The 72,089-nt window shown below is 40.0% G+C and overlaps 1 protein-coding gene across 5 annotated transcripts; it reads right to left on the minus strand.

Moving 5' to 3' along the window:
* Positions 1-16,746: 16,746 nt before the first annotated feature.
* On the minus strand, positions 16,747-43,859 carry LOC121981486. Of its 5 annotated transcripts, none has more exons than XM_042534027.1 (7): positions 43,368-43,859; positions 30,182-30,280; positions 29,931-30,089; positions 29,779-29,839; positions 28,260-28,384; positions 20,022-20,115; positions 16,747-16,994 (listed from the first exon to the last, which is right to left on the minus strand). In XM_042534027.1, exons 1-6 carry the CDS (start codon positions 43,707-43,709, stop codon positions 20,047-20,049), a joined length of 855 nt encoding a protein of 284 aa, XP_042389961.1. In that variant the 5' UTR covers positions 43,710-43,859; the 3' UTR covers positions 16,747-16,994; positions 20,022-20,046. The 5 variants fall into 5 exon arrangements, 4 of the variants coding, with proteins under 4 accessions (XP_042389961.1, XP_042389962.1, XP_042389960.1 ...); XR_006111823.1 differs by lacking the exon at positions 16,747-16,994 and adding an exon at positions 19,837-19,879 and having other exon boundaries at positions 19,979-20,115; XM_042534028.1 differs by lacking the exon at positions 16,747-16,994 and adding an exon at positions 19,837-19,879.
* Between the last annotated feature and the right edge of the window lie 28,230 nt (positions 43,860-72,089).

Consider the following 72,089-nt stretch of genomic DNA (forward strand, 5'->3'; position numbering starts at 1 on the left):
ACCGATGGGTTGTCTTGAGTGACCCATTTGAAGCTCCTACGGACAAGAAGAGTAAATGCCTCCGACCTCGACATTGGACCGAAGAGCAACGGGAGCAATCGGAGGCGGACAAGGAGGTAACAAGAATTTTACATAGCTTACTACTTTCTAATATTTTGTTGAGTGTAGGTGAAATCACAAATGCAAGTGATCTTTGGAAAAAGATCATTGCCTATCATGAAGACCCTACAAAAATCCAAGGAGTAGAAGAGCCCAAGGAGAAGGGTTCATTGGTCCAAGAAGAGAAGGACCAATCGAATGTTGACACGAGCTCAACATCCGAGGAGGAGAAGGAAGATGAGGAGGTATCATCCACATCATCAAGGAAGGAAGAAGTGGAACCATCCACATCTTCAAGTGAAGAGGAAGAAGAGCAATCCAAGGAAGAGGAGATCTTGGAAGCTCAACCCTCCACCTCAACTACCAAGAAGAGCACAAAGGACCATATCAAATGCTTTGAGTGTGGTAAGATGGGGCACTACAAGAGTAGGTGTCCTTCGCTCAAGAAGGTAAAGGAGGTAAACCCTAAACTCACTAAGGTTAATTTAGAAACTAATGTGAGTTGTAGGAAGAAGAAGAAGGAGAAGAAGCACATTAGGTGCTTTACATGTGGTGAATGGGGTCACTACCACACAAAGTGCCCAAGGAGAGGAGAGCTCAAGAAATTGGTACACTTGAAGAAATGGAAGAAAGAGAAGAAAAAGAAGAAGAGCTCAAGTCAAGGGGGAGCTTCAAGGGTAAGGGAGGTATACCCTAATTTAAAATGCAATTCAAATTTTCATTCCTCCTTCCATGCTAGGAAAAATAGTGTTAATCATTATATGCCCATGTAAAATTTTGCATTTAAATATCATAGGAATAAAGTAAATATCGACCATAACCCTAGGAGACCTATGCATGATAGACCTAGGAAAGTTAAATTCTCATTACCTAAGGAGAAGAAGGTAATAGAGAACCAAGGCATTAATCCCAAGAAGGGGAGACATATGCCTAGGAAGGGTAGGTCTAGGAATGTCCAAGGTAGACAAATTAACTCTAGGGTTAGGAACCTAGAGAAGGAGAATCAAGCTTTAAGGGGAAAGCTTGATAAGTTAGAATAATTCCTTAAGAGATTCAATGTTGGATCTAAGGAATTAAGTATGGTGTTGGGTAGTCAAAGACCCAACAATGATAGATCGGGTTTGGGATACCGATCTAGTCCCTCCAAGGCCAAAAGGAGACCATGTGCTAGGGTGGCACATGATAAGGGCAAGGGAGAGTCATCTAAAGCTAATGAGAAGAAATATGCTAGGGTTGCATATAATTATGGCAAGGATGATATGTCCAAGGTGCACCACTGTGGTTTAGCCATAATGGAGAAAGCATCTAGGGAGGTGGTTAAGGCTAAGGGCTCTAGGGGGAGCTCAAAGAGTCAAATCAGGACACATGGCCAATGGATCTCAGGTGGGTACTACTTGGGAGTCTAGAGGAGTCATGGAGTGTGCCAAATGGTTTGGAGACGGACTTGACTCTTAAACCTAAGGATTTGGTACACATGGTTTGTGTTTCATGCAAGAAATATGATATTTTGGGGTCATATAACATGATAATTGATTTTGAATGTATAGATGTCATATAAACCAATGCTAGGGGTGCATTGTGGGTTGGTATGGGCAAATACATCAAGAGGAAGTCAAAACTAGGACTTTAGGTCAAGGTTCAATTGAACCATTTAGCTAGTTTTAGATTTTGTGTCAATCTTGGAATTTGGTGATAGATACATTTTTTAATATATTTTTCCCAAGTTGACAAGGGTACAATAGACCTCTCCACAAAATTTAGGGATTTTTGGAGGTCTAGAGAATTTCTGGTGCATTTCTGAAGTTGGCCTGAAAAGGTTGATTTTTTCAAAAGGTACCAGTCGACTGATACAGATACCATTCGACTGGTAACAGTATTTTTGAGCACAGAATATCTCTGAAAGCTCATTTTTATGAGGGCAGTCGACTGGTGCCGAGACCAGTCGACTAGTAATAGTAGATTTCGACCACAGAATGCTTCTGTAAGGTTATGTCGAAGGGGACAGTCGACTGGCACTTAAGGGTAGTCGACTGATACCAGCCTAATATTGTTTTTCAGTGTTGTTCTTGACCGTGTCAACTCGTTTAGATGTATGGGATCCATGGGGGATAAATACATGAGTTTGGGTTAGTTTGGACGACAATTTTCAACAATTGGGATATTATTGGAGAGCTTTTTGGATGTTAGGCAAAGGGGGAAAAGTAAGGTTTAGTTGGGAAAACCTTAAATACCTTTTGCATATGAGGAGCCTTATGATAGGTTCTTAAAAATCCCTGTGGGAAAATCCTAGCTCATTGGGGAGCTTAGGTGTAGGGGAGCCTTGGGATAGGTTCAAATGCATGATGCATTGTTTTGGCAGTGTAAGTCCAAGTATGTAGCCTTGACAACGTAAGCCCATTCGGTGGTGTAAGTCCAAGTGTCTAGCCTTGGCAACGTAAGTCCATTGTTTCTTTTTAGCATGTTTATTTGCTATATGTTTTCCCTAACTTAAACATATTGCCAAACATCAAAAAGGGGGAGATTGTTGGAGCAATCCCAATGGTCCGTGTGACCATGTGTTTTGGTGTTTGGGAAAAGGATTTAAGTTAGATTTACTTTTGTTATTTGATATATGTGTAAAATACCGAAAAGATACGAATATTAATAAGAGAATTTTCAGGAATTGTTGGAAATTTTTCGGGAATTTTTCGGAGCTCGTATGGACGAGTTAACGGGGATGAAAACGGGGCCCGAGGAAAAGTCTGTTTAGGCGACCCATTTAAGCAAGGAAATGTTTATTTTATATTTCCTTTTTCTTTTTCCTTTATTTTTCCTTTTCCTCTCCGTTTCTTTTCCTCTCCTCGCGCGTGCCGTGCCCTAAGCCCTTCGACGTCGTCTCCTCCTCCTAACCGGCGCCGACGGCTTGCCCTAACCGCCACCAAGCGGCGGTTCATTCTCCTCTCCCACGCGTGCATAAGCCTCGGACCAAGGGAGAAGCCGACGCCTTCTCCTCTCTGTGCTTGTGCCCGCGCGACACCTCCGTAGCCTTGCCGTGGAGTTCCTAGCACCGGCCGCTGGTGCCCTAGCCACAGCCGACGCCGCCTGGAGAAGCGCCGAGCCGATCCTCTTCCCTTGCTGTCAATCCTCTGCCGCCGTCGAACGGAGAGTGCCGGCCACCCTTCCTCTGCCCTCGAGCCCGAGCCACATTGCCGAGTTCTGTTTCCTCTCTTCCGACAGAGCATCGCCGTTTCTCTTCACGCCCAACAGCAGCACTCTATGCCCTGGCATCACCAGCATCTGATCACTAGGCTCTGCCAAGCCCTTAGTCTCACCTTCGGGAATGAGGGGCACTGATTTGGGTACGACCAGTAGGTGTTGATTGGGGATGTTTAACATAGAGACTAATAGTTTCCTTGCAGTGTCGACAACGGATTTGTGGCAGAAAAATCTTTCGGTTAGCATTGTACAACATTTGCATCTCTTGGCCGTGTGTCCACAAGAGTGACTGAGGATAAGGTAAAGAGTATGCTTGTGATACATTTAATTGAGTTTGTTGGATAAGTTTGATTCATTATATAGTTGGTGGTTCAAGTGTAGTTAGGTCGACTTGTGGTTAAGTTAGGAATGGAACCCTAAGCTTTGAATTTGGTATAGTTAACTGTGATTAACTATTTAATTAGGGTTCCTGGAGAAAAATAATTTGGTTTAGCTATTTTGCTTATAATTAAATTTAGCTAAACTATACGGTTTATTACAGGACTTTGATTCGGGACGGTATCTCGATGAGTATCTTGATTACCGGATTGGACCACTTTATTGGAGGCGGGTACTTTGACTTATGTCTTTGATATGCATAATAATATGTTTAACATATAGTAGTGATTGTGTAATCATTTTGTTTCGGTTGGTCACTACATGATAGTTACATGGTTGCTTGTTTATTTATTCTGCACTGCATACTATTTACCTGATCATATATGCTTTAGGTAGTGACCCAATCACATGCTATGTTATCTTCTGGATCTAGGGTTTATTTGATGCCCTATCTGATTTGTGTACCTTCTATCTGATACATCTTCCAGTGGTACACACTTTGTATTATTTATATGGTCATTATTATGTTATTCATGAGATTGCATGCTGTGCGATTGCCGGCTCCACTATGGTTGAGCCCATCGCCAGTTACATGTACTGCACACACCACCACCACTCATGGGTTAGTGGTATATCAGACAGGTGTGTGGCGGTTCTGCTGTTTGGCTCCGTTGGTCTGAAGACTCAGCGTGGTAGCCGGCTGTCAGTTTCGCTCTGTTTGGCTCCGTTGGCATTTAGTGTAGCAGCGTGGTAGCCGGCAGATGGTGGACTCTGTTTGGCTCCGTTGGTCAGTTGACTCAGCGTGGTAGCCGGCAGAGATATTCTCCCCGTCATTGTGTACCGGGAGATGAGAGCATTGAGCTCCCCCATTTATGATTTGGGGTCAGAGGACAGGAGTACTCCAATAGCATCCCGTCCACTCAGTCGCTCATCAGGAGCAGTGATGTCAGAGTGCACGGTCACCATATACATTTGTTGCATTTATTGTTTGTGATTGCTGCATTTACTTGCTGCATTTATATGGATGCATATGATTGACATGCATACAGGATTATGATTTCCCCGGTCTGACGACCCTGTTACCTTTGTACTTTGATCCCGGTTAGTACAGTTATCTCCTGATTTCGTTTCAGCTTGTATTCAGGAGACTGTACGCATGATTAGTGTTGTCTGTTATTTGTTTTATTATGCATATCAGTTGTACCTGCTGAGTGTTGGACTCACCCCGCTTCCATTGTTGATATATTTTCAGGTTGAGGTTGTCAGGAGCAGTTCAAGTCGTTGGTTCCCACAGCACGTAGTGCTAGTCCTCTGCTAGTTTTGAGTTGTTATTTTATTTTAGCTTTTCTCTATCAGACTTTGTTTTAGTCTTGTTTTGGATTTTACATATGGATATTGTATGGAATCCTTCCGTTTGATGGACTTTTGGTATGATTTGGATTTTATTCTACTACATGCCTGCCTGGACGGCAGAAGAGGTGAGTTCGTCGGATTTGAGCTTTACGAGTGTAGTTGAGTAGGGTGGATTTCGAGTCAGAGTACTATTGTTTGTGATTACTATTATTAACTGCGTGGTTGTGAATATCTATATAAACTGCGTGGTGATTGTTTTTATTTATTGTTATAATTCCAGCCGCCTGTGGCTGAGGTATATGTGTTATGTAGAAGTTTCAGATTGTCCGCCGTACAGGGGAGATGCTGCCGAAATTTCTTCGGACAGGGACTCCTCTGGGGCGTGACAATTTATTTGGTATCAGAGCTTAAGTTTTACGATCATTGTTTCCGTATTTTGGATGTTTGAGATAACCTGATACCTGTTGATATGGTATCAGAGCGCCAAAGTTTAGCGATACTTGTTGGGTTTCCGTGTGTTGGATTTTTGAGATTTATCTGATACCAATTTATGGTATCAGAGTAGGGTTATGATACCTGCTTTTGGTGTTCTGGAGATTTATCGGATACCTGTTGTTGGTATTCTGGATATTTGGGTTAGCCAGGTTTGCGAGTCAAACTGGGCATTTTCGGATTTTCGATATGGTTATGTTTCGGATTTCCGTTTCGGATTTATTTGGATTTCCGGCGATATTCTCGTTCGGAATTTTGAGGTCAAAAGTTGGGGACTGGACAGCGACGGAACATCTCCAGACAGCAATTAGGTATGATGTTTTATTTTATGATTTTTATACTTGTAGTAATATCTGTAATTTATTTAACAGATATGAGACGATCTACTCGTATTGCTGCGAGACGTGGTGCTGGACGACCACGTGCGAGGACCACGGGATCTCTGGATATGCCAGAGATGCCTATTGTTGATGAGCCTGTCAGTCAGGGACAGACTCAGCATACTGCGGGCGCGTCGGGCTCTCAGACCCCGACGGCTCCTATAGAGGTACCTACCTCGGTTACGCCGAGTGTACCTACTCCTACTATATTTCCGGTATCATCAGGGGTACCGTTGACATTTCCGACACCAGCTCCAGCCTAGCCTATGGCATACGCGGCACCACCGCCACCTGGGCCTACAGTGTACCCAACACCAGCGACACCTGTGATCCCAGTACATACGGTGTACCCAGCAGCACCTGCATTAGGGATACCGGCTACTCCTTATTCGGTACCATTACCTACTGTACCTCCAGTCACGGCCACCTATGTTCACCCTACAGTGCCACCGACAGCATATGCTCCAGTTTACCCAGCAACACCGGGAGTACCTCCTCCAGGTTATGCAGCAGTACCACCTATAGCACCAGCTCCAGTGGTTCCGCCAGTTCCGACAGCTGTTCCGACACACCTCACTGACTTTGCCGCGGCACGAGCCAGGATTCCGGTGTTGGCAGAATCGATGAAGAGTCGATTCACACTCTTCCGAGGAGACAGAGATCCGAGTGTGGCCTTGTCTTGGATTGAGACTATGGAGCGGACTTTCTTTTATATTGCTTGCTCCGAGTGGGAGAAAGCAGAGCTGGCTGCTTTTCACTTACGGGACGCGGCCGACACTTGGTGGCTTACTCAGCGTTCTATCATCGGTGAGCAGAACATCACTTGGGCCAGATTCAGAAAGGCTTTTGAGAGCTGTTTCTTTCCACGAGCTTATCAGATGGCTCGTCGGCAGGATTTCCTGAGTTTGCTTATTTGTCGATTGAGTATAATCTGAGTTTGTGATTTATCTTTGTCACATGATTTGAGGAGGACAATAAGGTTCTGTTTCGTAGGGATGATGGACATTTGGAACTAAGACTTGTCAGTTTTGGTATCACATCTTATGCGGAGATGTTGGACAGAGCCCTCATTATTGAGTCAGCTCAGCAGAGAGTTTTTCCGGATAGGAAAAGGAAGCAGCCGAGTCAGACATCTGGACAGATCCAGCAGCCTCAGGCTACACCACAGCAGAGCAGGCGTAGTCGATCAGATCAGGGTACATCTGGGGTATCACGTAAACCTCAGAAATCAGGGCAGTCTTCTTCAGGACGTTTCCGGTCTTCCCAGCAGAACCGGAAACAACCCTCCAGCGACATTCGCTGTTTCAGATGTGGGTCCAGAGATCATGCCACTTCAGTCTGTTCTCTGGGACAGTCAGTTTGCTTTCATTGCAAACTGCCTGGGCACCAGAGCCGAGATTGTCCGCAGAAGACTCAGCATATGACTTCCGGAGGGACTGATCATGGAGGACAGTCCAGTCAGTCTGGTACTTATCGAGGATGGCGAAGAGCCCAACCTTCGCATGGCCAGCAGCGGAGTACTTCACCAGCAGCAGCGGCATTTGGCATGCTTGGACAGGAGTACTCCAGTGCTTCCATGGCACCTCAGAGTTTTGTTCCGGGACTTTATTATCCGACTCAGGAGCAGTATCAGATGCAGTCTCAGCCTTTAGGCCAGTACCAGACTCAGTCTCAGCCAGCTGCACCGTATCAGACACCGTCCTCTCAGTCTTCTCTGGCGCAGTATCCAACACCGCCTCAGTGGCAGGCTTCTGCCCAGCCGCAGCAGCCGCTGGCAGCGTTACCTCCTCCTCCACCAGAGACTGGACGTGTTCATGCGATGACCAGAGAGGATGCGCAGCGAGCCGATGGATCCGTTTTCCACGGTATGATTTCTATTTATGCCATATCTGCAGATATACTGATAGATACAGGTAGCTCGCATTCATTTATATCTCGCACTTTTATGCGGGAGGTTGGTAGATTACCCACTTTCATACCCCAGCGATTGACTGTCTCTCTACCGTCCGGTGATTCATTGGATGTCACCCAGGAGGTCAGAGGTTGCCCGTTAGATTTTGGCAACCTAATACTTACAGTGGATCTTTTAGTATTAGAAATGGTCGGTTTTGATATTATTCTTGGCATGGACTGTTTGTCAGCATATCATGCCACGATTGATTGACGAGGGTGGTCACATTTCGGCCTCGAACCAACCCTCGTGGGATTTCAGCGCATCGAGACGACGGCTTATCGATCATTTCGATCTGAGCTCGAGATTCTTGTCACATAGTGTCGGGGTTTCATTATCTTTGATCGATCTTGAAGGCGGATTCGCGCCTCTCAAGCGTTCTGTAGTCGGGAGTACCCGGATGTATTTCCGGAGGACTGGTTTTCCTCCCAGAAGGCCAGTGGAGTTCGCTATTGAGTTGATTCCGGGAACCGCACCAGCATCGAAAGCTCCGTATCGTATGGCACCAAAAGAGTTGAACGAACTGAAGGTTCAACTCCAGGAGCTTTTGGATAGGGGATTTATTCGCCCTAGTATTTCTCCATGGGGTTCTCCGGTGTTATTCGTCAAGAAAAAGGACGGCACCATGAGGTTATGTATTGACTACAGACAGCTGAATGCAGTGACCGTCAGAAATAAATATCCTTTACCACGGATCGAGGATTTGTTTGATCAGCTCAGAGGTACATCAGTGTATTCTAAGATTGATCTGCGATCCGGATATCATCAGTTGAGGGTCAGAGACTCAGATATCCAGAAGACAGCTTTCCGTACGAGATACGGTCATTATGAGTTTTTGGTAATGCCATTTGGGCTTACCAATGCTCCAGCGGTGTTTATGGATTTGATGAACCGCATATTTCTGGAGTATCTTGATCAGTTTGTTATCGTTTTCATTGATGACATATTGGTTTACTCGTATTCCGAGGAGGAGCATGCACAGCATCTTCGTATAGTCTTGGAGATTCTTCGACGACATCAGCTGTACGCGAAGTTCAGCAAGTGTGCGTTCTGGCTATCCTCAGTCGGTTTTCTGGGACACGTGGTTTCTAGTAGAGGTATTTCAGTAGACCCTCAGAAGATCGAGGCTGTCACCGGTTGGGAGCAGCCGAAGTCAGTTCAGGAGATCCGCAGTTTTCTGGGATTGGCCGGATATTACCGACGTTTTGTCGAGGGTTTCTCGAGTATTGCTATGTCGCTAACACGCCTTACCAGGAAGGGCGTGAAGTTTACGTGGACCGAGGATTGTGAGCCCAGCTTTCAGGAGCTGAAGCGGAGATTAGTGTCGGCTCCAGTTTTGGTTTTACCTTCTGGAGAGGATGGATTTGTACTTTACACCGACGCATCTCTTCAGGGTTTGGGCGTTGTTCTAATGCAGCACGGTAGAGTAGTCTCTTATGCTTCTCGTCAGCTGAAGAAGCATGAGAAGAACTACCCAGTTCATGACTTGGAGTTAGCTGCCATCATCTTTGCTCTGAAGCTTTGGCGACATCATTTATACGGTATTACATTTGAGATTCTCACTGATCATAAGAGTCTCAAATACATTTTTACTCAGAAGGAGCTTAATCTCCGACAGAGGAGATGGATGGAGTTCCTGAAGGACTACGATTATACCATTAGCTACCACCCGGGAAAAGCTAATATGGTTGCCGATGCACTCAGCAGGAAGTCCATAGCGACTTTGGCTTGCCACCGGACTTCAGTCACGGACTTGATTCAGAGTTTTTCTGAGTTAGACCTTGAGGAGCAAGGATCTACAGAGCAGGGTATTCTGGTTACTATGGTTGCTCAGTCGTCGATCAGGACGAAGATCCAAGAGGCACAGGCTGGTGATCAGCATTTGCAGTTCATTAGCAGTCAGATAGCTTCCGGGCAGCAGACCGAGTTTACACGAGACGAGGAGGGTATCATATACTTCCGAGGCAGATTATGCTACCTCAGTCTCATCCGGTCTTACAGGAGCTACTCCAGGAGGCACACCGCTCTCGATTTGCGATCCATCCAGGTGGGACCAGTATGTATCGAGACTTGAGGCGTTCTTATTGGTGGAACGGTATGAAGAAAGACATCGCGGATTTCGTAGCTAGATGTCTTGTTTGTCAGCAGGTGAAGGCTGAGCACCAGAGACCTACAGGGTTACTTCAGCGGATTCCTATTCCTGAGTGGAAGTGGGATCACATTACCATGGACTTTGTGGTAGGGTTGCCGAGGACACGACGAGGCCATGACGTGGTTTGGGTAATCGTTGATCGATTAACCAAATCCGCGCATTTCTTAGCGATCCGGAGGACTGATTCCCTGGATCGATTGGCAGATTTGTATTGTCGAGAGATCATCAGACTACATGGTGTTCCGTTGAGTATTATTTCGGATATAGATCCACGGTTTACGTCTCGTTTCTGGCAGAGTCTGCAGCAGGCCTTGGGCACACAGCTCCGATTTAGTACAGCTTTCCATCCACAGACAGATGGACAGTCAGAGCGGACTATTCAGACTCTTGAGGACTTGCTGAGATCATGTGTTATGGATTTCGGAGGCAGTTGGGAGGACCATCTGCCGTTAGTAGAGTTTGCTTACAACAACAGCTTTCATTCGGCTATCCAGATGGCACCGTTTGAGGCGTTGTATGGTAGACCTTGTCGGACACCCGTCCTCTGGGATGAGGTTGGAGAGGCCCAGTTGTTGGGACCTCATAGAGTTCAGCAGGATGCAGAGTTGGTCCGTACTATCAGACGGAGGATGTAAGAGGTGCAGGACCGTCAGAAGAGTTATGCTGATCGGAGACGCAGACCACTAGAGTTTTCTGTTGGCGATCATGTATTTCTGCGGGTTTCACCCATGAAAGGGGTGAAGAGATTTAGCCTCCGAGGTAAGCTAGCTCCGTGGTACATTGGTCCTTTCGAGATCTTGGAGAGGATCGGAGCGATAGCTTACCGACTTGCACTACCACCGTCCCTGTCAGGCGTTCATGATGTATTCCACGTATCTATGCTGCGGAGATAAGTGCCCGAACCGACACATGTGCTGGCAGATATTCCAGTTCCATTTCAGCCTGACATTACATATGAGGAGGTTCCGATACGGATTCTCGACCGGAAAGAGCGTCAGTTGCGGAACAAGACTATCCGGCTGGTTAAAGTCGGATGGCAGCATCATTCGGACGAGGAGGCTACTTGGGAGCTCGAGGATACGATCCGAGCTCGATATCCCCATCTTTTCACTTGAGGTATGTGATTTAGTATACCGTTCAGTATTCATACTTTCTATATCTGTTGTAGTACTTGCTGATGGTAGATAATGAAATTTGGGGACCAAATTTTTATTAGTGGGGGAGAATGTAAAATACCTAAAATATACGAATATTAATAAGAGAATTTTCAGGAATTGTTGGAAATTTTTCGGGAATTTTTCGGAGCTCGTATGTACGAGTTAACGGGGATGAAAACGGGGCCCGGGGAAAAATCTGTTTAGGCGACCCATTTAAGCAAGGAAATGTTTATTTTATATTTCCTTTTTCTTTTTCCTTTATTTTTCCTTTTCCTCTCCGTTTCTTTTCCTCTCCCCGCGCATGTCGTGCCCTAAGCCCTTCGACGCCGTCTCCTCCTCCTAACCGGCGCCGACGGCTTGCCCTAACCGCCACCAAGCGGCGGTTCATTCTCCTCTCCCACGCGTGCATAAGCCTCGGACCAAGGGAGAAGCCGACGCCTTCTCCTCTCTGTGCTTGTGCCCGTGCGACACCGCCGTAGCCTTGCCGTGGAGTTCCTAGCACCGGTCGCTGGTGCCCTAGCCACAGCCGACGCCGCCTGGAGAAGCGCCGAGCCGATCCTCTTCCCTTGCTGTCGATCCTCTGCCGCCGCCGAGTTCTGTTTCCTCTCTTCCGACAGAGCATCGCCGTTTCTCTTCGCGCCCAACAGCAGCACTCTGTGCCCTGGCATCACCAGGATCTGATCACTAGGCTCTGCCAAGCCCTTAGTCTCACCTTCGGGAACGAGGGGCACTGATTTGGGTAAGACCAGTAGGTGTTGATTGGGGATGTTTAACTTAGAGACTAATAGTTTCCTTGCAATGTCGACAACAGATCTGTGGCAGAAAAATCTTTCGGTTAGCATTGTACAAAATTTGCATCTCTTGGCCGTGTGTCCACAAGAGTGACTGAGGATAAGGTAAAGAGTATGCTTGTGATACATTTAATTGAGTTTGTTGGATAAGTTTGATTCATTATATAGTTGGTGGTTCAAGTGTAGTTAGGTCGACTTGTGGTTAAGTTAGGAATGGAACCCTAAGCTTTGAATTTGGTATAGTTAACTGTGATTAACTATTTAATTAGGGTTCCTGGAGAAAAATAATTTGGTTTAGCTATTTTGCTTATAATTAAATTTAGCTAAACTATACGGTTTATTACAGGACTTTGATTCGGGACGGTATCTCGATGAGTATCTTGATTACCGGATTGGACCACTTTATTGGAGGCGGGTACTTTGACTTATGTCTTTGATATGCATAATAATATGTTTAACATATAGTAGTGATTGTGTAATCATTTTGTTTCGGTTGGTCACTACATGATAGTTACATGGTTGCTTGTTTATTTATTCTGCACTGCATACTATTTACCTGATCATATATGCTTTAGGTAGTGACCCAATCACATGCTATGTTATCTTCTGGATCTAGGGTTTATTTGATGCCCTATCTGATTTGTGTACCTTCTATCTGATACATCTTCCAGTGGTACACATTTTGTATTATTTATATGGTCATTATTATGTTATTCATGAGATTGCATGCTGTGCGATTGCCGGCTCCACTGTGGTTGAGCCTATCGCCAGTTACATGTACTGCACACACCACCACCACCCATGGGTTAGTGGTATATCAGACAGGTGTGTGGCGGTTCTGCTGTTTGGCTCCGTTGGTCTGAAGACTCAGCGTGGTAGCCGGCAGTCAGTTTCGCTCTGTTTGGCTCCGTTGGCATTTAGTGTAGCAGCGTGGTAGCCGGCAGATGGTGGACTCTGTTTGGCTCCGTTGGTCAGTTGACTCAACGTGGTAGCCGGCAAAGATATCCTCCCCGTCATCGTGTACCGGGAGATGAGAGCATTGAGCTCCCCCATTTATGATTTGGGGTCAGAGGACAGGAGTACTCCGACAGCATCCCGTCCACTCGGTCACTCATCAGGAGCAGTGATGTCAGAGTGCACGGTCACCATATACATTTGTTGCATTTATTGTTTGTGATTGCTGCATTTACTTGCTGCATTTATATGGATGCATATGATTGACATGCATACAGGATTATGATTTCCCCGGTCTGACGACCCTGTTACCTTTGTACTTTGATCCCGGTTAGTACAGTTATCTCCTGATTTCGTTTCAGTTGCATTTATCCTTCTCGTATTCAGGAGACTGTACACATGATTAGTGTTGTCTGTTATTTGTTTTATTATGCATATCAGTTGTACCTGCTGAGTGTTGGACTCACCCCGTTTCCATTGTTGATATATTTTCAGGTTGAGGCTGTCAGGAGCAGTTCCAGTCGTTGGTTCCCACAGCACGTAGTGCTAGACCTCTGCTAGTTTTGAGTTGTTATTTTATTTTAGCTTTTCTCTATCAGACTTTGTTTTAGTCTTGTTTTGGATTTTACATATGGATATTGTATGGAATCCTTCCGTTTGATGGACTTTTGGTATGATTTGGATTTTATTCTACTACATGCCTGCCTGGACGGCAGAAGAGGTGAGTTCGTCGGATTTGAGCTTTACGAGTGTAGTTGAGTAGGGTGGATTTCGAGTCAGAGTACTATTGTTTGTGATTACTATTATTAACTGCGTGGTTGTGACAGCCAGAGGTTGAATATCTATATAAACTGCGTGGTGATTGTTTTTATTTATTGTTATAATTCCAGCCGCCTGTGGCTGAGGTATATGTGTTATGTAAAAGTTTCAGATTGTCCGCCGTACAGGGGAGATGCTGTCGAAATTTCTTCAGACAGGGACTCCTCTGGGGCGTGACAATGTGTATGTGAGTGTGCAGGTTTGCAGGATACACATATATGACTCAGCTTGATGGCTTCAGGTCCGGTGAAGGATGGAGCATCCGAGGGACCGTGGACAAGGCAGCAAGGACAAGGGCCGAGAGAAGCGACTTCGAGGCATATGCGAAAGATGGCATTGTGGACGAGCCGCGAGCTTGGATGCATCCGAGGGACGAGAGCCAAAGGAAGTAGGCTTGAAGGCAAGAAGTCAAGGCTGCAAAGAAGAGTCAAGTGAGTCGTGAGGATACGAGTGCATGAGAGATTATACTCGAGGAAAATCACATGGGAGGGGGGGGGGGGTACTGTAGCAGTCAACGAGGGTACTGTAGCAGTCAACGGGTACTATAGCAGTCGACGGTACTATAGCAGTTACTGTAGCAGTCGATGGATGCACTGTAACAGTCGACTTGTGCACTGTAGCAGTCGACTGGTGCATTGTACCAATCGATTGGTGCACTGTAGCGTCGACTGGTGGAGAGCCGTTGAGAGAGCCGTTGGGCTGGCACCAGTCGACTGGTGCAAGGACCAGTCGACTAGTAACGAGCAAATCAGCTTACTGATTTCTTCCAAGCTCTATAAGTAGGAGCTTGGAATGGCCGGCCAAGGTGATGAAATTAGACTTGGTTAAAACCTAATTAGTAATCACCAAAGTGCTCAAGGTCTCTTGTTTCCAAGTGTTCTTGGTTGGTGTTGTGGTGAGGTTTCTCTACCCACAAGGAGTTGTTTGAGTAGCCGGAGTTTGCCGGGGGCTAATTCACCGAAGGATCGGGATCGTCCACCTTACGGACATCCATGGAGTAGGAGCATCATCTCCGAACCACGTTACATTGATGTGCATTAGTTTGTTTGTTCTTTTCTTTGTCATTAGTTTTTGTATTCGTAATTAGTCTTTGTATTTCCGCTTGCGCACTAACGAATACATAGGAAGCGAGTAATTGGGGGCGACGTCTATCCAACCCCCCTTCTAGCCGGCCGCAAGATCCCTTACATATAAGGTCTATATTAATCAAGCCTCTCGGGCATTAGCAAACCATACATTTTGATAGTTATTATCGAACTCATACTTCATCTCCCAATTGAAGATCAAACTCTTATGATCAATCCACTTCAAGCCGCTACATGAAAGCATAAACGCAAAACTCTTTACAATGTGTTTCGAGCTCAACCTACTCGAGTGGAAATTAGCAATAGTACTATTCAGAAACACATAATAAATGCTCAAGTATCGTATACTTCTATCATTACACTATATTGGATTAATTTTTGATGTATGATAAATGAGGAAGATAGCAAGCCGGGAGTTATACCGCATAACATGATATACATCATTACTACACTATAAATATTCAGACCGAGGCTCTTGGGGTAATGGTTAGAATCTCTAATGGATACTAGTGAAAAGTAAACTTAAGAATGGATACTAGCGAAAAGGAAACTTAAGAATGTTGATCATTTAAACGAACCTCTATGAGCGTTTCTCAATTTACTTGACCTGATAGTTAGTGAAAAACTTTCGTAAAACTTGATTGATCATATCTAGGATTAGTCGATTCAAAAATTTTGATATTATGGTGTAATGGTTAGGCGCTCCAATGAATAACCAAGGGATTTAAGATTTGAGTTTCAGCTACGATACAATACAAGGGATTTTTCTTCTAGTAAAAAATGAGTCTAAGAATATTGTCCATTTAGATGAGCCATCATGAATATTTTTCTATTTATCCTAATAATCAATGAAATATTTCTATAAGATCAGACCGTTCATTTTTAAAATTAATAAGTTTGAAAAGTTGGATATATGAACTTAAAGAAAAAAGCAAGCTATTCATACTATTATAATCATATTGTTTATATTCATATAACTATATTGTCATATTCAATTTTTTTTTCATATGTTCATAATCTAATATCATTTGATTACAAAATATTGACAAAAAAAATATATTAGTGCAATCGATTTAAGGTTAAGCAAAGAGTTTAGTTAGAACAAATATTAATAAACATGTGACTATATGTAAAGAAAAAAAATGATTAATTAAATTGGATAATGTCGAGTCTGGGATGATCAACTCGATCCCACGAAAATTTTCTACCGACCACCAGGATAAATTGAAAAGCGCTCGCAGTAAGCAGCCCAAAAGAGGAGACTGAGTGGAAGTGGACAAGGATGGGGATATTTATACGCAGTTTTAACAGGGAATTATCAAATTATTTAGTTAATTATATTTAAAAAAAAAAAAAATCAAAGAGTGCCCTTTTATCATTTTGTCAAAAAAAACATCTCAATAAATTTATCATCATAAAAATATCCTTATTTCAACATTGTTACAGCTATTAGGAAGTAATATTATCATATTTAAATATTTTTATGAACTTAATTAAAATTATTCAAACTTGATCTAAAGTATTTTAAACTGATCAAAAACTATTATAACAAAGATGATCATAGTTGTTATAATGATTTTAATGTAATTTCAATCAAATTTAAATCATTTTAATCAAATTTAAATAATTTCAAACATCATATGTGCTCTTGTTAAATCTACCTCCATCCGACATAAGAAAACCAGTTAGTATATTTATCAAGCAGCTAAAATATATATTTAATATGTTTTAAAAATTGATTCCCAATCAAACATATCCAAACATCCATTTTATGAAGAGTGGATATGAAACCTTGTTTATATGACCAAGTTAATTTTACAAAAAAAAAAAATTGTCAATTATTTATCTTGAGTCATTTGGTTTTCAAATGACATATAGGAACGATAAGAATAAGATCATACAAACGATTATAAATTTTAGCATATTTGAAAAACATATCATTTTTATATTAAAAAATTATTTAAAATGGGTTCCCAAACTTGTCCATACAAAACAATTGAATTAATATGCATATAAGGTCTACATTAATCAAACCTCTAGGGCATTAGCAAACCATACATTTTGATAGTTATTATCGAACTCATACTTCATCTCCCAATTGAAGATCAAACTCTTATGATCAACCCAGTTCAAGCCGCTACATGAAAGTATACCCGCAAAACTCTTTACAATGTTTTTCGAGCTCAACCTACTCGAGTGGAAATGAGCAATACTATTATTCGGAAACACAGAATAAATGCTCAAGTATCCTATACTTCTATAATTACATTATATTGGATTAATTTTTGATGTATGATAAACAAGGAAGATAGTAATACGGAAGTTATACCCGCATAACATGATATACATTATTACTACACTTCACAGCCAATAAATATTCAGACTCGGGCTCTTGGGGTAATGATGTAATGGTTAGAATCTCTAATGGATACCAATGAAAAATGAACTTAATAATGTTGATCATTTAAACGAACCTCTATGAGCGTTTCTCGATTTACTTAGCTTGGTAGTCGGTGAAAAATTTCCGTAAGACATGATTGATCACCTCTAGGATTAGTCGATTCGAAAAATTGGATATAATGGTGTAATGATTAGACGTTCCAATAGATAATTAAAGGACTTAAGATTCGAATTTCAACTGCAATACACAAGGAATTTTCCTTCTAGTGAAAAAACGGTCCAAGAATATTGTCCATTTAGATAAGCCATCATGAGTATTTTTCTATTTACCCTAGTAACCAGTGAAAAATTTCTATGGGGTCAGGCCGATCATTTCTAAAATTAATAAGTTTGAAAAGTTGGATACATGAATTTAAAGAAAAAAAAAACAAGCTATTCATACTATTATAATCATATTGTTTATATTCATATAACTATATTGTCATATTCAGTTTTTTTTTTCATATGTTCATAATCTAATATCAGTTGGTTACAAAATATTAAAAAACAAAGATGATTGGTGCAATTGATTTTAGGTTAAGCAAAGAGTTTAGTTAGAACAAATATTAATAAGCATGTGACTATATCAAAGAAGGTCCTATAGTAAAAGGAAAGTAAGAGTGATTAGAAATCTAGATATATCAAAGTGATCGAAAATTTAACAAGAGGCAGTAGGATGCTTGGCAAAACAAATCCTAACCCGTCAAGATTGATGGAAGCTTGGCAAAGCATAGAAGACTCCAAACACACACACAAATGCTAGATTAGACTTGAATAAAAGTCTTTAAATTTACTTAACTTAGTCAACACTCCAGAGGCTGATAATCAAGTCAATTCAGCAAGTAATACATACCTTCAATTTATTAATATGCCAGTCAACTAATGATATGTGTCAGTCGACTTAGCAACTCAACCAAAGGGAATAAAATGATATTATTTCATCTATATTAAAAAGCTGAGTGAATAACAGTGAAAATGGTTATAACAAAACGGTTAATTTATTAAAGAACCATTTCAAAAGTTACTATTGAAGACAATCAACCGATATCACGAGTCAACTGATAGACGATTAATTAGTTGTAGCAAAATGGTTTGTTCGTTATAATAGTTATTTCCAAAAGCTATTGTTGTCTGTTGAAGGTAGTTTGATGAATGCAGACACTCAACTGAAGTGACAAGTAAAATGATTGCGCGCCAACGGCCTCAACTAATATTGAGGCGCAATCATCTAATGCAAAGTAGAATGGAGGATTTTAAAGTATTCTTAGAAGCTTAGGAGAAACCTATAACTATAGATCGTGTTAGCTATGAAAAGTAATCAATTGTGCAACAAAGATATTCTACCAAATTGACTACTCTAAAGCTCTTTCTTCTATCCATTATAATTTACTTTTAGTCTTTTGAAATCAATATATTGTACACTTTTAAAAGGTTTCGAAAAGGAAGAAACTAATGAAATTCATGAAATGATCTACCAAAAAGTCATAAATAGTAAAATAGGAGTTAAGGGTTGTCAAGCTACATATATCATTGAGTTAGCATTGTCTCTCTCTTTCTTTTTGCACATTTCTTTTATTGTCAATTGCTTTTGTTTTATTATTGTGGAATAATTTTTCTTGTTGCATCCAAGTCTTACGTAAGGTTATATTCACTAGCCCTTTAGCTTTCTTTCACTCTACAAATTCAACTTCCATTAACATGGAATTCTTCAGGAGTCTTTATTGTTCTCGTTGGAAACAAATTCTAGATGAAATCATAGAAGCTAAGCGGAAGAGACATTAGCCCTAAGTCTACCAAAAGTCTCAAATCCATTGGAGAATTCAACTTTGATAACTTATCAACATAAACTATCATACTAGTCATTATGGAATTCTTTTCACCATTCAACTTCCCCAAGGAGCTATCTAAACTCTCACACCCTTCAGAACGGTGTTGCAATCAAGCTATCATACTAGTCATTGTGGAATTCTTTTCACCATTCAGCTTACAAAGAGCCGTCTGAACTCACACCATTCCAAACAGATAGTGTTACAATCCTAATGAATTACTGACTAATGAAAATCTCTCCATCACCTACTCACCTGCCTAGAACCTACCAATGACCACCACCTTTGATGATTTACATTGACCTCCACAAATAGTCGACTCATATGGTTCCACCCTCCCAACAACTCTACCGCCTTGATTGAAGATCGGTTCATCCCTCTGCCCCCTTGTTGCCATGATCTGCATACGTTGCTTCATCCCACTTCCATGCGGATTGCTAAAAAGTAATCATTCAGAATTACCTGTTTGTTGACAACTAACCATAATGATATGTTATTTCGATGCATATTTATTAGTTGAGTTTCCTCCTAACAATACTTCAAATTCTCGAGGACTAACAAATTGGAGGTCACTTTGACAGACATGATTGAATTCAGGCTCATTTGGAGAACGGTTGTGAGTTTTTATCCTTACCAATGCAAATCGGATGTGTAAAAGCCAGAGTAAAACAAGATGAATTCCACGCTTGCAGAATCACCTGATTACTCTGTTGCTTAGAAGAAAAATTAAGTGAACTTCCAAAAGCAGCCCTTCATGAAGATCGATTGCTAGATAATCCACTTGGTTAATTTCTTATTCTTGGAGCAACTGAGACATTAGAAAGCAAAATTGGAACCTTCTTCAATATGCTCTGGCTCAACAATTTGCCAAATCTAATATACATGGGGAACACAAGAAAGTACCTACCAGTTTACTGTCCTTGAGCAAGGCAAACAAAAATCTAATATACCTTCCTATTGCATTGGCCAGCAAATTCAAGGTCTTCCTTCATCTTGCAAGATATTGCATCGGCATACAATGGTTCGAAAATCTTCCAAACTTAGCTGCAAGAAAACCAAAACAGTGGTATATATGACTAAATTGGTCTCAGCTTGCATATGTTGCATGGCAAAACCAAATATCTGTGAATAGATTAAGCGAATACATTCCAATAAAAGATGGACAGGAAGTTTGTTAAAGTCTACAACCCAAATGATATACTAAAATGATCATCTAAACCGTAATTAGCAACTAAAACAACTTGCATAAGTAACAGTCATTACTTTCTTTCGAAAATTATTTAGATAGAATCTTTCATTTAAAGACACCTCCATCAGTTTAAAAAAAATGAAGGTGGGGTGGTGCGAGAAGAACAATTAGGAAAATAGAACACGAAAATGGAAGCGAAAATAGGATTGAAGCAAAAGGATAAGTATTTAGAGAACTTACTAAATTACAGACACTTCTTACTTCCAGAGTTTGCCTGAGTAAGGCTCAAGTTAGGCTTGAATGCCTTACAAAAGCTCCTCAGCACGTCTTATATAGAAGAAAGGAGAAAGCCTCGGGTGCTCAATGGGCCCCATCGAAAGGATTTCTCCTTATCCGATAAGATCGAGTATGAGGTGGCTTATTTAAAGAAGGATATTATTCCTTCTGTGACATGATTAAAGAAGGATTTGATTCCTTCTTTTATAAAGCACACTGCACACTTAGGTCTATTGACATGACTTAAAAGAAGGATTTGATTCCTTCTTTTTACAAAGCACACAACACGCTTAGGTCTATTGACATGACTAAAGAAGGATTTGATTCCTTCTTTTTACAAATCACTTAGATTTTGAAATTAGACATGCGTCGGACCGCATCACTTAGTAGATACGTTGTCTACTCCAGCTGTTGATCAATTTCTCTTGTAGCTGGTAACCAATCATGCCACCAATTATCCTTTGTACTAAGAGATTGGCACTCCCGTACCTTAAGCATGTGTATTATACGTAGGCGTTGGAGTGCATTTTGTGCTTGTACAACCAATTGTTGTTGTATTTGATGAAATTCTTCTCGTCGTTTGTCATCAACCTCAAGGCTGATAGGGTATGATTTTGACTTGAGGTTCTGCTAGTATTGCTCAACCAATGAGAGAGGTTGTTGAATGCCTCCGAAAGACTCTCCTCCACCTTCAATGTTGGCATTCGTTGGGCTTCCTATAGAGCCCGAGGTATTAACCCCAGACCATTGAGAATCGCTTCCGGCCATTCTGAAATGGTAAGGCAAGTGATTAGTCGGGATAATGAATCCGCAAGTAAATTATCCTTGCCGTCAATATGTTCAAATTTAATAGGAATGTCAGTGTCGGTTATGTAATCTGTGAATGCCAGCCATCGAATCCTTGAAGGTTTATTGGTTGTTGTTTTTCCGAAGAAGCTAATGATAGCTTGACAGTCGGTTCTGATGATTAATTGCTTCTTATCAAGATAGTAAATCTTCAAGGTTTCCAGCGTGTTCATTACAGCATAAATTTCAACATCTATAGTGGATTTTGGTGGTGCAAATTTTCCACTAGCATAGGCACATACCTTTTCTAGGGATCGGGGGTCAAACTTACAATGTTTCCATTTGCAAACTCCGCCCCATCCGTCTGAGCAACCATCAATTTCAAGGATAATAAAACTTTCTTCAGGAGGAATTTCCAGATTGGGAAGATTTCGAACCGTGTTTTAAATTTGTTTGACCATAGACCAATCTTGGGAATTCATACGCTTATCACCAGTTGGACTCATTTTTGCATATAAGGGGCTTAGTAATTTACCCAGATTAGGAATATAATTCCTTGCATAATTAAGGATACCTAACCATGAGCGCATCCCCTTCTTTGTCATAAGATCTTCTTCTTGAAATTCAGTAATTTTGGTAATGATATGAGGCTGAAGTTTAATTTGTCGATTGGCCAGGACAACGCCTAAAAACTCAATTTCTGAAACTGCAATTTTTAACTTGGTTGGGCTCAGTATCAGTCCATTTTCTTGACAAATAATAAGCATGGTTTTTAAATGCTTTGCATGTTCCTGTTCCGATTTTGAGAAAACCAATATGTCGTCTATGTATACGGCAATGAAATCTTATGTGCCTCTGAAGTATGCATCCATTTTTCTTTGAAAAATTGCGGGTGCATGTTTGAGACCAAAAGGCATAACGAGCCATTCATAAAGCCCGTTTGGTACCAAAAAGTTGTCCATTCTATGGACTCAGGGTACATTGTTATTTGGTGAAAACCACTTTTTAAATCAAATTTGGAATATAATGATCTTGTACCAACCCTTTGTAATATCGCATTAATCCCTGAAAGACTATACTGATCTTTATTTGTCAAACATTAAGCCGCTTATAATTAAAGACCATCCTCTCTTTGCCTTTCCTTTCTTTGTCCGTGATGGGGTCAATAGTCGTACCAGAATTAACAATGATTGTTGTAGTACGGTGTCGACTCTTGCTGGGTCGTATAACTTTGAGCTTGAGTAATGCGTCAACATGTTTAGTGAAGGTTGATTTCTGCATTGGAGTTAGATGTTTAATAGGCTGGTCTTCAATTATGAAATCCGGATTTTTAATATCCAAATAGCACAAGATTTTGTTTTTAGCCCAATGTTGTAATGGGTTTTCTCCAATATAGCCTTGTTATTCTAATTCTTTCAGTAAAGGCCTAAACTGTTCAGAAAAGGCCTGTGAAGACTGACCAATAGAATAGAATACTACTTTTATCTGTAAATATTCTTCTTCTTCGAGATCAAGCTCTTGAATTGATGTCTGTGTATTTACTGCGGGAAGAGTGTTTACCACAGTCAAATTTTTGTAAAAAGTAACAATGTTACCTTCTATACGTACTCCTACATTCATTGCTCGAATAAAATTGTAGCCGATAATCATCTAAAATTTGTCTCCCAAGATCATAGGGAAACTGTAGGCGTATGGTATTCTGAAATTATTATCACCAATCATCATTTTTCCTGGTTTCAACTTTAACCTTGTTGTTTGCTGTGAATTAATGTCAGAGAAGTGTACTAGAAAAGAATTTTCTTCTAGTGCCTTGTTTGGTACTGAATGTTGATCTACACAGCAGGTAGTAGCTCTAGTATCTAAAATTGCCTTTAAAATAAATTTTGGAATACCTGGAATATCAATTTCCACCTGTAGATTATACAACAAATTTTTGACGAGTCGAGGATTTGAACTTCCTTGAGTTAAAGAAACTCTTTCAGTTGTTTCTGTATAGAGCACATGAGCAAGTTGTGAAGAAGTGACCAAATCATTATCTTCTTCTTCTAGGTGTGTAGTAGCAAGATTATCAAAATCACGTTGAAGATCTCGTTCTAGGTTAAGTTCTTCATAAAGATTCTTATAATAAGAAACTTCCTGCTTTAGCCTTTCTATCTCGGATTCACACCAGGAAATGTATTTCTGTTGTTCCTGTAACAATTTGTTAGAAACGAAAGGAGTAGAAGAAGGGGGTAGTATTGGTACCTTTTGCCCAAAATAATTTGGGTCGCATAAATCGCATACGGTTATTAAACAGTTTGGGCAATGAATCCTTGCCCTCTTTTGTGTGTCCCTTTGGCATCCTGTGCATTTACTTGATTGCGGGGGATAAGTGTCCCCTTTGGCTTCCTATGCACTTGTACTTTGTGTCAAAGGGACTAACAATTGGTGTAATCCCTAGAGTACTATTTGCTTATAAATATTTGGAGCAGGAATGCAAAGATGCTGCTTTTAAAAGATCATTAAAAAACCTATCCTTTTGTAGCCAAATACCTATCCCAGGGTATTACAAAGGATCAGGATCAGTTACAAAGAAGTATGGCCTACGAAGAAGCAGAACTTATAAGGGAAAGCCGCATGATACACATGCAAAGGTGGAAAAACGTAAGCATTTATTAAAAAATAAAAAATGCAAATGCTATCTTTGTGGACAGGAAGGACATTTTGCACGAGATTGTCCGAACGATAAAAGAAGTAGTAAAAGAGTTGCTATGTTCGAGCAACTTGATATTTCTGATGACTGTGAAATCCTCTCTGTTCAAGAAGGTGAAAACCTTAGTGATGCCATTTACAGCATTTCAGAGGGAGAAGAAACGAACGATTTACAAAGGTCAATACAAACGTTAATACTCTTTGAAAATATTTTTATGCTGGGCCAAATAGATGGTGGCTATCGACCACAGATTACAATGACAGATCAACAGTATGAGTGTGTCCATCAATGGATAGCCAATGGGGACACTTATCCCCCACAATCAAGTAAATGCACAGGATGCCAAAGGGACACATAAAAGAGGGCAAAGATTCATTGCCCAAACTGTTTAATAACCGCATGCAATTTATGCGACCCAAATTATTTTGGGCAAAAGGTACCAATACTACCCCCTTCTTCTACTCCTTTCTTTCCTAACAAATTGTTACAGGAACAACAGAAATACATTTCCTGATGTGAATCCGAGATAGAAAGGCTAAAGCAGGAAGTTTCTTATTATAAGAATCTTTATGAAGAACTTAACCTAGAACAAAATCTTCAACATGATTTTGATAATCTTGCTACTACACACCTAGAAGAAGAAGAAGAAGATAATGATTTGGGTCACTTCTTCACAACTTGCTCATGTGCTCTATACAGAAACAACTGAAAGGGTTTCTTTAACTCAAGGAAGTTCAAATCCTCGACTCGTCAAAAATCTGTTGTATAATCTACAGGTAGAAATTGATATTCCAGGTATCCCAAAATTTATTTTAAAGGCAATTTTAAATACTGGAGCTACTACCTGCTATGTAGATCAACATTCAGTACCAAGCAAGGCACTAGAAGAAAATTCTTTTCTAGTACACTTCTCTGGCATTAATTCACAGCAAACGACAAAGTTAAAGTTGAAACCAGGAAAAATGATAATTGGTGATAATAATTTCATAATACCATACACCTACAGTTTCCCTATAATCTTGGGAGATAAAATTCAGATGATTATCGACTACAATTTTATTCGAGCAATGAATGTAGGAGTACGTATAGAAGGTAACATTGTTACTTTTTACAAAAATTTGACTGTGGTAAACACTCTTCCCGCAGTAAATACACAAGCAGCAATTCAAGAGCTTGATCTCGAAGAAGAAGAATATTTACAGATAAAATTAGTATTCTATTCTATTGGTCAATCTTCATAGGCCTTTTATGAACAGTTTAGGCTTTTGCTGAAAGAATTAGAACAACAAGGTTATATTGGAGAAAACTCATTACAACATTGGGCTAAAAACAAAATCTTGTGCTATTTGGATATTAAAAATCCGGATTTCATAATTGAAGACCAGTCTATTAAGCATCTAACTCCAATGCAGAAATCAGCCTTCACTAAACATGTTGATGCATTACTCAAGCTCAAAGTTATACGACCCGGCAAGAGTCGGCACCGTACTACAGCAATCATTGTTAATTCTGGTACGCCTATTGACCCCATCACGGACAAAGAAAGGAAAGGCAAAGAGAGGATGGTCTTTAATTATAAGCGGCTTAATGATCTGACAAATAAATATCAGTATAGTCTTCCAGGGATTAATGCGATATTACAAAAGGTTGGTACAAGATCATTATATTCCAAATTTGATTTAAAAAGTGGTTTTCACCAAGTAACAATGCACCCTGAGTCCATAGAATGGACAACTTTTTGGTACCAAACGGGCTTTATGAATGGCTCGTTATGCCTTTTGGTCTCAAAAATGCACCCGCAATTTTCCAAAGAAAAATGGATGCGTACTTCAGAGGCACATACGATTTCATTGTCGTATACATAGACGACATATTAGTTTTCTCAAAATCGGAACAGGAACATGCAAAGCATTTAAAAATCATGCTTATTATTTGTCAAGAAAATGGACTGATACTGAGCCCAACCAAGTTAAAAATTGCAGTTTCAGAAATTGAGTTTTTAGGCATTATCCTGGCCAATTGACAAATTAAACTTCAGCCTCATATCATTACCAAAATTACTGAATTTTAAGAAGAAGATCTTATGACAAAGAAGGGGATGCGCTCATGGCTAGGTGTCCTTAATTATGCAAGGAATTATATTCCTAGTCTGGGTAAATTACTAAGCCCCTTATATGCAAAAATAAGTCCAACTAGTGATAAGCGTATGAATTCCCAAGATTGGTCTCTGGTCAAACAAATTAAAAACACAGTTCGAAATCTTCCCAATCTGGAAATTCCTCCTGAAGAAAGTTTTATTATCCTTGAAATTGATGGTTGCTCAAACGGCTGGGGCGGAGTTTGCAAATGGAAACATTGTAAGTTTGACCCCCGATCCCTAGAAAAGGTATGTGACTATGCTAGTGGAAAATTTGCACCACCAAAATCCACTATAGATGCTGAAATTTATGCTGTAATGAACACGCTGGAAGCTTTGAAGATTTACTATCTTGATAAGAAGAAATTAATCATCAGAACCGACTGTCAAGTTATCATTAGCTTCTTCGGAAAAACAACAACCAATAAACCTTCAAGGATTCGATGGCTGGCATTCACAAATTACATAACCGACACTGGCATTCCTATTAAATTTGAACATATTGACTACAAGGATAATTTACTTACGGATTCATTATCCCGATTAATCACTTGCCTTACCATTTCAGAATGGCCGGAAGCGATTCTCAATGGTCTGGGAAGTCCAACGAACGCCAACACTGAAGGTGGAGGAGAGTCTTTCGGAGGCACTCAACAGCCTCTCTCATTGGTTGAGCAATATCAGCAGAACCTCAAGTCAAAATCATACCCTATCAGCCTTGAGGTTGATGACAAACGACGAGAAGAATTTCATCAAATACAACATCAATTGGCGGTACAAGCACAAAATGCACTCCAACGCCTACGTATAATACACATGCTTAAGGTACGGGAGTGCCAATCTCTTAGTACAAAGGATAATTGGTGGCATGATTGGTTACCAACTACAAGACAAATTGATCAACAGCTGGAGCAGACAATGTATCTACTAAGTGATGCAGTCCGACGCATGTCTAATTTCAAAATCTAAGTGATTTGTAAAAAGAAGGAATCAAATCCTTCTTTAGTCATGTCAATAGACCTAAGTGTGTTGTGTGCTTTGTAAAAAGAAAGAATCAAATCCTTCTTTAAGTCATATCAATAGACCTAAGTGTGCAGTGTGCTTTATAAAAGAAGGAATCAAATCCTTCTTTAGTCATGTCACAGAAGGAATAATATCCTTCTTTAAATAAGCCACCTCATACTCGATCTTATCGGATAAGGAGAAATCCTGCCGATGGGGCCCATTGAGCACCCGAGGCTTTCTCCTTTCTTCTATATAAAACGAGTTGAAGAGCCTTTGCAAGGCATTCAAGCTGAACTTAAGCCTTACTCAGGCAAACTCTGGAAGTAAGAAGTGTCTGTAATTTAATAAGTTCTCTAAATACTTATCCTTTTACTTCAATATTATTTTCGCTTCCATTTTCGTGTTCTATTTTCCTAGTTGTTCTTCTCGCACCACCCCACCTTCATTTTTTTATTTGGTATTTGGTCCATAGAATGTAGAACTATAACCACCTCAATCAAGCAAGCATACTAGGGGGAAGGATTTGATTCTATTAAATTCCTGAGTCCTTCAAAAGTAAATCACCATTACTTTTAGCGGTCCTCTTTACAATCTATTAGCAAACATACAAAAATTTCAAGATAATAGTTTCATGTATGATATTTACACCAAACACGGCAATTGTTATTCCATGCCAACACAACTACTAGATCCAAAAGGAAGTCACTCCAGGAATCCTTTTCAAGAAAAGTATTGGTCAAATATACCGTGATTTTTTGCAAATAAGAAAAAAATAAGAAAACCAAATTCCCAATTCACACCAAACACAGCAATTGCTATTCCATGCCAACACAACTACTAGATCCAAAAGGAAGTCACTCCAGGAATCCTTTTCAAGAAAAGTATTGGTCAAATATACCGTGATTTTTTGCAAATAAGAAAAAAATAAGAAAACCAAATTCCCAATTCACATTGGCCATCTTATCAAGTTAATTTTGTTACTTTTCAGTACATGTATACATAACATTTGTTCGTGCAATACTATCCTCAAAAATTCAAATGTTTAAGTGGCTTAGTCATTCCGAGTATAAGAAATCTAGCTGGCCGTCAAATTAAAGCAATACCTTTCCATCTCCGTCACTGTCAAAGCACTGGATCATACTGAAAAGCTCATCCTCTGTCCAACTAAAATCATGAGCTAAGGCCAATCTATGTAGGTCACGCAGAGTGAGGTAGCCTTTACCAACTTCTGCATTCCAACAAAATAGCTTGGGAACTTAAAAAGAAAATTGAAATGGATAAATAATTACTCTATTCTGTTCCTGTCATCAAATGTAGGACAAGACGGAAGGGAAAAAAATTGTAACCATTTCTCCAATCAAAAACTCAGTACAAAAAAAAGCATACACTTCAATGAGTGAGTCTGGCAAACAACAAACATGGAAACAACATTTAAAGAAATAAAATTAATCATGTGGAATAATTACAAATAGGGTGTCAAACTGGACAAACTTGACACAGCTAGATCAGGCTCGAAGGCAAACTAAGCCGGAGAGCACCAGTCCCTCAAACCATGTTGAGCATGGCAAGCTCTCATGCTGCAAGACACAACTCACGAGCTGGGTTCAGTCAGAATCTAGGCCAAGTTGTGCACAACCCTCAAGTCAGGTCAAGTGCAACCCACTTGTGTTGGGCACAACCAAAGCTCATGGTCCAATGTCCGACACCTTTTCCACTTAATTGCATAAAACCCTCTACTTTTAAATTAAAAAGATTAATTAATAAGGCATTCTAGAAAGTTTGTTATTAAAATAATTCAAAAGATATTATAATTCGTAGAGTGACTCTAGATTGAAAAATACAAAATAGATTGAAGCATGCACAAAACCAAAAGTACCCCTTGTTTTAAAGAGAGGAGGATTCATTATTCATATTTAATTTAATGGTCGAAGGCAAATTAGAAGCTAAGTAATGGTAATTAAGAATTCCAAGGGAAAAGAAAGATGTCTCTTACATTACCTATAATATGTGGAAGTATCGACGTAATTTCACAATTATTCGATCTGACTGTTAGGTGAAGGACAAAAGTGTTTAACAATTACAAGAAGTAATCCTTTGAGGAGAAAGAACAACATAATAAGCCATTATATTTATGAATATGCTAGGGCAAGTGAATAATTATGATTATTTATTTAATTCGGTTGGATCTTAAATCATAGCTGTACTTTTGGGTGTTTACTTATGAAGGTTACATAGATCACATATGATGGCTGCTTAAACCATATATATGACTGCATAGATTGCCTGGGCTTGCTTGCGTATCAAAGTTAGTAGTATATTGAGAACCAAATATGCTATATCTTTAGTTCCCTTGCCACATACTCCTACCCCTCTTCGAATGCATTTTTGTGTCATTGCTCAGTAGCAAAGATTACACCTGATTATGTCAAACTGTCATTTTAATTTATACTAGGAAAATTCTTAAGGTTTATCTATTTGTTCCAGTTCTACAACTATATTTGCCTCACCTGTAGATATGCAAGATGGATACAAGCCGAACATAATAATGGCACTACGAGTTCCAACCAGCTTAATTTTGGATCAAATTTCAGATAGGAACAGTTCATGGAAAAAATAATTTACCATCTAAGGTAAAGAAGTAAGCAACCATTTCATCTTCAGTTAGCTGTATTCGACTTTTCTTCTGTAAAATATAAGGAAAAATAAATCATTAAGGCATCAGAAACCTACAAGAACCATCACAATACATTTCAATCAAAAGAAGAATAACCAACCACAATCTTGTTCTTTTGCCTTCCAGAAGGTCTGTAATTGGTAATGCTGTCTTTCTTATGAAGACTAGAACTAGCTACAATAGTTTCAGAGTTTTGAGGGAATCCACTGAGAGTTTCACTTGAATCCACCAATCGTTCACCAATTGAGAGATCAATTGCCTACATATTAAGTTTTACTAAGTTGTACGTCTTGGATACTCAACTATACAAAAATAGATAACAACAAATGAATAACCTTTTTTTTCACATACCTGCTTTAAGGTAAAATCATCATCAAGCAATTCATCCAGCCCTCTTGTTTTTGTTTTATTTGTCAGTTTTGATAGTTTGGAAGAACCCTTTTGCTTTTCCTGATTCAGATACAAGAATCATCAAGATGACTAAACAGCGTCAATAAAGAGCAGGTGGTTTACCGCAAGAAACAGCATCTAAATCAAGAGTGACTTTGCCACATTGAAAAGTATTGAAACTCTTCACCTGGTGTTGAGATTTAGTATATAAATAACCCATAGGTCACAAATAAACTGCTAAATAAAGGGTGGAAATACAGAAGCCCTAAACCAATCATCAGCTACAGTTAGATGTAAAAGCACATCTACCTTGAACATTGAACCTTATAGGTCAGAAAGAGGAAATAAAACGGGTATTAATTTACTTCCATATTTTGACGAGGGTCTCATTAGATCTTTCTAGATATGGTATCAATTAAACTACGGCAATTGCGTAAGAATAGGATAACTAAAATACTTGGGACTATCCCTCATGTAAACATCAGCTTAAATTAATGAAAACCTAATATGGGCATAAAAGAACAGTTAGATCTGGTAGTGCAAAAAATTAATCTAGAATTCTATTATATAAGCAATAAATCAATACAATGTGATAGTTTTAGAAATGGTTCATGCATAAATCTAGCACAATGAGTAGCGTTATGCCCAAACATAGCAAAATGTTAGTGTATTATATTAAAACAAAGCATCTGTTTAGATTCAATCGTCATTAACCATTTAATGATAATAAAGAAGAGCTCATCGTAAGGGTTGGCAGGTGAGGCATTCTCATCAGGTGGCATGAGTCAAAGACCTGATTGAAAGATAAGGTTTTGTTCGGCTCACAACCTAGCAAGGTGCCATTCAGCCAGCCATGCGACAGTGGATGAAACTGAAGCGAACAGCAAGGTAGTGACATTTGGTGAGTATCTCGATACAATCACCGACGACCCTTATGCCCAGTTTAATCCGAAGAGCAGATAATAGACAGATGAATCATCCCTTAAGGAAAAGGATTTGTCATGGAAAAGAATGGAAAAAATCACTCGATGAGCTCGCGGTAGTGGTGAAGGGCGTGCTTGGGAGATGGAGTTGAACTTTTAAATATGGGAGGAAGGAAATGCTCTGCGTCAGACTTTGTGTTGATTAAAATCGGCTAAAAATCAATCCACAAATGGATTGTGATTCCATCCTTCTCCTAATTTTACATGTACTAAACGAAAGAAAGCATCTCAACTTTTGTGAAATCCACACTAATCTGTCCTCTGGAGTAAAGTGGGCATTAGGGTTGGTTCCCTTGTTGAAGGGGGAGGCAGGCTCTGTAATGGCAATGATTTGAAGAGTTTGGGGATGGATAATGGTGTCAAGGCAACGACAATCGGTTCGAGCATGAGGGCATGAAGAGCAATATATTGGTCATCATAAATCAAGAAGGGGATTTGGGGATGGTCCTCGTGGCCATTTATGGAGTACCCACAAGGGTTAAACGTGAAGCAGCAAACGAGCATGCATAGATTGATGGGGCAGATATCAACAATCTGATCATGTTGCCACTAGCAACATCACCCTTTCTCCAGAATAACCCCCTCACAACAACCAATCTAGCTCCATCATATGCACCTCAATGGTGAATGTACCAGAGGCAGTAGTATAGGCATGCCAGCGTATAAGGAATTCAATAAAATGGTGCACGCTCATTATAAGTAGAGAACAGTTGGGAAATAATCATCCAAGTAGCCCACCTCCTTAGCCAAGCTAGTGTGAGAGCATAGTAGGCATAAGGGAAGATGAAGCTGTCGCAGGAAAAACAACAAGCATAAAGACAAAGGTCAAGGTTGGTAGCATAGGAGAGGAGATAAGGGAGGGAATACAGCAACTAGTTGTTGTCATAGGCCTTCAGGATCAGCTTCTTGGTGTAAAGAAGAGGCTAGATTCAAGAGGATAAATGAGTTAAAGTAGAGGTTGCTAAAGGTAGAGACACAACATTGAGCACCTTGGTGAGATCATTGCAACAAAGAAGACAGAGGATGAGTGAGAGGCCGCCAGAGATGTGGAGCTCTAGGCACTTCTTGAAGCCTTCAAAACTAGACTTCATCAAGGATAGGCAAGGATAAAGAGGGCAAAAGGTAATAGGTTAAGGAGAAATGGGTATTAAGTTAATTATATTCCACAATGGATATTTACTATGCAACTTAATGAGTTGGCACAATGTGATGAAGATGCCATGCAATCACTTAAATGACAACGGAATGGAATCTCAATGAAGGTTATATTTTAGTACAAAATATAAGCATTATGCCAGATTCGAGAAATTTTATAAATTCTGTAAATTTGAGAAACTTTATAAGTTGTATAGTTTGATAGAAAAATACTATATCTCATTGATAGGATATTCTCCTTATATAGAAAGATAAATCTCTTAAAATTAGAGATGTGATAAATATGAGCTAATTACAATCCATCTGGGAAATAACAAGTTGCCTAATTTGAATTTCAACACTCCCCCTCATGCTAGGCGATAAATACTCTTCAAACCCAAAATCAAGCTCAATTTGGTGATGTTGGGTCTGAATAGTGTCTTTGTCAAAATGTCACCTGTCTAGTGTTTTGAAGACACATGGCGAAGCATAATGCCTTTATTTTCAATCTTACTAATGAAATGTCTGTCAATTTTCACATGTTTGGTACGATCATATGGTCAAGCTGAACTGGATTCTTGGCATTGGCAATGACAATGGCTGACACACAAAATTTGAATTGGATCTCTTGTTTTTAGTATGAGTCCGATAGAATCCGTTGTAACCAGATTCCCTCACAAATGTCCTATGTCAGAGCTCGGAATTCAGATTCAACACTACTTCGAGCAACAACTGTTTGCTTTTTACTATGCAAAGTGACCAAATTTCCCCAAACCAACATACAGATCTTCAGTCACTAGGTGAACCTGCCCGTCAACATCAGTGTAAACCTCCAAGGTTCGTTTGTCTGTCTTTCTAAACATGAGTCCTTTTCCTGGGTCCATTTTTAGATATCTCAATATTCGAATTACAGCATCTATGTGATCAACTAAAGAATTTCCCAAAAATTACAGCAAAATTTGTATCTAGATGAGTGTGAGTTAGGTAGAAAAGTTTGCCAAACAATCGTTGATGTCATCTTTTATCAGCTTCCATTTCATTAGTTCGAGACCTTAACTTAGTATTAAGGACCCATAGGTATATCAATTGGCTTACATCCACTAAACTCAGTTTCTAGTAGTAGGACAAGAACATACTTTCTTTGAGACATAAAGATCCCTTTGTGACTTCTAGCAACCTCCATTCCCAAGAAGTATTTGAGTTATCCCAGATCCTTGATTTCAAACTCCTTAGATAGGAGTGACTTGAGCCTTTTGATTTCTGGTTCATGGTTTCCTATGAGGACAATATCATCAACATATACAGTTAGTACTCAGATTTTCCCACCAAGAAATTGTTTCACAAATAGCGTGTGATCAGCTTGAGACTGGGAGTAGTCATCTCTTTTAAAGACTTTAGCAAATCTATCAAACCAAGCTCTGGGTGATTGTTTGAGCATATACAAGGCTCTCCTTAGTTTGCAGATTTTTCCTTTTGTACTACTATATGTCTTAAATCCTACACGGACATCCATGTAAACTTCTTCCATAAGATCTCCATTTAGAAAGGCATTCTTCACATCTAGTTGAATCAAGGGTCAATCTAAGTTAGCAACAATAGATAGTAATACCTAGATGGTATTGAGTTTTGCAATCAGTGCAAAGGTCTCTTAATAGTCAATCCCATAGGATTCGATGTAACCTTTTGTCACCCGTCGAACCTTGTATCTATTTATGCTTCCATATGGATTCTATTTGACTAAAAAAATCCACTTACATCACACAGTTCTTTTTTCTTGAGGTAGCTCAGATAGTGTCTAAGTCTCATTCGTTTCCAGGGTTGTGTCTTCCTCTAGGATTGTCTTGCATCATGCAAGAACTTTTACAGCTTCATACAGAACTAGGAATATTGACCTTGTCAAGTGATGTCACAAATGCTTGGTAACCTAGAAATAAACATTAGTAGGACATATAGTCGTGCATCGGATGAAGAGTACAAGATCTAGTACCTTTTCTATGTGCAATAGGCTCGTCCCATGTGGGATCTGTCTACGAAACTAGTTCTATTATATCCTGCTGCTTTTCATGTTCAACTTGGCCTCGAGTTGAATCATGATATGACTAAGTTTCATGCAAAGACACAAGATGCTTTCTCCTCACATAGACTTTCACTATGTCATGGGAAGGTGGTGTGTTCTTTTGTAGTTCCGAAATAAGTGGCACATGTGATTGTGATGATGATGGAGAGAAAGGAGTTGATGGGGATGATGGAGAGGAAGGAGTTGATGGAAGGTTGAATGATGATAATGGCAAGATTGAGGAAGGACTCCGTTCAAGAAGGGACTCCCAATCCCAGTCCCAATGATGCAATTCAATTTTGTTCTCCCCTAAATTGTGGTATTAGAGTATTATGGAATGTGTTCAAAGTAGTTGGCATCCATAGAGTGATAAAATTTCTAGATGATTGGGGAGAAGCACTTATAACCCTTTTTGTTGGCTAAATATCCCAAAAAAATGCACATGAATCAAACTTTCCCCGATATTGAGTGAATATAGACAAATACAATACATCCAAACAGTTTGAGAGGGACGTTGGAGACAAGTCTGAGTGTAGGATACAAATTTTATAGAGCCTGAAATGGAGTGTTGAACTTAAGAACCCTAGACGGGAGACAATTAATAAGATAGGTAGCTATTAGGACTGATTTCCCTTAAAATTTGGCTGGAGCGTGAGTTTGAAAGAGTAAAAAGCGGTCTACCTCTAGTATATGAGGATTTTTCTATTCAACTACACCATTTTGTTGGGGAGTATCAACACATGAACTTTGTTGAACTATGTCATTGGATTGGAGATAGGTGCTAAGGCTGGAATTAAAGAAGTCTTTAACGTTATCTATTTTGAGAATCTGTAAGTCTAGAACTGAGTCTGGATCACGGCATGAAAATTCTGAAAGATTTGTGGTCTTAGATTTTTTTTCTTTCATAAGCAAAGTCCAATACAACCTTATGTGATCATCAACGAAAAGTAAGAACTATCTAGAGTCAGTAAAACTTGGATTTTTGAGTGGTCCCCAAATGTCCACATGAATGAGAGAGAGATTGTGTTGGTTGATATTGATGGGGTGCATAAGTGCGTCTGGTATGTTTAGCATATTGGCATACATAATCAATAGTAATGGGAAGACTTTTATTGATAAATAATGGGAAGAGATGTTTCAAGAACATGAAATTTGAATGTCCTAATCAATAGTGCCACATCATAATTTCACTTTCATTATTGGATAGACTACTAGATCTAAAACTATCGATTGGCTGACAGTTGACTGTCTAGATGTAGGAGAGGCTTCAAAAAAGTAAAGTCCTGCACACTAGCTAGATGTAGGAGAGGGTTAAGGTAAAATCTGCACAAAGTTTAGCATTGCCAATCATCTTCCCGATGCTCAAGTCCTGAAAAACATAACTATCACCAAAGAACTTAGTTTACAATTAAGGGTTCGGTTGAGCCTACCAACCAACACAAGATTACAAGCAAGTCCAAGCACATAAAGCACAAAATTGAGACCGACATTGCTCGAAATTTTAATTGTTCCTGTTCCAACCACTTTGGTATAGGTGCCATTTGCTATACACACCATTAGATGTTTGTCACATAATTTAAATGTTGAGAATAACAGTCAATCACTGTCATATGTTCAGATGCTCCTGAATCGATGATCCAAGAGGAGGACTTGCTTGTGTGCATTGCCATTGATTGCTCGTCAAAGAGTTGGAATTTGAACTCTTAAACAGATTGTTCAAATAACTTTTGGAGCATATCTAGCTGCTCTTTGGAGAAAGGAGAACTCACATATTTTGAATTTTCAATAGAGTCTTGCACTGAAAAATCAGAGTCGGTCATGATCCTGTCACACTCGGAAGTCGGCTGATCTGTTTGTTGTCAATGACATCAGAAAGGAGGTCGGCGTTGCTGCTGCCGAAAGAACTAGCAATCTTGCTGCTGCTGGAAGAACCAGCAATCATGCAGCTTTGTCTTGCAGCTGGAGGAAGAACCAGCTGCAAGGGTTTCTACGCTGCTAGGGTTTTTTCAGCTAGAGTTTCTGCTCTGATAACACGTAGTTTGACAGAAAAATACTATATCTCATTGATAGGATATCCTCCTTATATACAAAAATAAATCCCTTAAAATTAGGGATGTGATAAGTACAAGCTAATTACAATCTATCTAGGAAATGGATTGCAAAATAAACCCCAACAAAATAGGGATAAAATAACAAGTTGCCTAATTTGAATTTCAACAAGTTGTGTAAAAGGTTATGATAGATTCATTGTATTAACCTTTAAGATCCCATGAATTGCTAAATATATCATACAGTTTACACATTTTAACGAATCTATAACAATCTTTCTAAAGTTGTAATAAATGTACAACACTATTTGGTTTTTATTAAGTTGTTAAATGATAATGTGGTATTATGCCTAGCCACAATTTAGCCGACTTATATGTCTACACCACCATTAACAATTAAAATAATTAATCATTCTTCTCAAAACTTTTAACCTTGAAATTCAAATAAACCTTGTTTTCTCATTATCTTCCTCACTCTTGAAATTCAAATAACCAAATACAACTCGATCTCCCCAATCTCTCGAATTCCTGATTATTTCATGTAGTTGCCTTAGCTCTATTGATAGTGCTCAATCATCAACAACACCATATGCTAGTTCACTTGCTATAACCACAACCAACTCACAATCCTAATCCCCATCTAACTTTCTGTTTATATTGCCACAAGAACTCCCAACCATTGATTGTTATCCTATCAATTCATTGTCTGTTAACCCATTTCCTCTCCAATGCCACACACCATTTCCTCGGTTGCTTCCAACAGTACCCAGATGCCACAGACAAAATTACCAAACCTCAGGTTTTAGCTTATGTCGACATCACTACTTATTAAATCTCCAACTTCTTCTCATTTTACCTTCACCTTATGCTAGTCGCTTAACCTATTTATGACACAAACATAAAGATTAATCATCAAGCAACTGATAGTTGATGAACCAGAGTGAGTCCTCTATAGACAACCAAAACCTACCATTCGATTGTTTGACGTGGTTGTTTGTTGTGGATCCCAATTCACTAGCATCATTCTATGCTTGTCACCATTATAAATAGAAGATAACCCTCACCTCACCTGATGCCTCAAGTAAACATTATTGTCCCTATCCCTATTTTTATTTTTTATCAATCATCCTCAGCACCAAGAGATGTCATTATTCCCACAACACCAAAGTATCTCAAAATTCACATTTGATTTGATTGATTTTTATTCAGAGATTGACTAATTGTTATTTATTCCTTAAATTGGTTGAAAAATACAAATATGAATTCAAAGGATGAGGAAGATCTTGATTATTTTTCTATTAGAGATACTGATCACAAGAGAGATAATTTAGTGATAAAGAGGTTATATTTACAAATAAGGATATTGATGAGATATTGGTTACTAGAGAAAATAAAAAGAATTTAAACCAAACAATAAAAATAAAAACAAATTCATTGCTTGGGGGAAATATGTAAGGATATATTGAACCTCTAAGTGATAAAGTTCATAATTCAAATTTAGAGATGGATAAGTGAATATGATCAACAAATGAAGAAGTTATCACACATGAGAATATGAGAATAGTGATGAGGAATATTTTGGATGTAAGAGGAAAAAAGATTTGGTTGAGCATTTTCAACCCACAATAACTTTAATGATGTCAAGTTTAACATCAGTATGAGATTTGAGAGTCCAAAACAATTCAAAGATATTGTTCAACAATATACAATCTACAATGGATATAGTAGTAAATGGATAAGAACATCTAAAAAACAAATGGATGTTAAATGTACAACAAATTGCCCTTGGAAAATTTGTAATAGTTAAATGTTGAGAATGCCTCCATTGTTAAATATTTTAAAGATAAACACAAAGAAACTAAGAACAAAATGTTGAGTGGATTGTGAGACCATACTTGGAGAGGTTTCAAAGGAATCCAAATTGGATGGTCTCAAAAATATAACAAGATCTGCAAGAAGGATTCAATAATGTAGTTCTTAAGATGAAGTGTTACAGAGCCAAGTGGAAGGCTTTGCACATTCTAAGTGAGTTACTTGAGTAGTGCTGCATTTTTTAAGATCATACATTGTTGAGCTAAGAAGAGTTAACGTTTTTTTCGCTTCATGAATAAAGGAATGATTCAATGTTGGATTTAGTTATTAACTCAATGCTTTTTACAAGGATGCTATTATAGGATTGGATGAGTGTTTTCCCAAGACCTTTGTTGGAGAACAATTGTTATCAGTTATTGGTCAAAATAGAAACAATCTAATGTTCCTTGTTAATTGGTGGTAATTGAAGGAGAGAATTATGACGAATAGATATTGTTTCATCTAAGAATGTGGGATTAGTTAGGCATCATAGATGGTTTTGTGTGGACCTTTAATAGTGACCGACAAAACATATAATTTTAAAAATTATTTAAAACTCATTTTGATATCATTTGATACTCATTTTAATACTCAAATTTGAGTTTTCTTCTTATTTTAGGGTCCTGACCATGCATTTAGACAATTTGTCCTCTATCTAAGCAAAGAAACTGTGCAAGACATCTATATGCAAATTGGAAGAAAAATCATAATGGTCATGCTACAAAGATATTGTTTTGGAAAGCCATTGAAAGCACTATAAAGTTCGAGTACCAAGAAGCTGTAAAGGTAATGGAATCCAATTCTAAGGATATCATGATGATTTCCTAAATATTCATGTGATAAGTTCTGTAAATTGCACATTAGCACTTTTATAAAGTGTGATCAGTAGACAATAAGTGGAAATTTCAATGGATATATCTTGAAGGGCAGAGTAAAACCAATTATTTGCGTGCTAAAAGATATTCAGAGTTCAATGATGGAAAGAATGAATGTAAAGGGAGATATCATGTTGAATTCAATTAATAAATTGTCTTAACATTGAAAATAAATTGGAGAGAACTAAGTTGACATGTGCAATTTATATAGTTAGAGCTTCATGGATCTTGAATTTTAAGGTTGACGAAAAAGATACTATGAATTTAACATATAAGACCCATACCTGTGAGTGGTGGGGGTTACCAGGCATTCTTTGCAATTATGTTATTGCTTGTATTAACTATAAGAAAGATGTGAATGCCTATGACTGATTTTTATAAGAGGGAAGCACACCTAAGGACATATAACATCGCTTTGCTTGAAGTATACGTAAGATGTCGTGCACAATTTAAATGCTTGTGTAAAGAAACAAGTTATTTAAGTGCATGATCAAGACCTTAAAACAAACAAAAAAAAATAACTCAAATAAATATCAAGATCAGCATCAAAACGAGTATCAAATTTGTTCTTTTGTTGGTCACTAAAAAAGGTTCATCTAAACCCCTCTCTAGTACCCAATTGATCCCATTATCACTGAAGAAGACATGTACATGAGTTATAATTCTCTCCTTCAATTACTACCTAAGACCTGGAGAACATTTGATTGTTTCCATCCCAACCAATAGCTGGTAACAGCTGTCCACCAACAAACATCATAAGAAAGCATCAATCTAATCCTATAATGGATCAACATCCTATCAAAAAGCCTTGAATCAAACTAAATCCAACATAAAACCTTGAGTCAGCATTACTCTTCTCTATCATGATGTAGAAAAAATATATTACCATTGACTTTTCTTAATTCAACTATGTTATCCTAAAAATTGTAGTACTCCTCAAGTAACTCACACAACATGCACAAAAGCTTTTATTTGGCCCTATAACACTTCATCTTAAAATTTGTGATATTGAGTCTTTTTTACAGATTTTGTAGCATTTCAAAGAATACCCAATTTGAATTCCTTCTAAATGTTTACAAGTATAGTCTCACAATCCACCCTGCAGTTGCTTCTCTATTCCTTTACCTCAAACATTTATGTTCATCTCTCAAGCACAACAGAAAAGTGTTCTCAACCAAGATTTAAAATTTCGAGAGGAGTTTCAATTTATAACTGGAACAATATGATTTTGGTATCATATCATGTCATACAGATACAATTTTGATATTTTTTTAAATATAAAATATATTAATTAATAATATTTTTATTAATATTTGATGCTTATTCATTAAAATCAATTTAAGCTAATTGAAGTCCACCAACAAAACATAGCAGGATCAAAAAGGTTTAAACAAAATTTAATTTAGAATTTTTTTATTAGTTTAAACTTAAATCAAATTTATATATAGAATATTTTAATTCATTAGTAGTAATATATTTTATAAGTTAAAAATTATATTATATTTTTTTTATCTTTCTTAATAATTTGTTTCCTACCTCTTTAAAAAAAATTCACTATGTTTATCTTAGGGCTGCAAACGAATCGAGCCGGCTCACGAGCTTTTCGAGCCGGCTCGAAAAATATTCGATTCGTATTCGAATTTATCGAATTCAAGCCGAACTCGAACATGTTCGAACTTTTTTTCGAGCCGAACTCGAGCCCAAATTATATTGTTCGAGCCGCTCGCGAGCCTTAATATTTATTAATATAAGTTAAATATATATTAAATAAATAAATTTCGAGCCTTTCGAACTTATTTTCGAGCAATAATTCGAATAGTTCGTGAACATGTTCGAATATTTCAAGCCGAACCCGAGCCCTAATTCGAACCAAACATTTTGAATTTTTCGAGCTTCGAATTGAGCTCGAACTCGAATATACCTATTTCGAGCCGAATTCGAGGCATAAATTTTTCTGCATATTCGGCTCGATTCGATTCGTTTACACCCCTAGTTTATCTTGTGGACAAAAAAAGAAGGAAAAAAGATCATCATTTTAAGGTTAAGAGGTTATTTTTTTTCCTCTATTTACCTTGTGAAGAGATAAGGAGAGAAAAAAAAATAACCATCCAAGAGGTATTTTTTTCTCTTTGTTTCACATTTTATACAAATGAAGGGGAAAAAATTAATGAATGATAGAGAAAACAAATTAACAAGGAAAAAAATTAATGGATAAAAGAAAGAAAAGAATTAGGAAGGAAAAATTAATACATGAAAGGAATTATCTGTTAAAAAAAATAACCTAAATTTTTTTTAAAAATAAAAAAATCATGCTACTGCCACGACGTCCGCCGCAGGATCGTGACAGCCTCTACACCCCCGTGGAGGTCGCCGCAGGATAAAAGCAGCCTCACGATGCTAGTCAGTGGGCGAATTGGTAAATTTTTCCCATGCGAACGGAATGAAATTTAATTCCTTGTTCTCAACATCCAAATACCATAAATTCCAAGGCAATTTGTTGCACATTTAGCTTCCATTTACAAGCTATGTTCCTACCTATTTAATATTGTCTGTTTAAGATTACATATTGTTTAACAACATGATTAAATTATTTCAGAGTCTCAAATCTCATAATGATTTTAAACTTAAAATCATTAAAATCACATTGTGGGTTTGAAATTACTCAACCTAATATTTTTCCTTTTAAACAATTCAAAGTCATAGAGTTGATCATATTCCCTTTGTGTATCCCCAAGTTAAAGAATTATGAAATTTATCATGTTGAGATGCAAAATATCAGTATCTATCTCCGCCAAGCAACACATTTGTCTCCTTTTCTATTGTCTGATTCAGATTCATTCTATTTTCTCTAGCAATTAATAGTTTATCTTCACCCTCTTTAGTGAATATAATCACTCCATTACTAAATGATCCATCTTCTTAGTATCTCTAATAAGAAAATAAGCCAAATTCTCTTCATCCTTTGAATCGACTAGAATGGAATAATGCAAGTGAATTGGGATCTTCAGTGAGTATTAGTGTTGACAACGTATTGTAGTTGAGTGTGTGTCCAGAGGACTCTACTTCATCCATCATTAGTTCCTTGACGATCGGTCCTCATGTTTGTGCATTATCAATAGGTGGAGCAACTTACCCTTAAAACATAGAAGAAAAAGATTAAAGGAAATTGAATCCAAAGCTAAGTAATTTCATCTTAAGTAAGATATTGATCTTTTGGTATATGATCCTATCCCAAGATATAACAAAGAATGATGTCTCGGCTAATAGGGAACATTGAGCAATTTGTCAAAAATCTTAGAAAACCTACGCAGCAAATTGGGTTCAAAAAGGAGAGAAGAGTGTGTGTTGGAACACTTTTTTGATATCAAAGAAAGTCAAATTTTTAAATAGCAAAGTCATTCAAACGCAGTCAAATTTTAAAAGATAAATTTAGACTCTAGGAACTTGGATCATGATAGAATCTAACAAAGTGCAAATCTAGCTGATGAAGCCTATTCAAAAAATTAGGCTTTTGCAGTCTATGACTTATCTTTACAACATATCCCGACCATTAATCAAATCACTTGGATGAATATAGAAAAGATTTAAGGCTGGTCGACACCTATCCATAACAATTAAATTTTTTAATTTAACAAAAATAATAGCACTAAAAATTAAACTATATATTGACTATACAGCATACATTAATAAAATAGTAATTTTATTTGTCCAATAGTATGCCCACCTCCTAAAAACACTTGTGATGTAAATCAGGGTTATTGTATGGGAAGGTTGAAAACCAAAAACTTAAGATGTGGACAAAAGAGGAAGAGGAAAGTTGTCGGTTTCCTCTTCTCTAACAAGAACAAGATTTTCAAAGTTACTCTTCTGCTTCCTCTACTTTCTAAGGCCAAAAGAAAAGTCCCAACCTGGTGAGTTGTAGGCTAGTAAAGAAGTTCTATATGCTTGGATGAGTGAGCAACTATTAACTTAGGGTTAAACATTTTGAAGTAGTTATTGAGGCATAAGTTAGTCAGTGAGTTCTATCATCCATTTTAGGTCGTGACTCGAACACTCGTTGTGCCAAAAGTATAATTGCAGAACTGATTCTCGATATTCCTGAGGTTCATGGTAGGAGAAACTACAAAATCCCTACTTTGTAAGGTTGAACAGAACAATCGATTCCCAAACAAATCAGAGAAATCGCTGAATAGAAAGAACCTTTCTCCGTGAGCGTTTCTTCTTCTCTTTCTCCTCGCATTCGTCATCATCGGAGGAACTCTCTCCAGTGCCTTCTGCTTCTCGGCCTCGATCGCTGTCTGAGGGTTGATAATCCTCGTCGTTGTCTTCCAGGGATCCCGTTCTTTGTGCCGATTTCTTCTTCGTCCTCTCCCTCCGTTCCTGGTGCTTGGAAGGGAGAGGAGAATGCCTGTGGAGCGAAGCAGAGAGACCGGGGAGACCGAGGGCATCCAGCTTGGCACGGTTCTCCTGTATCCTGACGCGCCTTTGCCGCTCGTATTCTGGCGTCGCTCCGCCGGGGCCTTCGTCGGAGCTGATGCCCATCTACCGATCCGACGCTCCCTGCTCCATGGGTGTTACTAGAAATAGAGAACTTGGGCACGCAAACAGAAAAAGCAGATCGGATTGGGCATTTGAATGGGGGCTGCTCAAGAAAGAGAGTTGATTATAATTTCTTTTCCCTTTTTTTTCCCCTTAATTTTGTCGATGAAATTTTTCACGCATTTTGAAAAATCTCTAATATCTTCTTAGATAGCCAACCTTCCCCTAATTTGCCTATCACCCCTAGTGAGATTCACCGATCCATGGAGATAAACACTGGACCACAAAGTAAAAAATAATAATTAAGGTTGGGCCACGTAACAAGTACTACAAAGCATATCTAGCAAATGTAAAAGAAATATTGAACGCCCAACTTAGGACATTTGTACACGTCGATCTCGACAGCCACTCGAGTTATATAATTATCTCAACGATATTGCTGCCCAATCTCGATACAAAAGAGGACGTCGTTGCTGCTCTCTAGACACCACCGGAGTCAAGCCAAAAGTTGTTCACGTGACCACGAAAGAAATATATATTACACATATTTTTACCAATCTCAATCTCGCTTCGTCACCTTCTAGCTTTGTCTCTCTATGGCAAGCAACCCTCGTTCTTCTTTCTCCGTAGTAAGCTAGCAAACAGTGCCCTTTGTCTAGATAGTTTCCTTCCCTCTCTGGAATAAGCAACCCTCCCTTTCAGTAACAAAGCAACGCCCACTGTCTTCTTCCCTCTCTGAAGAAGCAACGCCCTCCGCACAGCACACCCTCTCCACAGCAAGGAATTTTATTCAAAGGTAACTTTTTTTTTCAGCAAAAAAGATGCAAGACTGCGATGTAGCGAGTTGCACTGCTAGGGGAGGTAGCGACATGGCAGCCTCCTAAGCGGCAACACGGTCATTGCCTCGTTAGGGAGCAACGAGGCCACTCGCGCGGCATGGCACTTGCGAAGCGGCCATTGCTCGCAAGGCAGCGATGTGGTTGCCTCGCGAGTGGTCACTGCCTTGTGCGACCACGTCGCTGCTTGGTGGGGCAGCAGCCCCTTGTGAGACTGCCATGTAGCTATCTCACCGGGTAACACGAGCGATCACACCTGTAAGATAAAAAAAAAAATAAGCATATTAATTAGAAAGAAGGGGGGAACTCTGATAGACTCATACTAACAGTATCCATAATAATATGAGATATTTTTTTCAAATATTTGTAATCCTCACTTTTATATTATCTTTTAAATATCTTACTATTCAAATATCTCAACTTTCACAATGAAATATCCATCAATCAAATATTTATAATGATCCGGTAGTAAGAGCGGGCCCCCCCCTCCTCTGGCAAAGTCAACGCCAAGTGGAAGTCACCGGAACAGCCGCCCACCCAGAGGAGAGTGTGGTCCGACCGGACGGACGGCCATAGATGGCCGGTCCGACTGGACTGCCGGCCGGCCGATGGAATCGAGTACCTGGAAGGGTCCGGCCGGTTTGCACTTATAGTTGGTAGGCACCCTGTCAAATCGGGGTTCCGACGCTCAGTTAAAAAGGTCATGGACCGAGCTGACCTTTTGACCGATCACAGTCATAAAGCACCCCTGTTTGTTAGTCTCCACAAAGCACAAGTAAACCACTGCGGATGTCCGGTCGGATGTTTAGGTATCTTTCCGCTCGGACTACAAGTTTGGAGCAAAGGAAAGGGCCAGAGGATTTCTTTCTCTGACAACCTGTAGGTTTCACGTGTGTGTCATGCTCCAAATCTTGTGACAGGGGATTCTGCTGTCCCATCGAGGGCATGCTCTGACTGTAGCAAACTTTCTGACAGCCGCGTACCTAGGAAAGGACAGGTAAGCTTTCTGACAGCCGCATACCTAGGATAGGACAGGGGACACTTATGCACCTTGGTACGCGTGCCCAAACCTTTCACAGCTCTATATAAAGAACCTCAGGTTTCATCGACGGGAGAGGCTGGTATGTACTCTGAGACTTCTGGAGCCACCTTGTTCATCGTGATTTACCTGACTTGAGCGTCGGAGGGTCGTCGCTGGGAATCCCCTTCCCGGCTCGACTTCTGTGCAGGATAGCCGGAGCATCTCGACACTAGTTGGAGCGGCACGTGCCCAGCGTCTGTTGACTTCTGGTTCGGACAGGATCAAATTGGCGCCGTCTGTGGGAACGCTCCTGCATCCGAGCAGAGACAATGGACGAGGCTGGACGACAGCACACGGTGACGCTTTCAAGGGAGGAACTCGACGCTCTGGTCGAGATAAGGGCCGCCAAACTCGTGGAGCAAAAGCAAAAAGCATCCGCCGAGCGGGCGGAGCAACAAGCAACGTCCGCGTCGGGGGGCCGAGCGGAAGCACCTCCAGCCACCGTCGCATTCCACCGGGCCTTATTTCGCACCCCTGGAGCCACGCCAGCCCGAAGAGATATAGGATCTTCCTCAGATGAAATGCCAAGGCGGGATGACAAGAAGGGGAAAGCTCCCCGGACGGACTCATCTCCCGAGCGGACCAACCGCCAATTTTCGGAAGCCATTCTGCGAGATCCTCTGCCCAAGCACTACGTGCCCCCTACGATCGGCGAGTATAATGGAACAACGGACCCGGATGATCATTTGGGTAAGTTTGATAATACCGCCACGCTCCACCAATACACTGATGGAGTGAAGTGCCGAGTCTTCCTTACCACGCTCTCGGGATCGGCCCAGCGGTGGTTCCGTAGACTGCCGGACGGATCCATCACAAGCTTCAAGGACTTCCGAACGGCCTTCCTCCACCACTTCGCCAGCAGTCGGCGTTATCAGAAAACAAGCGTTAGCTTGTTCGCCATCAAGCAAGAACCAAAAGAATCGCTTCGAGCTTACATCCAGCGATTCAACCAAGTGGCGATGGACATCCCAACAGCCACATCGGAAACGATGATGAACGCCTTCACACAAGGCCTTGTTGATGGGGACTTCTTCAGGTCGCTCATCCGAAAGCCGCCCCGAGACTATGATCACATGCTACATCGGGCCAACGAATACATAAACGTGGAAGAAGCGCAAGCCGCTCGGAAAAAAGAAGCTCCAACCGAACGTGCACTTGTTCATGCCGAGCGAAAGCTGCACTCCGCTCAGCAACCACCTAGAGGACCAAGGGCCGCACCCCAGATCGCACGTGCAAGAAGTGGCTGCCGCTCGGCCCAAGCCAAAGAAGAGGTGGACCCCAATGTTCTGCAAATTCCACCAAACGGATACGCACAACACGAGGGATTGCCGAAGCCTTCCCTTTGTGTCCAATCCTGTTCCCCGGAGAACCGAACGACGGTCTCCTCCCCTCAACACGAGGCAAAGGACCCAGGAAGCCGACCGGACCCGCATAGAGAGGCGACATCACCATACGTCCGATCGGCATAGATCCCCAAGACAGGAGAGTCGCCGGACGTCCAGGGAACGGTCCCGACCATCCACTCGGGAGGAAGAAAACAGGAGCAATACTTCCCGGGGCGAAATCAACGTTATTGCTGGTGGGCCGACCGGAGGAGACTCCAACCGAGCAAGAAAGGCAGGCGTTCGGCAGCTGCAGATCCATACGGTCGGCTGTAGCCAAGAGCGGGCAAGTGGACCGGAAATCACTTTCGGGCCCGGAGACTTGGAAGGAGTAGAAGTACCCCACGACGACGCGCTGCTCATTAAAGCGGTAATAGCAAATTACACCATTCACCGCATATTTGTTGACACAGGGAGCTCGGTCAACATACTATTCAAGAAGGCGTTCGATCAAGATCGAGCCGAGCTGCTTCCAATGACGACCCGCTCTACGGGTTTACGGCAATGAAGTTCAGGTCGGACAAATCCGGTTGGCCACCCACCGGGAGAAGAACCGCCAGAGGACCAGACAACAAACTGGTGGTTGACTCTCCTCATCCTACAACGCCATTTTGGGACGACCGGCGTCCAAGCGGTTGTCTCAACCTTCCACCGAAGATAAAATTTCCGTGGAAGACAAAGTTGGAGAAGTGCGGGAGATCAACTAGCAACTCGGCGTTGCTATATAGAGATGATCCGAGCGAAGCTTCTTCTCGGAAGGTCCCCGAATCGAGGTACACGCCATAACCAGAAACCTCCTGCTTTAATTTATGATGAAAAGGAGGAAGTTCAGATCCATCCGACCCGATCGGAGGCCACCACTTTCATCGCCTCAGATCTAGAGGAAAAACAGAAGAAGAAGCTGATCCAATGCCTCCAGCAAAATCATGATGTCTTTGTTTGGTCGACACACGAGTTGCCCGGAATTTCGCCAAGCCTAGCGCAACATGAGTTGCATGTCCGACCTGACGCTCGGCCAGTAAAGCAGAAAAAAAGAGATTTTAGCGCCGAGCAGAATGCCATAATCCGGGCGGAAGTAGAGAAACTTCTGGAGGCCGGCCACATACGCGAGGTGCAGTTCCCGAGCTGGCTAGCCAACGTGGTATTGGTCTCCAAGCCGGGCGGCAAGTGGCGAGTTTGCATTGACTTTCGGGACTTAAACAAAGCATGTCCCAAAGATTTTTATCCTCTGCCCCGGATAGATCAGCTGGTGGACTCTACGGCCGGCTGTGAGGGTACCGCTCGCCCGCGAAGATCAAGAAAAGGTGAGCTTCGTAACGTCCGACGGCACATATTGCTACAATGTGATGCCGTTCGGATTGAAGAATGCCGGGGCCACCTATCAGCGCTTGATGAACAAGGTATTCAAGGAGCAGATCGGGCGGAACCTGGAAGTTTACGTGGACGACATTCTTATCAAATCCGTCCGAGCGGCCGATCTTTTCAAGGATATGGAAGAAACCTTCCGAACACTGCGCAAATATGGAGTCAAGCTAAATCCCCAGAAATGCCTGTTCGGAGCTAAAGGAGGGCGTTTATATAGTGACCGAGCGGGGAATCAAGCAAATCCCAACAAGGTGAAAGCTCTGCAAGACATGCTTCCTCCCAGAAACACAAGGGAAGTGCAACGGTTGACCGGTCGGATAACTGCTTTGTCCAGATTCATCTCCAAAACTGCCGACCGGAGCCTGCCATTCTTCAAGATCCTACGCAAAGCTACTAAGTTCCAGTGGAACGAAGAGTGTGACCGAGCATTTGAAGAGTTGAAAACATATCTGAATTCCCTGCCTGTACTGGCCAAGCCGATCGGAGGCGAGTCACTGTATATGTATTTGTCGTCAACTGAGCATGCTGTAGGCTCAGCACTTGTGAGGGCGAACGGCGAAGAGCAACCGGTGTATTTTCTGAGCCATATTTTGAAAGATGCTGAATCTCGCTACACCGGGCTCGAGAAGTTGGCCTTTGCTTTGGTTCTAGCCGCTCGGCGCCTTCGACCGTATTTCTTGGCCCACACAATCATTGTCCGGACGAACAATCCACTCGGAAGAGTCCTGTTGAATCCAGAAGCGTCCGGACGGCTTATCAAGTGGACGACAGAATTAAGCGAGTTTGACATCCAGTACCAGCCCCGCTCAGCGATTAAAGCCCAATCCTTGGCTGATTTTGTGACCGAAGTGCAGAGGCCCGAGCCGGAAGCTCTGTGGAGGATATATGTGGATGGGTCTTCCACTCGACTAGGAAGCGGGATTGGGATATTACTTATCTCACCGCAAGAAGAAAAGATGCACCTATCCGTCCGGCTGGACTACAAGGCCACCAACAATGAGGCAGAGTATGAGGCCCTTATAGCCGGATTACAGGCGGCACGACATGTGGGGGCCGGTCGGGTAACTCTCTATTCGGATTCACAGTTGGCCGCTCAGCAACTTTCCGGCACCTTTGAAATCAACTGTGTTCGGCTTAAACTCTACGCTGAGGCCTTTGAAAAACTCAAAGCTACTTTCCGAGAAGTGCTTATCCAGAAGATTCCCCGAACGGAGAACCAGGCGGCCGATGAGTTGGCCAAACTCGCGAGCTCAATAACGCCGGTCGCCATTCAGCAGCCAATTGAAAAAACACTGATGGTGGCGCATGTCGACCGGATGCAAGGCCTCGCTTTTCCAAGTGACTGGAGGACACCTATTATAGAATTCCTCCGTTCGGGCACCACACCATCCGATGAATATGCAGCCCGGCTCCTCAGAAGAAGAGCCGGTCGGTTTACACTCATCGGAGATCAGCTTTACAAGAAAGCTTTCTCGCGTCCTCTGCTAAAATGTGTGAGCTCGGAGGACTCAGCTTACATCCTCCAGGAAGTACATCAAGGATCATGTGGAGGTCATCCGGGCGGACGCTCGTTAGCCAAGAAGATCCTCTTGGCCGGATACTTTTGGCCAACTTTACAAGCAGATGCCGCTCGGACAGTATCTACATGCCTTTCATGCCAGAAGTATCACAACTTCTCCCACCGACCGGCAGAGGAGATGAAGGCATCAACCATCTCATGTCCGTTCGATCAGTGGGGAATGGATATTGTGGGTCCATTTCCGATGGCGACCGGGCAGAGGAAATTTTTACTAGTGGCGGTAGATTATTTCTCCAAGTGGGTGGAGGCCGAGCCGCTGGCAAAGATCACTGAGCAAATGGTTAAAAAATTCATCTGGCAGCACATCATTTGTCGGTTCGGCATCCCTCGCCGACTGGTGTCCGACAACGGGCGGCAGTTCACAGGGAAGATGTTGGAGGATTGGTGCCAAAGCTACGGCATCGAGCAACATTTCACGTCCGTGGCCTATCCTCAGAGCAACGGTCAAGCTGAAGTCGCCAACCGGGAAATTCTTCGTATTCTGCGCGCTCGGCTCGACCATTTGGGAGGGAGTTGGCCGGATGAAGTGCCGAGCGTCTTGTGGGCTATCCGAACGACGCCAAAAGAAGGGACGGGAGTCACACCGTTCCATTTGGTATATGGCGGTGAGGCTGTCATACCGGTCGAAGTCGGCGTTGAGTCAACCAGGATCCAGAACTATGATGATGACAACACCGAACGAAGAAACATGGAGCTGGACTTGGTAGAAGAAGAGAGGGCAAAGGCTTCCGTTCGGCTGATGGCGTACCGTCAGCGGATGAAGCAAAACTACAACCGGCGCGTAATTCCCAGATCGTTCCAAGTCGGCGATCTTGTCTGGAAGAAAGTCAAGCCGGTCGGCGACGTCGGCAAGCTTGAAGCGCCATGGGCAGGCCCTTTCAAAATCATCGAAAAGCTCCGCTCGGGCGCGTATTATCTGGAGGATGAGGACGGACGGCAGCTAGATAGGCCGTGGAGCGCGAACCACCTCCAGCCTTACCGGGCAGGGTGAAAGGTGTATCACTGTAAATCACCCTGTGTATTTCATTTTTCGACTAAATACTTGAAATGCAGAGATGAAAAGTCAAAGGAGCGAATATAAGGCATTATCATCGTAGCGCGAAGGCCCCCAGGCCGATCGGCCGGGAGGTTTATGTGGTTAGACTTGTAAGCAAATAACCCGTGCCGTTCGGCCGGAATTAAATTGGTCAAGCCAAACGCTCGAAGATCGAAGGCCCCGTACCCTTCGAACGGAGGTATATTATCCGAGCCAAAATACTCGATGAAGTAGATCCTGAGCCGTGCGGCCAGGAAGGCATTATCCAAGCTGGGGGAAAGGCGAAGAGCAACTCCGAACGGAAGTGTCAAAATTAGCCTTGACGGCCGTCTAGCCCAGACGTTAAACCGCAGAGCCGCGCCGACCGGCTATAAATATCCGCGCCGACGAGCACCGTCGTTAAAGATCAAGAGACGAGCCGGCGTCTATAAACCCTCCGAGCGGAATACCGACGAGCTCCGTCGTTAAAGATCGAGAGCCGCGCCGACCGGCTATAAATATCCGCGCCGACGAGCACCGTCGTTAAAGATCAAGAGACGAGCCGGCGTCTATAAACCCTCCGAGCGGAAGGCCGACGAGCACCGTCGTTAAAGATCAAGAGACGAGCCGGCGTCTATAAACCCTCCGAGCGGAAGACCGACGAGCACCGTCGTTAAAGATCAAGAGACGAGCCGACGTCTATAAACCCTCCGAGCGGAAGACCGACGAGCACCGTCGTTAAAGATCAAGAGACGAGCCGGCGTCTATAAACCCTCCGAGCGGAAGACCGACGAGCACCGTCGTTAAAGATCAAGAGACGAGCCGGCGTCTATAAACCCTCCGAGCGGAATACCGACGAGCACCGTCGTTAAACATCAAGAGACGAGCCGGCGTCTATAAACCCTCCGAGCGGAAGACCGACGAGCACCGTCGTTAAAGATCAAGAGACGAGCCGGCGGCTATAAACCCTCCGAGCGGAAGACCGACGAGCACCGTCGTTAAAGATCAAGAGACGAGCCGGCGTCTATAAACCCTCCGAGCGGAATACCGACGAGCACCGTCGTTAAAGATCAAGAGACGAGCCGGCGTCTATAAACCCTCCGAGCGGAATACCGACGAGCTCCGTCGTTAAAGATCGAGAGCCGCGCCGACCGGCTATAAATATCCGCGCCGACGAGCTCCGTCGTTAAAGATCGAGAGCCGCGCCGACCGGCTATAAATATCCGCGCCGACGAGCTCCGTCGTTAAAGATCGAGAGCCGCGCCGACCGGCTATAAATATCCGCGCCGACGAGCTCCGTCGTTAAAAATCAAGAGACGAGCCGGCGTCTATAAATAATCCGAGCGGAATATCGTCGACACTGCGATTATCCGTATTCCCCGCCGATTGTCAGACCGAAGCTATTTTCCGATCGGACTCGAGGTATAAAAGGTTCGGATCGGCTTATAGCGAGCGATTCTGGCTAGCAGCCCAGATTGATATTCGGCCGGACGGAAGAGCTGGGGAAAACACTTCATTCTGGAAGAGTGCACCTCGAATGCCCAAGGTATGATGTGATAGAAGACGAGCGGACCGTACAAGTGTTAGCCAGGGAACAGTGCAAAAAGATAGAGTACACGAAAGGAAAGCATTTCATTAAAATTAGAACCTTAGGTCGAGTGGCCTAAGTACAAAAAGGTTCATGTTCAGCCGAGCGGCGAAATTACAAAAATTACTCGATGTAGTCGTAGAGGTCCCTCGGAATGTTGCTCAGGAGCTCCACTTGATCGCCGGCCGGAATATGGGTGGACTCCGGAAGCCGGCACTTCCACTACAGAAAAATCATAGTGGCCGTAATTGCGCGGTCGAACGCCGAGTACACCCGCTCGCAAATTTTCTCCGAGAACTCGGGCGATCGGATGTAACTTTGTCGGAGAGCGGCGACTCGGCTCGGCATCCTGGTATTCCTTGAAGGTTGCCTGGAGCTTGTCGGGGCCTCATTCAGACGTTCAATCTTCTCCTCATCGGCCGAGCGGCCTGCCTTCTCCCGCTCCGTCGGCTCCTTTATCTTCAACTCCAGCCCGGCCTCCACGTTTCTTCTCCGGATCGGAGATGGCTGTGTTCTTCCGAGTGGTGGCGAGTTATCTTTGTGTCAAGCGACTTGACCTGTCGCTCGGACTCGGCTAGGGCGTGGGCCCGATCACTGTTTTCTTCCGCTCAGCGCCAGCAGAGTGTGAGTTTTCTTCAGCTCTTGTTGCAGCGCGGAGGAGGAAGGGCCTTGGGAGCCGCTCGGACCTCCTGCCGCCCGCAATTGCCTTATCTCCCCGTCCGCCATAGCCAGACGGTCGCAAACTGCTATCTCTTCCACCCACCTCTGAAACGAAAGGCGCAGTTGTTAGAAGCCGAGCGGAAATATTTTAGGTAAAACAAAAAACAAAAAACAACGAAGAACTTACCCCCGTAGCCGCTTGCATGTGGCTGTTGCTACGCGCGCCCAAGCGTCGGCCCACATCTCAGCGAGGGGTCCTTTCAAAGTAATGGTGTGCTCGGGCACGGTTGGCTGGTCGGCTTCTGGTAGCAACTCTTCAGTCGGAAGATGAAGAGTAACCCGTATTGTGCGGCCGTGACCAGGGATCGCCCGGCCGGGATCAGAAGCTGGCGCAGAAGACCGCGAATGGATGGTCGAGCGTTGGGTTGAACGGTGAGAAGGGGGGAGAGTGTCGACCGGAGTGGCCTCAACCGGAGCAGTCAGCTCGTCCCAGTCAGACGGCGTCCGGTCGGACGAAATGGTCTCGGGCACAGGCGCCTTGCCTTTAGCAGTCACGGCAGCCCGGTCGGAGGGTCGGACCGCGGAGGTAGCCGAGCGCAGCGGAGTCTCTACCCGGCGCCTCTTTTGCAGTGGCTGTTCTTCCTCCCGAACGGACCCTTCCTCGGGGCCCGTTGGTTCCCTGGAGGGGGAAGCTCCGCTGGCTCGCCTGGGTGCCGCTCTCTCCTTCGTGAGAACCGACCGGCTGAATACCCAGCGCCTTCATTTCTTTGGCTGCCACAGCCTCCAGCGCTGCTGCCTTTCTCTTTAGAACGCCGGCCATCACCGAGTCCATGACGATGTCAGCTGCATGAAGAGAAAAAGAAATCAGTTAGCAATTAAAGCAAGTGCCAAAGCAAAGTTCTTACCGAAGCCGGTCGGAAGTGGGGTCCGTATAGGACTCAGCCCAAAAATGTACATCACTCCCTCGTGAAGAAGCTTGTTGATGTCAAGTCGTAGACCGGCTAGTACATTTGCGGCGTGAAGATAGTCCGGTCGGGTCTTGAATTTCTTCAGTTCGGGAGGGGGAGGTAGACTGACTTGCCACTGGGTCGGAAAGTTTGGCTGACTGGGCATGCGGAGGTAGAAATAATAGTCCTTCCAATGTTTATTGGAAGTGGGTAGTTTATTGAAGAAGACCAAACCGGGCCGAGCTTGGAACATAAAGGTGCCCGGCTCGGCTTGCTTAGGATAATAGAAATAAAAGAAGACCTCCGGTCGGAGGGGAATGTTGTGAATCTTGAACAAAACGACAACGCCGCAGAGGAGACGGAAGGTGTTTGGTACTAAACTTCCGAGCGGCACGCCAAAATAATTGCAGACGTCTGCTATAAAAGGATGGACGGGGAACCGCAGACCGGCGGTAAATTGGTCGCGAAAGACACAGAAACCACCGCGCGGCGTCTGTGTGGCCGAGCGGCGGGACCAGCGGGGCGGACTTCGATATCCTCGGGGATTTCGAAATTGTCAGCCAAAATATCAAAATCCCGTTGTTCGAAACGAGATCGCATGGTAGTATACCATGGGCCTAAGGATTGTTCTTCGGGATGAGAAGAACTGGCCATGATCGGGGCAGAAGAAATCAAAAAGGAAGTTCCAAAGACGAAGGAATGGAATTTCAAAGACTCGAGCTAGGGGAAGAAATACGGATTAGATACCGGAAAGGAAGGAGGAGAGATCTAAAACCTTACTGAGGGGAGATGAATCGAGGAAAGGCGCCGGAGAGCGTCAGAAGGCAGCCACAAGATCGCCGGAGCTCCACAGCGCAGAGAGCAACAGTAGAGGTAACGGAGGCGTGTGAAGGCGAGAAGGAAACGAAGAATTTATAGGGTGAGGGCCGGTCGGCCTCCACCGTCGGATCCAGGTCACGGGAATCAATGCATACATCTAGCCGTTTATTTCGAATTGCTTCGGTCACATCAAAATATCATGCAACCGCCTCCGTACTCTGATGGCATTGCTCCACGTGGCAGTCAATCATTCGGAGCATTTAATGAAGGTATGATCGACATTGATGTCGAAGATTGGCGCAGAACGCAAGGAGATCCGGCGAAAGCCATCATTGATTCGTTCAAGGATACCTCTGCCGCTGACCGGGCGGAGGAGATTAGCATGGAAGAGCCGTTCGGCTAGACTCACAGTCCAGTCAGTCGGACTATGCGCCTCCTTCGACTAGACTTGAAGGGAAGGCAAGTGATCCGGTAGTAAGAGCGGGCCCCCCCTTTTCTTGCAAAGTCAACGCCAAGTGGAAGTCACCGGAACAACCGCCCACCCAGAGGAGAGTGTGGTCCGACCGGACGGACGGCCATAGAGGGCCGGTCCGACTGGACTGCCGGCCGGCCGATGGAATCGAGTACCCGGAAAGGTCCGGCCGGTTTGCACTCATAGTTGGTAGGCACCCTGTCAAATCGGGGTTCCGACGCTCAGTTAAAAAGGTCATGGACCGAGCTGACCTTTTGACCGATCACAGTCATAAAGCACCCCTGTTTGTTAGTCTCCACAAAGCACAAGTAAACCACTGCGGATGTCCGGTCGGATGTTTAGGTATCTTTCCGCTCGGACTACAAGTTTGGAGCAAAGGAAAGGGCCAGAGGATTTCTTTCTCTGACAACCTGTAGGTTTCACGTGTGTGTCATGCTCCAAATCTTGTGACAGAGGATTCTGCTGTCCCATCGAGGGCATGCTTCGGTAGCGATATGGGTCAGGTAAACTTTCTGACAGCCGCGTACCTAGGAAAGGACAGGTAAGCTTTCTGACAGCCGCATACCTAGGATAGGACAGGGGACACTTATGCACCTTGGTACGCGTGCCCAAACCTTTCACAGCTCTATATAAAGAACCTCAGGTTTCATCGACGGGAGAGGCTGGTATGTACTCTGAGACTTCTGGAGCCACCTTGTTCATCGTGATTTACCTGACTTGAGCGTCGGAGGGTCGTCGCTGGGAATCCCCTTCCCGGCTCGACTTCTGTGCAGGATAGCCGGAGCATCTCGACACTAGTTGGAGACCTACATCAGCGAGCCTTGGAGCGTCACGTGCCCAGCGTCTGTTGACTTCTGGTTCGGACAGGATCATATAAGTCTCACTAATCAAATATCTCACTCTCAAATATCCTCAACTTCACAATCAAATATCCTATCAATTAAATATTTATGGGTCCATGACTATTTTATTAACTTACATATAATTTTATATTCAAATAAAATTAATATATATTTTTAATATATTTCGTCTATCATTTATTCATAAATATTTTTGAACGTTAATTTTCCTAACATTAATTTTTCGAACGTTAACATTTGATTTATTTTTAATTTTTAAATTTTCTAAATTTAATTAAATTTTAAAAAAATAAAAGTAACGACAGCCCACCATTTTTGATGGGGCCCATCATATTTAATTAAATTTTAAAATAAAAATAAAAAAAACTCAAAACAGTGGCAGCCCACCATATTGGTGGGCCCCACAAGAGAAAATCATCGAGCACAAATTTATGTCCAGTGATTTCCAATCATCCCTCAAATATCCTCCATGATGAAGGATATTTGAGAGAGGGGATATTTGAAGAAATATCTCTTCCAAATATCCTCCATTGAAAATGCTCTAATAAATAATTCAATTTGGCGGTACGAATCATGATAAATATGCACACCTTGAGGTGAATGTCATGACAAGCCATGAGTCCTGGCAAGCACAACCAATCATCCAACTATATTGTGAACTCCATCCACCTCACAATAATGTTACGAGTTTGCAGTCGTGATTGGCTACAGAGCCGGTCCTTGTTGTTTAAAGGACATGGACGAAACTATTAATTATACCTTAATTTTATCTTTTGAGTCATGCTTCTTTCACCAAAAAAAAAAAAAAAAAAAAAAAAAAAACTTTAACATCATTCATCATCACAGAATATGTACATTACATAGTCCACCACTTGCAAAGAATCCACAAAAATTTTTCACTCTGAATAAAACTTTCATCACTAGTGTCAGGAGCAATAGACCAAAATCCTATGCATTATGACTTACTTCCTAGTTCCAAGAATAATGAAATCCAATGGACTAAAGCTTCCTTCAAATCCAGACATAAAATATGAAATCACGCAATGCATAACAACATAATTAAAATAAAACCTGAGGTTAAAGTCCAAACTAAATCAAATAGTCAACAACTATTATTTGAAGTCACCATCGGGAAACATATAACTGTGATAAGTCACCCTCACAGGAATAAGAAACCGTGACTAGACATCATATATTAGAAAGAATGCTGAGACATTAAAGAAATGGCATAAGGGAGCTTCTCATAGCAAAAAAGTAGCACAAAACTTTAACATAACAAGAATGACCAGTTCATCGCTGGCTCTCCCTTCGCCCAACATAATGGATTCTCTCATTGTATGAGTCTATCCCTATCATTCTATACGTGGTTGCTTGTTCGATTCTCCGCTGTCTCTCGAGAGTCCGTTAAACAATTTCCCCATTCACTAACAATTCAGTTATAGAATAGTTCGATAATATATCTATAGTAAATCATGTTATATGATATATCTACTTATGCTCAACTGAAAGCAATAAACATTATTAATCAATAAAACCTGGGTAACTTCAAACACATAGAGAAAAACAAAGAGCATCGTTTTTAATTGGATACCCCTTATTTAGTGATTATTTGCATATGATCCAATACTATTTTCACAATACTTATATGTTAAAAAGGAAATTATTTTCATTATGAGTTTGACAGAAATAAATCAAAGAGTATACTGAAAAATGATGTTGGCATGTTATTTCAACAATTCTAATGCACGCACGAGTCAGCTACATAGTGGGTAAAGAATGAAGAACTAAATGAGCAAACAATATTTATATATGACAAAAAGAACTTACCCAAGTTCGAGTACACATTTAAGGCTAACTGTTGTTGATAGCAACATAATATTAAGTGAAGTTGAGTTTGCATTCACCGTATTTGTGATAGATTTAGTATTATTCTTTATCAATAATTTTCAAAAAAGTACATGTAAAAATTAAAATACATGTTTGATTTGCAAGTATAATTGGATTTCTCATGAATTTTCATAATATTAGTATTAACTTCATTTCAAATAATTAGCTAGAATATAAATTGGGGAATAATAAAGAAGTGCAGTCCACTTATCTTCATAATCCTTATTTTCAACATCAATATTAGAATATGAAAGAATGAAGAGAATATGAGTAAAACCTGTCACAAATATATTCACTTTAAAATTAAACAACTTAAACAATATATTCAACAGAGTAGTTAAGAATTAAAAAAAAATTATCCAAAAAAAATGATATTACTTATGTACTTCACTTGATAAGAAAAATTAAAACTTAATAAAAATGAATTAAATTTTATCCAAAGTATCACTCACATTAGACGTTGTAAACCTTCTTCTTCGCTTCATCCTCACTAAATCAAAAGAAAAAATGAGAGCAAATGTAAAGGATATAGTTAAATTGTCAATTGTAATACACCTAAAAAAACACAGGGGTAACTCATTTAAAGTGTCTTCAGGATACACTTTTAAAGGCAAAATCAACAATAATAGTATCATATTCAATGTTTTCCAAAATATTATTTTCAATACATAAAATTGATAATTCATTTAGCCTATCTTGAGTCATTGTGGTCAGTAAATAAGATTTTATTAATTTTAATTTTAAAACACTTCTTTTGGCAAATGTCACTGTCACTGTCACAACTATTGTCAATAATATCATATAAGTAATCATCATATTTGGAAACATATCCATTATTTTTAAAAAATCTAATATTTGTATGTCTAAATTTGATCCTGTCTAGAGGCGGTGGAGATGGTGCGCTAGGCAGATGACTCTGTTGTTGATTGGGAGAATACCCCAAGCTAGAAAAAAGAATGAAATCCGGCACTCCTTTCTGTGCACACCCGAGAGAGCAAATGAAATGTTAGAGTGAGAACCAAGGAGGTGGTCCTTGGCACAACAGTCTGACACTCCAGCGAAAAGTGAAGAAGATGAATAGTAGTAGATACAGACGCATGCTGGAAAGTTTGTAAAAAAATATATTACGTACCTTACCAATGGAGAGAGCCCATTTTTATGTCACCTCTCATAACCTCCACAATAATAAGGCGACAAGGAATATCTGGTGTCAGACTATGTCGGATAATGAAAGAGGTACAACCTAGAAGATGTGCAGTCATCTTTCAAGGAATCTTCAGTTACTGGTATATGAATCACTTTTTTGTAACCTCTGCCATTAATGAGGCGATTAAGAGAATATGCTGTCAAAATATGTTAGACGATAGAAGGTGTATAGCCATCCTTCAAGAGAAAGTTCCATTGCATGTATATATTATAGTAGCAGAATATTTTCTGACAAGTAGTTGTTATTCTAATATATTGTTGTGATTCTCTGACAATGTTATCCCCTGTAAGCAGTCTAAACAACCTTGTAACCGATCGACTCTATGCTGAAAGACTAGCATATAAGTGGGGACCTTAGCTTCTTAAGTCTGACCGACTCTAAGGTCTTTTAGGTTTAATCTGTATATCTTAGCATTGAGTGGAGCAATATATTGATGTAGTTGGCACTAATGATCAAACATGAATTTTGATAAATGACAAATGGATTAAAATTAGGTGTTGTGTAATCTAACCTTTCTACCAAGTGAGTAGGACTTGATTGGTTTGACACCAAGCTTAAATCTAGCTAAGTCTGGAGAACCTAGTAGCTGGTGTGAAAGTCTAGATAGGTCAAGCAGTGACATAATATCTGACAGGAAGTCCTGCTGGGTTCGCGAGACCTGATAGTTGCCCGAAGTCCAATTGGGTCTACGAACCTGACAACTAGCGGAAAGACCTGGTGGACCGAAGTAAAGTCAAGTGATTCTACGTGGTAAGTAAGGTAAGTCACTGGAGGAGAGTGTCTAGTAAGGATGAGTCCAAATTAGGGACTTTAGACGTATGTCCAGTTTAGGTCTATTTTGAAAACCTAAATTGAGACCATGAGTGGTGTGGAAAGATATGAACTAGTTAATACTGTTATTTAATTACTATGTTAACTCTATTTTGTATGTTGCACTTTGATTTTGGACTAATATATTTTTGCAAGAGTTAAATTAAAAGCAAATTTAGCCTTGGTGAACAGTGTTCAAGGTGCCTCTTGGTCGATTGTGTTAGAACCCCGGGGTAGTTTTGATGTGGTCAACCAAGTTCAGTTAGGTCCTGTTATGTTTGATCCTTGTGTCTAAATGTGCAGGAGTTTAGGAATACATAAAGTCGAGCGGAAGACGCAGCTGACGAGAAGGACAACATGAGAGAGAACTGACAGGCTTGGTGCGCCCCAGGGACGAAGTGCTGCAGAAGAGTACATCGGTAGACGAGAAGGATGCGCGCGACGTTCGAGAAATGAGAAGCTGGGGAGGAAGCCTGCTCGAGGGGAAGGCCGAAAGATGGGTCCGAGTGAGCCCAATTCTGAATGGACGAAATCACTAAGGCGATCGGAGCAGCGAAAGAGTCAATGGGAAGCTGTCGTGCTGCAGGAGGCACCCTCAATCTGGTTGGAGGCACCTCCGAGCCTTTCTGTGGGAAGGCACCTTCAACCACTCATAGAAGGCGCCTTCAATCCTTTGAAGGCACCTTAGACTGGGCAAAATTAACCGTTAGCAAAGATAAAACCTTATCTTCGTTTGCCTCACTGGAGGCACCTTCCACCTTGTTAGAGGTGTCTTCCAACCTTGGATAAAATTTTCCAGGGGCTATAAAAAGACCCCTGGACCTAGGAAATAGACAACAACTCAAGTATTCATTTCCTAGTAACTTCCTGAGCGTTCAACGAGTGTAAGAGACTTCTCCACCTTCACCGAATGAGATCTTTTAGTACTTTCTAGAAAAGTCCATTTGTTATTTACAGACAAGTCACCCCTCCCCTCTTGTCGGCCGCACGGGTCCTAACATATTGGAGGTGCCCCTAGACAGTGGCGCGGAGGCATCTCGAAGGCTTTAGCTGTGGGTTTGCGCAGAAAGGCATGAAGGTGCCTCTTGTGCGATTAGAGGCACCCTGGAGCAAGGTGTGAAGGCACCTCGGACTACTTGAAGGTGCCCTCTAGAGGATAAACACCAAAGGTTGTGAAGGTTATTGTTTCTGAAGATAAGGCGATCAGATTTGCTGCTAGAGGTGCCTTGGATAAGGAAGGGAGGCGCCCTCAACATCCTATAAAAGGAAGGCTCGTCTAAGCTCTCAATGCAACTCAATTGCAACTTTTACAAGCGAACTTTCGAGCTTCCGGCTACTCTGACTTCGTAATCCTGCTATGCTGCGATGCTACTGAGCTTGTCTACTACTAAGAAGCCATCCAACACCGAGACGATCCAATCTTCTTCAAAGTATTGGGTAATGAAAGTTTTTTTAAGTACTTAATTATTGTATAAAGGAAAGTATAGTTTGTTACACTTGTCCTTATTTTACTATTGTACTCGATTCCCTCTTCCGACGGTTCTAGAAGAGGATTATAGTTGATTGTTCATCGATACGGTCTAGGGGAAGGTGGGTCTTCGAGTAGGAGTCGCCAAACACTCTGAACCAAGTAACTCCTCAAGTTATTGTGTTCGTTCTTTTTCGTTTCTATTTCTATCTCTTCCGTTGCATACTATTTTTTTAAAAAAATATATTTTTAAAACCACATGATACACCCCCCTCTCTCACGTGCGTAATGATCATACAAATGGTATCAGAGCCCTGTTAGCTCTGAATTAGTGCAACCACCAATCAAGCAGGGTATCTATTTTTCTTTTTTTTTTATTTTCTTTTTCGATTTTAAGTTTTTTGAATCAATCTAAACTGACACTATTGCCTCTTTAGATAAAATTTTTGCTTTAATTTCCTCAAATTGCTTGAAAAAGGTGCAACACCACTTGAGCTTTATTCTATTCTTCTTCTTTTTCCCACACTACTTATTCCAAGACCAAGTCTTGGTATCTATTTGGTTTTTACTATTTTAGTAATCACATAGCCTAAAATGAATGATACAGTACCACTCATCCTCTGTCGTTCAACGAAAATGACTTCTCATACTAGAAGAAGCGGATGGAGGTGTACCAAAAAATGGGCATCGACCAGTGACTCTTGATTCGACGAGGATACAAGACACTAATGAACAAAGCTACAAAAGCACCTCTTACCCTGAGAATTTGAACTCAAAGATGAAGAAGAAGGCACAAATTGAGTTTAAATCTATAAACACCCTTCAGTGTGGACTCATGAAGGAAGAACTAAATCGCGTCAGCTCACACGAGAATGCAAATGAACCGTGGGATAAACTTATCGAGTTACATGAAGGAACGACTGACGCTAAGGTAAGGAAATGTGACATTTTGTTAAATAAATTATTCAATATTAAAATGCAAGAAGGAGAGATGGTAAACCAACTACACGCAAGGATCAAGGACATCTTCAATGGACACCACACGATCGATCATCAGATGGAGAATCAAGATGTTATAAGGTACGCCCTAAACTCGTTTCCTCATAATGCATTATGAGCGTCTATTGTGGATGCCTTAAAATTTCCAGGAACCATTCTAAATTAAAATTAGAAGATTTTTTTATGAATTAGAACTACATGAGCAAACTAACTTCAAACAGGCTGAGAAAGGTATTGCTCTCATTGCAAGTTCCTTCAAAGAAGCAAAGTCCATAATCAAACTTGAACCAGAAACTGAGTCTGACTCAGATGATGAATAACACCTAGTGAACTTGGTAAGAAAAATATTCACTAGAAGAAAGAAGGAGTTTACCAAAAAAGATTTGCAAAAGATCAAGTCTACCTCTAACAATAACAAAACCAATGTCACATGCTATGAGTGTAACAAGAAAAGACACTACAAGTATGAGTGTCCAAAGCTAAAAGATGACAAACCCAAGACAACCAAGAGAAAGAAGGCATTGAAAGCAACTTGGGATGAGTCATCTTCAGAAGAATTGGACAACGACGAATCAAGCACCATAACTACCTCACGCTCATGGCAACTAGACTCAATTCGAAAAAGTCTCAAATCAAGAAGATGAGTCCGAATGCGAATCAAGCCACGAGTCTATACTAATTTCTAAATGTTCTAATGAGGTACAATCTATTTTAACTACAATTTTTTAAAAATTATCGCATGTCTTAATAAAAAAAATAATTAAATATGAAAAATAAAATGAAACACTCCTTAAGGAAAATCAACATCTCAAGGAACAAATTAATTCTCAAACACAAAATGGAAACCCAAATCAAGCTATAAAACTTGAGGAGGGAAATTCCATTTTAAAAAGTGATGTTGATAAACTTAAAGGATTATTATAAACCTTCACAACAAGATCAAAGAATTCGGACTTAATCCTTAAATAACAAAAAGATGTATATAATAAATCTGGACTCGGATATAAACTCAACTCAACAAGTAAATCATTTATTTCATTAATTAGCCAAAATAAGAAATAAACCAAAGCTTAGGTTCCAAAAGATTGTCTAACCAATCAAATAGACTCAATCAATACTACATATATAAAAGTGAAATTCACTACCTAAAAACAAAATGAAATAATTCAAACTCAAACCTAAAAACAATTTAAACTTACAAATTCAAATCCAAATCTAAAATCTAAATCAAATTCAACTAAAAAACTAAATTTAAATTAAATAATTACAAATTCAATCTAAACTCAAGCTATAATCAAATTTATTACAACTATAAAGTAAATCGACATAAACCTAAAATTTGAAATAAACCCAAGTTCAATAATTTAGGGGGATACGCCAAACTAGTTGGCACCTCTAAAATAATAGTTTACCCAAAGGGTAATTAGGACTAGAAAAATTAGGGATTAATTTAATTGACAAATAGTACTAGAGAAGTTAGGACGATAGTAGGTTAGGGAAGTTCTGTCTATGCATGTCTAGGAAGAATCATATGTGTTCGACCTAGTGCATTTAACTTAGTAAAACTAACTGAAGCTAGCCTTTACCAATCTAAATTGGTTAGACCAAAGTTTTGAATTAAGTTCCTTGGATAGGATTATTTGAAAAACTCTCAAAGCACGTAGTTACTCAATGATGTCCAGGTGAGTCACCACAGCCTAGAAACTTATTCTGAGAATGCTTGCTTAGTGGATTCAAAGCTAAACTTGAATCTAACACAAGTTAAACAAACTCCTACAAATTAGCATAATTTATCTCACAAAACTATAGGACTCCCTAGTCTAAAAATTTAAACTGAGTGAGATGATTAAGGATCTCAAAATTAAAATTAAAATTAAAATTAAAATTAAAATTAAGCTTAAAATTAAAACTAAATTAAAATTAAAATTAAATCTAAAATTAAAATTAAAATTAAAATTAAACTTAAAACTTAAAACTTAAAATTAAAAATTAAATTAACTTAATTAAGTATAAACAAAACTCTAAGAAATAACTTAAACAAAGTTAAGTTAACACTTAAGCAAAATTTTGACTCCTACCTTCTTGTAAGTGGATTTTGGATAGTAGTTACTCCAGACATATGACTGGGATCACACCAAATTTATCAAACTCAAATATAAAAGCCTAGGAATAGTTGCCTTTAAAAATAATGAGAAACTTAAGATAATTGGTATATGTAACATTGAACTCGAATCTAATTTCGTTATTTGTAAAGTATTACTTGTTGAAAATTTCAAATTCAACTTACTCAGTATTAGTCAATTATGTGATTTAAAGTATAAGGTTAGATTTTCATCATCTGAATGTTTAATTAAACTTATGAAAACCCTCACTATAAAATTAAAAAGATTTAGGAATAATAATATTTACACAATTGACCTAGCCAACTCCTCACTTAAGTGTCATTTGACACAAAAAGAAGAAACCTGGCTATGACATAAAAGACTGTCCCATACTCTAGAAATCTCACTAAATTAAATGGACTAGTTAGAGGACTACTAAAATTACCTAATTTAGATATAATAATTTGTAATGTTTGTTAATAAGGAAAATAATCCAAATTAACTCACAAACCAACTAATCAAACTCAAACTAAATCAATACTTAAACTTCTACATTTTGATTTATTAGACTCTCATGGACTAAAATCAATTAATGGAAACCTATATTATTTAGTAATAATAGACGACTATTATAGATTCACCTAGATAAAATTTCTAAGAAAGAAAGACGAAATATTTGAAACCATTAGTGACTTTTGCAAACAAACAGAAAATGAAAAGGACTTAAAAATCAAATGAATTAGAAGTGACAACAGTAGAGAATTTAAGAACTATAGGTTTACTAAATGTTACTTAAAAATGGGTATCATCAAGAATTCTCATGTCCTAAAATACCTCAATAAAATATAATGGTTGAAAGAAAGAATAGAACCCTACAAGAAGCAACTCGCATAATGCTAAATGAATACCAACTATCCAATATTTATGGGTTAAAGCTATAAATGTAGCATGCTATGTGCAAAATAGGATAACAATAAATAAGAATTATAACAAAACTTTCTATGAACTAAATTATAATAAAATACCAAACATTAAATACTTGAAGGTATTTGGATGCCCAGTTTATATATTAAATACAAGAGAATATTTAGAAAAATTTATCTCAAAAGTAGATAATGGAATCTTTATAGGGTACTCCCTAAATAGTAGAGGCTATAGAGTTTATAATAAAATTATACTAATAATTGAGGAAATAAGGAATGTGAAATTTAATGAAAATACTAACTCTAAAGAATCTAACTCAACTCAAACTCAATACCAACCAATAGTCTTCGTTAGGTTTAGCACTGATCTAGGGGGTAGCAAGTGAAAATCTAAATCAAATAGACGAACACGAAGATGAACAGAATCAACCACAAGAAAATGAACAAACATAAATTAAATCTAGAATAATAAGAGTTAGCTTAAACCACCCAGTTGAAAAAGTAATAGGTGCCCCAGATCTCAGAGTTCAAACTAGATTGTTAGTTAGAAACCTAAGTCAAATATCTTTAATCTCTAAGATCGAACCTAAAATAGCAAAAGAATCCCTACTTGATCTAGATTGGATTATAGCTATGTAGGAAAAACTAACCTAATTTGAAAGAAATAAAGTCTGGGATTTAGTACCCTTACCCATAGGCAAAAATTCTATTGAAACAAAATGGATATTCATGAATAAATTAAATAAAAATGGGGAAACTATTAGAAACAAAGCTAGATTAGTAGTTAAAGGGTTCAGTCAAGAAGAGGAACTTGACTGATGAAACTTATGTCCCAGTAGCTAAACTTAAATCTATTAGGATGTTACTCAGTTTTGCAACCCATAAAAGATTTAAACTTTACCAGATGGATGTCAAATCAACCTTTTTAAATAGACTAATCAAAAAAGAAGTGTATGTGGGTCAACCATCTGAATTTGAAAGCCTAAATCACCTTGATTGTAATGACCCAATTTTCCCCATTTCAAGTTCTAAAAGTCCATAAAAATATTTGAAAATACTTTTAAAATATTCTAGAGATTTTTAGAAATTTTTAGAGTATTTTTACGTAATTTTTGGAGGTCGTTTAGTAGGTTTACAAAAAGAAAGAAGTTTTGACAAAAACCGTTAAAGGTGAGACTCGAACCCAAGACCTCTGGCCGAACCCGACCTAACCGGACGCAGCCAACCAACTGGGCTACGCGTGGTTTGTTAATAAGTATGAAGCGGGATATATATAAGTTATAGTGAAGGGCAAAGTTAGATCTAGGTTATAAAAAGGGATAAGTTAAGAGGAGAAGGGAATTATTCCCGTGACCTAATCTCGCGATTCCTTTCTCTCTCGCGGCGTCGACTTCCTCTCGGGCGAAACCACAGTCGCAGCTCGGGCTTTGCCTCCGGCGGTCGGACAAGGACACTTCTGTGAGATCTTCTTGGACCCGAGCTTCTCTCGTCGAAGGGAGCACGCGGACACAAAAGGAACGCCGAGATTTGAAGCTAGCCGAAACCCTAGAATCCCCTTCCTTCTCGGTTGTAAGTCCAAGAATCGTCGGTAAGTACTACTCACCTGTAGTAGGAGTAGTTCCGATGTATTGCTTTGATCTCTTAGCTTTCGAAATTGAAGTTGTGTGGATTTGGAAGCCTTTTAGGTTGCTGCCGTGAGTTCTATGTGAAAAGAATTGGGGGACTTTGGTTTTCTTTTGAGGTTCTGCCGTGAGCTTCACAAAGGAATAAAAAAAAAATCGTTTAGGCTAATTGAGCATGAAGCATGGTTCTGATACCTTAATTTGGGTGCCGGGTAGAATTGTATGCTAGGGTTGTTGTGTTATGCATTCTATCCTTAATTGTTGCTAGGGATTTTTCCATGCATAGTTGAGTTTCCGGTTGGTTCTTTGCTGCCCTGTTTTGGATCATACCGTACAGATTGCTATGGTTACCTCATGTTGCTGCCGTGAGTTCATCTAAGGATACATTCTTTTGGCTTGCTGTTGAATTCTTTGAGTTGTGTTTTATGCTTGAATCTCCTTGCTTTAAGATCATATTGTACAGAGTTAAGGTTGTTTAGGGATTAGCTTTGGACAGTATATTAAAGAAGCCTGAAGTTGTATTCTTTTGCTTTATTTATAGCATGTTTAGAAAGTTTAAAGTAGCATTCTGTTGCCTATTTTATAGCACGTTAAAGAAGCCTGAAGTTGTATTCTTTTGCTTTATTTATAGCATGTTTAGAAAGTTTAAAGTAGCATTCTATTGCCTATTTTACAGCATGTTTAGAAGGCCCAAAGTTACTCTCTTTTGCTCTATTCTGTAGCATGATTAGTAGGTTCAGATGTACTTATTTTTCCTTTATTTACAGCATGTTTAGGAGGTCCAGATTTGCTTTCTTTTGCCTTGCTCTATAACATGCTTAGAGGGAGTTTAGATTTGTCTCCCTTGTATTGTTTTTATATAGCATGCTTAGTTAATTGTAATCCTATACTTGTTAGGTATATCTAAAGGATTTCAATAAACTCTAATAAAGGATTATGAAAAAAAAATGAGTGAAGAAAAGATTAGAGTCTAGTTAAAAAGAGATAACTAGTAAATTAAAGTAAGAGGCTAGTACCCGACTTTCAAGGTTGTCGTTAAATAAATCCAGGTGACCAATTCCAAGGTCTTGGCCCTGGTAAGACCAAGGTCTTTACCTTATAGGACTAGAGGCTCACTACCTCAGTCACTATTAGAGAGCGCGCAAAACAAAGATGGTACTAAGCCTGGGCCCAAAGAAAAGAAAAGTTAAAAAGAAGAAAGAAAGAAGAAGAAAGTAAAAGATAGAAATTAAAAGATTAATTTCTATTACAAGGATATAGGAAATTGAAACAAGTTTTATGCTTAGAATAAATAAAAAGTTAGTTTCTTTAATTCTAAGCTTACAGTGTTAATTTCCTTATTATCTTGTCAGTTAGTGAGCATGTCTAGTATTCAGTTTTATTTCTGTATACCATGAGTACATGCGGCTTTGTTTTAGTATTTCAGTTTTAGTATTTTTGCATTACTTGTATGCACTTTGAGTTTTGTGAGATAGATTAGTACTTACTAAGCGTTTTCGCTTATAGTTTTGTTTTCTTTCCTCCTACTGCAGATAAAGGAAAAGCTAAGATATGAAGGGAGGTGACAGGATGGTGGTGATGATGAATGTGTGTGGTGACTGGACTATGGAGAGATCCAGAGGGTTCTAGCAAACCTGCAGGACTTAGTTATTTAGAGTTTATGCTCTAATTCCTTTCTTTAATTACTGTTATGAAAATTATGAGATTGTGATTGAGTTTGCTTCGGATTGTAGCTTAATATGTTCCATTCTGGGAGATTGTATTTAGTTCTTGTTGTTAGACTAGTCTTTTGGTTATAATATGAATTTATTACTGCGTGGTTGTGAATAAAATATGATCCAGTCGCATGTGGCTGCGTATATATCTTGTGTATTATAGATTTGGTCACCGGTACAGGAGAGACTCTGCCGAAATTTTTTGGTAGGAATTCCTCTGAACCGTGATAAATCTAACTGACTCTAATAATAGCGTCAGTGACACTAGATAGAGGGTTGTAGTTAGGTAACATTCGCCCTTAGAGAGTAGAATTAAGAAAGGTGGGTTGTTACATTGACTACGTGTTTAAATTAAAGAAAGCCTTATACAGTCTAAAACAAGCTCCTAGAGCATGGTATAAAAGGTTATCCACTTATCTGATCTCTAATGGATTCAATCAAGGACGAGTTAACTCAACCTGATTTGTAAAAACCCTTAAGTCAAACATCTTTATTGCTCAGGTATACATAGATGATATAATTTTTTGATCAACAAATTCAGAATTTTTACAAGAATTATCACACTAATGAAACAAGAATTTGAATTGAGCCTAGTGGGGTAAATTAATATTTTCCTTAGGTTTACAAATTAAATAAACAAATGAAGGAAACTATATCTACCAACAAAAATATACAAAAGAATTACTTAAAAAATTAGAATGAAAAATACTAAGGAAATGAAAACACTAATGGCAACAAATACAACTATAGATAGTGACCAAAATGAAAAACTAGTAGATCTAAAATATTATAGGAGTGTCATTGGCAGCCTCTTATACTTAACTACAAGTTAACCAGATATTTTATTTATAGTTAATATGTGTGCTAGATACTAAATCTGTGCTAAGAAATTTCACATAACTACTGTAAAAAGAATCCTTAAATACTTGAAAGACACACAAAATGTAGGAATTTGGTACCTTGGAATACCTAATTTTGAACTTGTAGGTTACTCTGAATCAGGTTATGTCGGCTATAAATTAAATCGAAAAAATGCAAGTGGTGGATGTCAACTACTTGGACCATCACTCATCAGTTAGTTTAGTAGAAAATAACAATGTGCTGCCCTATCTACTACTAAAGTATAATATATAGCAATGGGTGAGTGTACAATACAATTATTATGGATGATGCACACTTTACATAACTTTAACTTAAAATTTAAGAATATAAAAATATTTATTGATAATTTTAGTTCAATCAACTTAACCAAGAATCCAGTGCATCATTTACAAACAAAACATATTGAAGTTAAACACCATTTATCAGGGATGATGTTTCTAAATGAGACATTTAACTCAACTACGTTGAGTGCAAGTCAAATCTAGCCAACATCTTTATCAAACCACTCTCTGAATTCGATTTTAGTAATTTACGCTGACAGCTAGGGATGTGCACGATCGACTAGGACTTAATCTCTCACTTTATTCTTATTCATCAAACAAATTTCAAATTCTAGGAAAATTCATTAATTATGTTTTCTCAAGATCCCAATTTTCTAGGTGTTTGAAAACTATTATGGACTTAGCCTAGGACTTCCCCTAGAGATCATAATCCTATAGTTTTAGACAACCAATATCTCACAAGCACACTAAGATTACCTTGCTTGTGTATTCAAAAACATATAATGGTGTGAGATACTTAGGTTTTTACCTGGACTTTAGATGCTTAAATCAGTACATTAAAATAAGTCTGGTAAAAAATACAAAAATATAATGATCAAGTTAAGTAGTCCTTTTTCAACAAATATATCTAACTAGACAATATTACTTAATATGACTAACTAAGTGAATGTTGTTATCTTCTGGTAGTTAGTCAGTAACTAAAGGTTAGACATCTAAAAATAGTTTTTAGATGAATATTATATTTAAAATAATATCAAATTATGAGGGAGGATATGCTTAAAAATGTTTTAAAATTTGCTTTGAAAATAATTTGAAAAATTCATGCAAAAGTTTTATGTTTTGAAAATAACTTATAAATTTTTGAAAAATGTCCTTGAAAATACTTGAAAATTTTATTCAAAACTTGCTTTAAAAATTACTTTGAAAACCCCTTGCAAAATGTCGTGTCACAATTTTTAACTTTGTCAAACTTTGTTTGAATAATATTTTTGAAATTGCTTCACAAAACTATTTTGCTTAATTTCTTTGAACATGTGGTGCAAAATGTTACAAAATGGTTTGCAAAATTCTTGCAAAGTTAATCTTCGAATTTTTTAAAAACATTTAGAAATATTTTGCAAAATGTTTTATTTTTGAAAAATACTTTAAAATGCATTACAAATTTTGATAATCCCTTTCAACATTCCTTAAAAACACTTTGATTTTTTTCTTGAAATCATCAAGTTTTGTGAAAAATTTTACCTTTAAATTTTTTTTTTGCTTACTTGCATTATTTACCTGGGTATATAACATGTGGTGCAAAATGTTACAAAATGGTTTGCAAAATTCTTGCAAAGTTAATCTTCAAATTTTTTAAAAACATTTAGAAATATTTTGCAAAATGTTTTGTTTTTGAAAAATACTTTAAAATGCATTACAAATTTTGATAATCCCTTTCAACATTCCTTAAAAACACTTATGATTTTTTTCTTGAAATCATCAAGTTTTGTGAAAAATTTTACCTTTATATTTTTTTATGCTTACTTGCATTATGTACCTGCTTTATACCCCATAAGTTATATTTTTTGATGAATGTCAAAGGGGGAGGGTTAAGATTTAAGTAAGAAAAAACTAAAAATTTAACCCTAAAATGATCGAATATACAAAAAATTAAAATCATTTATATTTCTTTTAAATAATTTTTATTACTATATATGTTTGCATATTTTTTCTAACTTTAACCTACATTGTCATTGCATAAAAAGGGAAAGATTATTGGTGCAGTTGGCACCAATGGTCAAATCTGAGTGTTGATTAATGATAAATGGATTAAAGTTAGGTGTTATGTGATCTAACCTTTTTACTAAGTGTGTAGGACTTAACTATTCTGACACCAGTCTGAA

The sequence above is a fragment of the Zingiber officinale genome, chromosome 5A (assembly GCF_018446385.1).
Source record: "Zingiber officinale cultivar Zhangliang chromosome 5A, Zo_v1.1, whole genome shotgun sequence".
Lineage (NCBI taxonomy): Eukaryota > Viridiplantae > Streptophyta > Magnoliopsida > Zingiberales > Zingiberaceae > Zingiber > Zingiber officinale.

Excerpts from the sequence above, each read along its gene's own strand:
- LOC121981486 (XM_042534027.1), bottom strand. The coding sequence starts at position 43,709 with ATGGGCATCAGCTCCGACGAAGGCCCCGGCGGAGCGACGCCAGAATAC. Across the intron at positions 29,840-29,930 it reads GGCAAAAGAACAAGATTGTG|AAGAAAAGTCGAATACAGCT; the intron begins GTTGGTTATTCT and ends TATATTTTACAG. Across the intron at positions 28,385-29,778 it reads TTACTTCTTTACCTTAGATG|AAGTTGGTAAAGGCTACCTC; the intron begins GTAAATTATTTT and ends GTTGGAATGCAG.